Source organism: Haliotis cracherodii, unplaced genomic scaffold, assembly GCF_022045235.1.
Source record: "Haliotis cracherodii isolate W230 unplaced genomic scaffold, xgHalCrac1.p SCAF_9, whole genome shotgun sequence".
Taxonomy (NCBI): domain Eukaryota; kingdom Metazoa; phylum Mollusca; class Gastropoda; order Lepetellida; family Haliotidae; genus Haliotis; species Haliotis cracherodii.
The window spans coordinates 5610362-5682450 of NW_027266343.1; the positions used below are offsets into that span (position 1 = coordinate 5610362).

At 40.5% G+C, this 72089-nt stretch overlaps 1 protein-coding gene across 1 annotated transcript; it reads left to right on the forward strand.

Annotated features, from left to right (window-relative positions):
• Positions 1 to 13122: 13122 nt before the first annotated feature.
• LOC139452915 (homeobox protein slou-like) lies at positions 13123 to 21905 on the forward strand. The gene is made up of 2 exons (XM_071234540.1): positions 13123 to 13641; positions 20796 to 21905. Exons 1-2 carry the CDS (start codon positions 13257 to 13259, stop codon positions 21311 to 21313), a joined length of 903 nt encoding a protein of 300 aa, XP_071090641.1. The 5' UTR covers positions 13123 to 13256; the 3' UTR covers positions 21314 to 21905.
• The last annotated feature ends 50184 nt before the right edge of the window (positions 21906 to 72089 follow it).

Consider the following 72089-nt stretch of genomic DNA (forward strand, 5'->3'; position numbering starts at 1 on the left):
ACTTATAACTGTGTTCGCATGAATATGAAACAGGAGGAAAAGAAGAAATACAAATATTTCCATTTGTTTAGTCATTGTTTCGATATCTAGATGAATACAAGCTTAATTCGATACATATGATTAGAATTCGAGTAGTTACGTAGCTGTATTTTTCACGTTCGTTTTTGTCCTTCTTTACAATTTGTAAATCCCTTGTTTCGGTGCACCCCAGTGGTGTTGTGAGCTCGGAGTTCTCGGTAAGGAGCTCAGTGAGGCGTGGTGCGCGGCAATAATAGCCCCCCAAATGCCGCCTCTCTCGCCTGCCCTGCTCTAATGATTCTCCTTATATCACAATTCCCACTGAAATCGATTTCATGGCCTGTGCTGTTTCTCAGTCCCGAAATGCGTGAAAATTGGCTGAGGCCGGCTCAGCTAATAGTCATTTAGTCAAGTCAATGGATGCGAAATTCTCCGCTTTTCCGATCGCTCTTGATAATGGAACGCTCACGGTAGCCGCCACGACGAGTTGACCAGATGATTTTAAGGGGAGGGGGTTAAGAGATGGGGAAAGTTAACGGAAAGTAGCGGGGGATTAGAGAGGAGAGGGATCTCTGAGGGTCCCAAGGGGTCCAGTTAGGGATACTGTGAAAGGCAGTTTGCGGGGAGCGTTAGAGGAAATTATAGGACCGGGGGAAGCTGAGTGAAGATACAAGCTGATGAAAAAGATGGGGATGTTGGAATAATTGTTACGTGTTCGAGTAATTGTTATGGTGATATACGCGGAATAATTGAAAGAGGGGGGTTGAAAGGGTGTGGGGGAGGTGACGGGGGAGTAACGGGTCCGTTGGGGGTGTCGTGAGAAGTGGGTTGGGTGGTTGAATTAAGTTGGTGAGGGTGCGGTGTTTTGATGGGTGGAGAGCGGGTGGGGTTTTGGGAGGGGTTGATGTGTGGGGGCATAGTTGTGTCGACAGAGGGAGTTGGGGTTGGAAAGTGGGTGGGGTGCGAGGGTATGGGTTGGTCTTTGGGTATGGTTGCGAGAGGGAGTATGGATGGGTTTGGCTTTGGTGCGATGGAATGGGCGGGTGTTTGAGGATGGGTACGAGAGTATGGATGGATAGGTGTTGGTGCGAGAGTGGATGGGTGAGTGTTGAAGGATGGGTTTGCATGCAAGTGTATGGATGGGTGAGTGTGGATGGGTGTGTTTGCGTGCGAGTGTGTGGATGGGTGTGTTTGCGTGCGAGAGTGTGGATGGGTGTGCTAGCGTGCGAGTGTGTGAATGGGTGAGTGTGTTTGCGTGCGAGTGTGTGGATGGGTGTGCTAGCGTGCGAGTGTGTGGATGGGTGTGTTTGCGTGCGAGAGTGAATGGGTGAGTGTTGATGGATGGGTTTGCGTGCGAGTGTGTGGATGGGTGTGTTTGCGTGCGAGTGTTGATGGGTGGGTTTGCGTGCGAGTGTGTGGGTGGATGGGTTTGCGTGTCAGTGTGTGGATGGGTGGGTTTGCGTGCGAGTGTTGATGGGTGGGTTTGCGTGCGAGTGTGTGGATGGGTGTGTTTGCGTGCGAGTGTGTGGATGGGTAGGTGTTGGTGCGAGAGTGGATGGGTGAGTGTTGATGGATGGGTTTGCGTGCGAGTGTATGGATGGGTGAGTGTGGATGGGTAGGTGTTGGTGCGAGAGTGGATGGGTGAGTGTTGATGGATGGGTTTGCGTGCGAGTGTATGGATGGGCAAGTGTGGATGGGTAGGTGTTGGTGCGAGAGTGGATGAGTGATTGTTGATGGATGGGTTTGCGTGCGAGTGTGTGGATGGGTGAGCGTGGATGGGTTGGTTTGCGTGCGAGTGTGTGGATGGGTGGGTTTGCGTGCGAGTGTGTGGATGGGTGGGTTTGCGTGCGAGGGTGTGGATGGGTGAGTGTGGATGGGTGGGATTGCGTGCGAGTGTGTGGATGGGTGAGTGTTGATGGATGGGTTTGCGTGCGAGTGTGTGGATGGGTGAGCGTGGATGGGTAGGTGTTGGTGCGAGAGTGAATGGGTGAGTGTTGATGGATGGGTTTGCGTGCAAGTGTATGGGTGGGTGAGTGTGGATGGGTAGGTGTTGGTGCGAGAGTGGATGGGTGAGTGTTGATGGATGGGTTTGCGTGCGAGTGTATGGATGGGCAAGTGTGGATGGGTAGGTGTTGGTGCGAGAGTGGATGAGTGATTGTTGATGGATGGGTTTGCGTGCGAGTGTGTGGATGGGTGAGCGTGGATGGGTTGGTTTGCGTGCGAGTGTGTGGATGGGTGGGTTTGCGTGCGAGTGTGTGGATGGGTGGGTTTGCGTGCGAGGGTGTGGATGGGTGAGTGTGGATGGGTGGGATTGCGTGCGAGTGTGTGGATGGGTGAGTGTTGATGGATGGGTTTGCGTGCGAGTGTGTGGATGGGTGAGCGTGGATGGGTAGGTGTTGGTGCGAGAGTGAATGGGTGAGTGTTGATGGATGGGTTTGCGTGCAAGTGTGTGGATGGGTGGGTTTGCGTGCGAGTGTTTGGATGGGTGAGTGTGGATGGGTGGGTTTGCGTGCGAGTGTGTGGATGGGTGGGTTTGCGTTCGAGTGTATGGATTGGCGAGTGTGGATGGGTGGGTTTGCATGCGAGTGTATGGATGGGTGAGTGTGGATGGGTGGGTTTGCGTGCGAGTGTTTGGATGGGTGAGTGTGGATGGGTGGGTTTGCGTGCGTGTGTGGATGGGTGGGTTTGCGTGCGAGTGTATGGATGGGTGAGTGTGGATGGGTGGGTTTGCATGCGAGTGTATGGATGGGTGAGTGTGGATGGGTGGGTTTGCGTGCGAATGTGGATGGGTGGGTTTGCGTTCGAGTGTATGGATGGATGAGTGAGGATGGGAAGGTGTTGGTGCGAGAGTGGATGGGTGGGTTTGCGTACGATGTATGGATGGGTGAGCGTGGATGGGTGGGTTTGCGCACGATGTATGGATGGGTGAGTGGGTATGGATAAGTACGGATGCGTATCAGGATGAGGGAGTGTGGATGGTTCGGTATGGGTGTCTGGATATGAATACGTGGGTGGGAGGGTGGGGATATGGGTGCCAGGGTATCGGCTGGTGGGTGGGTGTGGGTGGGAGGGTGTGGATATGGGTGCCAGGGTATGGGCTGGTGGGTGGGAGGGTGTGGATATGGGTGCCAGGGTATAGGCTGGTGGGTGGGAGGGTGTGGATATGGGTGCCAGGGTATGGGCTGGTGGGTGGGAGGGTGTGGATATGGGTGCCAGGGTATAGGCTGGTGGGTGGGAGGGTGTGGATATGGGTGCCAGGGTATGGGCTGGTGGGTGGGAGGGTGTGGATATGGGTGCCAGGGTATAGGCTGGTGGGTGGGTATGCGGGTTATGGTCATAGAGCATATACGTGAGGGGTATGTGTGAGAAGCTTCTTTTTTTAAGATGGCTTAGAGGGGGTACGATTATACAGTAACATAATTCATACCAACCATATTTGTAACACTTGCTGATATTAGACGACTGTATCTTTGAATACGTCAGACATTTTACTTTTACAAATATACACATCTTCAATCATCTGGGGTATTATATTGTCATTCTATAAGGCTAAATATCTAGACCCATTCGTTACGGTAGCTCGGTTGTCATTCCGATTCGAATGACACCACGCCAAACATATCCATCCAAAACACAACACTTGAGATGCACCCGGTGCTAATTTACCAATAATTAATGACAACGAATTGGTCCAGAGTGCTTATTGAAATGGAAAGGATATAAATTCATGACATGAATATGAGAACGCTTAGTTTTAGACACAGTAAAATGATATGCTATCATGTACTCCCAGCCTTGTCTACCAAATACGCGTTGGAAACAATGCACTCAAACACATTTGTAGGGCGCACTATTTCACATGTACGACAGTAAAGCTTATTTCCCTATATTTTCAATGGTCCCTTATACGCGTCTATCAGTACATAACACCTTTGACAATCGAAAACGGGGTACAAAGTACATGTCTGTCCACAGTATAGATCAAGCTAGACCATAAATGGGTTAATTCGTTCCTTGGCGTCATTTGGACGCCAATTATTCCGAAGGTACTTCAGATTAACCTTGATGATATTCATGATACGAGAATTTAAAAGGGACTTTTTCTCAAAAACTTCAACAATAAATGATCCTCCTCTTGGACAGATTTTCGACTTGTCGAAGACCTAACGCATCATGAAAAGCTGGGCGTAATGAGGTTTTGGGGACGGGCGGAATAGGGGCTCTTTCAGCCTGCAATGTTCCGTGATCACTTCATGGCATTTGGATTAAACTGTAGATGGCAGATTTTTCATTGTACACGTCCAGTTGGCTAGGGACACCCCAGGCAAAGCCGCCAAATACAGTACTGCTACAATAAGCCACCCGCATTCGTCTTTAAAAAGCGGCACTTTTTTCAAGAAGTAATTGTTCAATTTATTATTTCCGCAATTTTAGAAATACGATGAGAGATAGGAGTATTGTTGATGATATTGGCCATCCCGCCCGCACACACACGCGTCATTAGAAAACCTATCAACTGGAATCCCAATCGACTCCCAGGAGCAATTCTAGACAAATGACATTGTGCTGATGAAAATTTTAAACTTTTGCGAGTTAAAATTTGTGCTGTGAAACCGATAATAGATTGGCATGAATAGCGCGAATCGGGACCGTAATATGTGTTCAATCGAGGCTCGTTGTGATCGGGTTAGAAAACAGGCAGATAACAGACAGTGTAATCCGGCGGAAGGTTACATTACGAGGAGTAAAGAGGCGGAAGTCCGCACACCGGCACGGTTAATACGCGTCTACTTGGAGCGACGCAGATAAATAGAAAATTAACACTTTTATGATTGACCTGAGTGGATGCATTTAAAAATGATTGACAAATAAATTTTGTTAGAATTCCTACAATTAGAAAAGGTTCGGAGAGACGGTCTCAGAGGTGTCTTCAAAAGTAACGTTTCATTTTGAAGCGCGTTTTCAACTAAATTAAAAGTTATAAAACAAAATTCGTATAGTTAATTTTTTAGATAAATCTGAGATAGAATACCCTGAGGATGGTGGATATGAACTTTTAAGGAGTAGATCAGGAACAATCATTTTCTTTCAAAGAACTGATAATAAATCTGTCACATGAATGAGCTTCATCCCAGAGTACAGTTTAATATAAAAATGCAGAAATGAGATTGGAACTTTGTTCAACTTGTAACACAACCCAAACTACCATTATTTAATATACTGAAAACGAAAGTGAAAACGAAAGAAAGCGCAAAATCAACTTTCACTCGAAGGACAAGAAAACGATTTTAGCAGTAAATATTTACTCGCATGACACAACTGATGACTGTGTAACACAATGACGTTGTGTTTAATTATCTCATGCCTAAATGCACAGAAGAACTTAATTTGATTTTTGTGGCCATTTTGTCAACTATTACAAAAATGTGTATTGTCGGATATATCAGTTCAGAAAATGAAATGATATCACGTTTCTCTTGTAAAAGATTCTTGTAATTGGGAAATATTTTGTGAAATACAACATGCCTGAATGTTTCTTAAAAAAACACAATTCCTACAACATGACGTAAGAAAACAATCGACAGTGGGGATACTTTACTTCGAAAATATTCCTGAAGACAAAATAAAGTTTCGTTTTATTTGGATAAAATGTAACAATTCTTTAAGAGAAAACATTATCCTTTAAAACAAAACAGTCTCATACAAATGTTCATTTGATGGACAAAAATATACACACCGAAAACATTTATTTGCTAAACAAAAGTCAACAAAACTACGGGTTCACTTGCTTGAGTCGACATACGTAATTCAACATCGTGTTGTGCAGTTCTACATGTGTGTTTAGGCAAGTGGTGGCCATGTGCGAAATAGAAGGGGGTGAGGGGGGTAGGGGAAGCTGGACGGAGCGTATCTGAAGAGGTTCGCGTTGGGGAGAGAAACGAGCAGGGTGAATGACTGATATACATTCCAGAAACAATTTAATTTTAATAGGGTTGAGTTTGATTAACACCAAATATCGTTAATTATGAACGTATCAGTCTATACGTTATCAGCATTATCAAATCGTTCTGTGATACTTCTTCGCGTACAATTGATGTAAACGCCCATATAACATTGCTGATGCTGAGAGGCAACATATTATAGATATTTTTGTTTGTTTTTAAGCAAATAATATCTTAGACAATGATTATTAATATTTTTGTATTAACCAAAAGCAACCCTGATTTTGGAGAGAATAGTGTAGAATCGTTTATGTCTCAGGTTCTAGCCATCTGTCTGTACATCCACCTGGTCCACCTTCCTCTTAGCGATCTAAGTGTTACGACGATCATAACTCCATTACTTTAACATAGACTCACGACAGTCCCAGAGCCAAGATCGCTTTGTGGATCTGGACCTTGTCTGTTTCACAGACTCTGAACCAAAATATATCCAATACAGCCTATGCAAGTCTATAATAGTGGGCAAGTCTAGATTACTCTGAAAATGAAGAAAGTCTCTGGGATCCTTTTTGTGATATTTTATTAAGATAATTTAACAACTGTTTTTTGTGTGTAAAATATGTTCGTTTCTGATATTAGATGTGCTTAAATCAAATTGTGATGATGTCAGTTCTAGAAAGGGTTAGCGTTTCCCGCCCCATCGGTGTGTAAGTCAGCTATTCACCTACAAAAAACAAGGGAACATAATAAATACACGGAATTGCATCAAAAATATTTTTTGTCAATGGTGCGTCAAATTTGGAAATATCCTCCACATGTCTACCTTAAAACGCCTTGAAGGTTTCACTGAGGCCTTGGATGTTGTAAACAATGCGATGCGACATTTCGATTTTTAACTCGCACAGATACAAACCATGTGCTGACGACCAACTCTATTTTGTCATTCCGTGTTTACAAAATCCACATGTTTATTTATGTTAAATACATTACAACAGCAAGATTTGCATTGCGCATCTGTTACTTTCGAAGTTTTGGGACAAAAACATGCATTTTCAGTTTCCCCGCCTCCTTAACGGTTAGAATAGTTGTGATACTTAAATAGTCCAAATTGTTCCTTTAAATGTTAATACAATTTGTTTTCAAAGACACACAGTGCACCCCAATGAACAAATGTGTGTCCCTCGGCTGCTACCATGCAAGTTATTTCCGCGGAATCGACCTACTTGGGATACCACAGTGTTAATGCAGCACGGAAACCCACTAAAATTACGTAACGTTGTCCGGACCATGTGCTCGCTATTTATTGGTAAATGTTGGGGTTATTGAAATGAAGGATGTACTGATAAATATACTATTACTACTACTACTACAGCTGCTACTACTACTACTACTACTACAGCTGCTACTACTACAGCTGCTACTACTACAGCTGCTGTTACTACTACTACTACTACTACTACTACTACAGCTGCTGCTACTACTACTACAGCTACTACTACAGCTGCTACTATTGTTGCTACTACTACTACTATTCCAGATTCTACTACTACTACTGCTACTACTACAGCTACTACTACTACTACAGCTGCTACGACTACAGCTGCTACTACTAATACTACTACAGCTGCTACTACTACTGCTACTACAGCTGCTACTACTACTGCTACTATAGTTGCTGTTGCTACTACTACTGCTGTTACTACTACTACTGTTGCTACTACTACTAATGTTGCTATTACTACTACTACTGCTGCTGCTACTACTGCTACTAATGGCTACCACTACCACTGCTACTACTGCTACTACTACCACCACCACCACTGATACTACTAGTACTGACCACTACTGCGTGTGGTGCTACCACTACCATTGCTACTACTACTCCTGTGTCTACTACTGCTACTACAACTACAGCTACTAGTACTACTAATGCCACTACTACTATAGTGCTACCACTAATACTAGTACTACTGCTTATATTGTCATAACTACTAATAATACTACTTATGCTGTTCCTGCTACTGCTACGGCTGCTACTACTACTGCTACTGCTACTGCTACTACTGCTACTATTGTTGCTGCTGCTGCTCTTACTGCTATTAGTGCTGCTGCGGCCACTACAATTACCACTACAAATACTTCCACTACAACTAATGTTACCCTTACAACTACTACTTCTGCTTCTACTCTCTTTGAAGTCCTTGCTGTCACTGATACTACTACACATACGGCGACTGTTAATACTTCCACTACATCTCCGGCTACTATTACTGCTACACGAACAACAACTGTTACCACTACCGCTGTCGCAACTGCTTAAAGTCTACTAGTATTACTGCGTCCACGTGAGTGAATATTGTTTTACACCTCTTTTAGCAATATTACAGCTGGGGGGACACCAGAGTGAGTGAGTGAGTGAGTGAGGTTTTATGCCGCTTTTAGCAATATTCCAGCGATATCACGGCGGGAAACACCAGACATTGGCTTCACACATTGTACCTATGTCGGGAATCGAACCCGTGTCTTCGGCGTGACGAGCTAACTCTTTAACCACTAGGCTACCCGACCGCCCCGGGGACACTAGAAATGACTGCGTTTTCGTGTATGGAACTAAAACGTAATACAGTAAACTACGGTTATAACGATCACGCTTATAACGAACTGACGGATATAACAAATTTATGTTTTGGTCCCGTCCATTTGCTGTATACATACTGTATATATGCTTATAACGAACTACGGTTATAACGATCACGCTTATAACGAACTGACAGATATAACAAATTTATGTTTTGGTCCCGTCCATTTGCTGTATATATACTGTATATATGCTTATAACGAACTACGGTTATAACGAACTAAAATTGTCCTTTGAGTTCGTGTTAACCGTAGTTTACAATCATTTCAGAAACTACGCCGAGCATGAAAGAATTAGGATTATTTTCACAAAACATTAAACAAATAATACCATTTCAATATCAACAACTACACAATATCGTTAACACGCCTCTGAAACGATGCAATGTAATCAACGATCAAAGGCATCGATTGACAGGAATCGAAAGCAATGTACAATAACCAACACCTGTCTGTACAAAGATATACAATTGATAAAAAAAACATCCGCCAACTTTAAAGCTACAACAATCCACACAATGATGGTTGTGTTTCACAATACATTAAACAAGAATAGAGAGAGCATTTCCATCACCAACAAATATCTGATAAACCCGTGATCGGTTTAACGTTCCCACAATTACACAGGGAAAGTGGTTTCGGAGACATAAAATATTTGCAAATCACTGCATATTATCACTGCTGTGAGGATGGATGCGACTCAAGCGGCGTCGTTTGATTGCAATAAAGATCTGGTCACTTCTCGATGATGACCGTGGGTCATCGCCTGCAGGAACCACTGATTGTGACATTGTATTAAGACACTGGCGTGTGATGGAACTGTATTGTGGGTGTGATTCACGTGCCATTACGCGGCCACTTCTGTTCGACTGGCCGTCAGAGGGCATGTAAGGGCTGCATGAAACAATCTGGCGAGAAGCCTCCTCCAACTGCCATAATATTTCTCAAAGCGTCAGACAATGATTTCAATTTCAAATAGAATTTATCAATGTCTGAGTGTTGGAAAGAGTCGGATTTGGTGATAACAATTATTTATTCTGTCGTTGTGTCATCGAAGATTAACCGTTACGTTACTACACCTTCCATTTATTTATTATTTGTTGTTGATATGCTACTGTTACTGCTTATCATCATCATCATCATCATCATCATTATTATTATTATTTTTATTATTTTTATAATTATTTTTATTATTATTATTATTTTTATTATTATTATTATTATTATTATTATTATCATTATCATTATTATCATTTGTAGTAGTAGTAGTAGTAGTAGAACCGTAGAACCAGTGTTTTGTTTATAACATGTGTCGAAATCAATATACAAAATGTATCAATATGTTATTTACGCTATGAACAGTATTGGCAGATATCAAGCGCAGTATAATTAGTTTTCAAATCAACAACACAAGCATTTTCTGTCAGTGGATAGCAATTCTTATATACCCGTTATGGTGCGGGTACTCGCATAATTATAACGTTTGTAAAATGTTTAACCAAAGAAACTATCATCAACCCACCTCTGATTACAAACATCAACATCTAAAACGTCTAAAACATAAATAAACAATTCGTTAAAGTTCTTCAATTCTTCACATTGCATGTCGTAGTTTGAACATGCATGTAGCACACCAGATAAACAGGCTTTATAAATAACACAAAGTCCACATTCTGTTTTTAAATATATAAGTATGAGATTCTAAAAACATTGACAATTGAATTAAAAAAAATATTAATCCAAAACAGAAGTAGCACTAACGTAATTTCAAATGAGTTAAACTGAAAAAAATGTCATAGTTAAAGATTCTGCTGTCCCACGGGAATACAATTTTGTATTAAAGGGATCGTTCGAGGAACAATAGATTTAGCGTCTTAATACGGGGACTTAGGGGCTTATACCGCACCGGTCGCTTCTTGTTTAGCCTGCAATCCAAGCCTTTCTCAAGGCGCTGATTCTCCCCAATTAGCATTCACTTGACAGCTTCATAGATTGCCTATAACCCTAGATTTGATCATGGGCAAGCGTTAAAATACCCCCTCCCCCCCAGTGATCCCCCCGTACCCTCCCACTGACCCGTGAGTGGAGCTGAGACCTGGCAGCGATTGTGTCGTGTCGTCAGTATGTTTCTAAACTGTTTTGTATTGAGAATCTCAGCCCGCTCATTTATTTTTCATTACCGCAACAAAGACACCTATTTTCCTGATGGCCGTCACCAATTGATTCACCGATCTGAGTCAAAAGCTCAACGCGGGAGTAGATCAACACCGTGTTTTCATTCATTTGCTGCAATGAAAGGCGAGTTATGGGTTGTAATGCGCCTTTAGATAGGTTTCGCTCGCGGGGATTACGCCGAAAGCCGTGTCGTGCGAGTACGTAAAGAGAAGGTAACTACGTCCCGACCTCAACTCGCGGGTAACACTACAAACTCGCGTTAACGTCACGTTAACATCTCGTTGATGTCTAAAGAACGGCTTTGTCAACGAAGTCTGTCGCCTTTTGTGTGCTTACTACTCAGATCAAAGCCCTGAAGATAGATACAGGTAGATAATGGCCTATGACGGGTGTAAATATTGCAACAAAAAGACGGGCTGTCGCGATATCTTTAATGAGTGTACAGTCTCGCGAGACTTGCGGAGGGGGGACTTACTGGCGTTTCTCAGCGTGCTGTTAAGTATACAGAGCATCGCAAAGATGTTTCACGAATTCTCTTTGAATTTTTCTCTTTAAACAACATTCATTCGACAGATTTGCCCTGCCTTTCAGAACAAGTGTGCCCCGAGGGTATATTAAATGAAGCTAAACACGTAAACTCTGTATGGGTTCATTTGTCCTTGAGATTCCCGAGGACAATGCTGTTTTGTACGTTGATGTTCTATATGTTGCAAACTACGTATTATTTCCTATTTTGTAACAATTTTGGGATGGGTTGTTTTTTACAAACTTGCATCCTGGTATCATTGTTGATATGGGTTTGGATCATTTTTTAAACATACGTAGACATGGTTAAGAAACACACACGGCAAAACACTGATAGTTAAAGCGTTAGTTCGTCACGTCGAAGACCCGTGTTCGATTCCCCATATGAGTGTGAAGCCCATTTCTGGTGTCCCCTGCCGTCATGTTGTTGGAATGTTGCTAAAAGCTAACTAACTCACACAATGTTCTGCCAATATTACATCGTCGTCAATTTAAACTAATACTCAACATGGGATTTTAAATTTGAGATATTAGCACTTACAAATTGTTACTCGAACATATTAACCGGTGAAGAAACTAATATCAACACAATAAACATATATTTATAATGTGAATAATGTTTCATTACCCGATTTGGGGAATTTGGTTTACTCTTAAGAACGATTCACAGTTACATGTAACCGATATATAGACTCGTTAACATGAAATGCAACACGACAGGAATGGGTTTTAAACTAATATACCATTACGCGTTAAAAGTATAATTGAGCAATAAAAGATTGAAAATAAAGCTACTAATGGATAAAATAGTGGTATTTTTAAACAAAAACAAGGTAAAAGGTTAATACTTAAGAAGTTAACATGCCAATATACAAAATAGAAGACTAAAAATAACTCATGGATAAAAGTGTATAACTTCTTAAAACCGAAATTAGTTAACAGAAACAAGATTTAAAAGCTATTACTTAAGATGTTAAAAAGGCTGATTATATCGAGTAAACTCGCTGTTCAATAGCTGTTGTACCTCCACAAATGTAGTCCCCACTTTACATTCCCACACAAACATAGCTGTGTGAAAATACATGATTCACAGTGACAACAAATTATCTGCGAAAAGGACAATTATATCAACACCCCTACCCCTTTCCCGTGAACACCGACACTTAGTACTAATACCCTTCCAACACCCCAGTCGTAAGTGATCCGATTTGCACAAATGTTTCCAATAAGCAAAGTAATTGTTTTTGTTGTTGAATACCTTCAAGAACTACCAAACATATTATGAGATTGATATTTTGATTTAACGCATTAAGCATGACCGCGGGCTATTCGCGTCTGATTGACAGATCTTTATCAAGAAGGATTAACAAGACTTTCTGGACACTAATTACAGTCCAAAATAAACTTTCCCACCGCTCGTAGTAACCTGTCACTCAAATTTTTCACACCTCCCATCCAATGGTAACTCACGGCGTCTAGTTTTATGCGTCACCCAGTTGCCTCCCTTTGATTGCCACCTAAGCCTGTACTGTTCCGCCTATTCAAGAAGGCGTTAGTCTGTCGCCATGATAATTCAATTCTGGGTATTTCAGTGTTGGTGAGACGGTGATAGAATAAACTCACTTACAATCCCATTAAAGGAAATGGGTTTTGGCAAACTTGAACCCCACAAGCCCTTTTCTCCGCCAAATGGGGGATTTATTGTCCCTCGGTCCGTGGTTTGACTCCGCCCGCTCGTCCAATCAATTTAATACGGGAACCAATTAGAGCGACCGCATTGCACCCATATTGGGCTAATTTCAATAATTCCTCCCCTAGTGAAAAGAATCGGGAATGGCTATCGGTCCAAGCACCGGACAGTCAACATTGGCCGTTTTTTGATGTTGATACTGTCGGGATTTAAACAGCTACCTAAAAGCGAGCACGACGGAGTGTTTGACAGTAACTAGACGGTTACACATGGAAGGATCCGGGCGCGTGACAAGCGCGCGAGAAGCAGACGACAATCTCAGCGGGGACGAAATAGGAGAAATATCACATAGACATTTACCTCTTCGGACGGAAAGACATTTTCTCCATCGGTCAATGGAACAGATGTCGGAATCTTTGAGCGACAGTTTTTCTACGTGTGATAGCGAGGAAGATGCGGAACTGTGTCTAAGTTTTGAGGACAGGCGAGGCAGGGTATCCCCTGATGGGGAACAGAACGATGACACGCCCAAACAGGTGACCCCCTTCTCCGTGGCTGACATCCTAGATCCCAACAAATTCCGCGGGGTCACGGGAAAGTCCAATGTTTCAACATCCAGCAGTGTCGACGGGGAAGGCAACACGCATTTGACAGGTTAGTAAACACAGAAGCCAAATAATAAACAAATGCTCTTTCTGTTTTCATTGTTTGCAGATAAATCTGCTTTGCATCTTGACAGGATCCGTGTAGAGATGAGTTTACCAAAATGTTAAATTTAAAACATAAATACTCCATTTTGAATACATTTTTAAATTAATCTTTTTTTCCCCCATTAATCTTGTTGAGTCATCATTCGTGATCATTTCGACAAATTGATGACGATTTGTAAACGGAATTGGAATTTGATTGGAAATAACACCATACCACTCACTATGTGATTAGATTTGAGTTGTGTTCGTTATTCTTTTTTGGGGATAAAATTTAAAATACTTAACTTCGCATTTGGTTGCCTCCAAATTATCACACGTATTGATCTGCGTGTTAGTATTTCCTCGTGTTAAATCAAATTAATTTTGTCATCTGACTTTCCACAAAAATGTCTTTAACGATGAACCATTCAAATAATGAAAATAATTATTTTTAGTGTTAGAAATTAGAAATATAGCGTTGAAACATTATTACACAATCTTGCTAATAAAAAAACGCCTCATGTCAAATTAAGCATATTTCACAGAAAATATTGATGTGTTTATACACATGTTTTGACAACGTTAATTTCAATATACAAATACAATTGTGTATTTGTCAGTTGTGATTACATCTTCACATGAAGGATGGACTTACAAGTTAGTTCATCCTATGCCTTCAGTTTAATATCAAGTTAATAGGAACTGTATGTAGAAATGAATATGGTTTAATGTATATAGTATATTCTTTTTATCAAACTTTCAAAATACCATGTCTATCAATGATAAGGTTCTAAATATGTTTATTTCACCTGAAGATATATTCCTGTGTACAAACTGGGTATTGGCAAAGCCACTGATAACATAGCATACTTTAGTTAATTAAATAAAAATATCGGGAATAAAATGGCATATGTGTGATGTTAGACAACATATAGTCCATGAAATCTTATATTACACGATAAATTTCTCTCTAAAATTAAACAATTAATTATCCTGATGCTGTGGCTGGGTTTTTATACATATCTAGATTGGTTTTGTTTTCATAAAATACATATATGCCTCAGCCATGGTCCAGGACAAGTATGTCGTCACGTTGACGTTTCATTAAGGGTTTTGTTGAGTAGAATTGAAAAGGAATTTAATTATCATTCATTCACTCCTTTTTGTATTCTTTTATGTTATAATATACCCCTTGTCAGTGAAAACAATATTATTATAACTATTATTATCAGTTCTTGGATAAACGGATATTTTGAATCGGAAACTTATGTTTATTAATCTCAAAAACCTTTTGTTAAATGGTAATTAATTGTTTATTTGAAACCATGGAGATTTAATGTTTACAAGTATTTATCAATTAATCATCTAATGTAAACTTGTGCACGTGTCTTCTGAAGCGATCTTTCACCTACATAAAACGTAAATTAAGAACCTATCATAGATCCCGACATTAGGAACGCTTTTCAAAAATATTTGAATTGTAACAGTAACTCTAATAATTGTAACATATAAAACATAAACATTTTGAGATTCATATTTGATAATCAAACCTATTCAACATAGTGATCCTCACTATAAAAATACTCACTGTCGACAATGGCGAGCGAAAACAATTTGAAAATGGTGATTGTGTAATTATCGCAGCTTTTTTATTACAATTATGAATCGGATAATGTTATGTGTTGTATGTAATGACGCTAGTAACTTTAAATTTCATCGTTGACATCGTGGAGACACAACCCCCAAATCTGCATAGGTCAACTGAGACGTTGAAAATGTACATGCACCTTTTAAACCAGGCCGTAAAAGCTTAATAAGTGGTTAAGTGCAGTCTGTCGTCCTCGACATTTAGGCGATTGCTTCCCAATTGATGTTATACGTTTAATAAAAGCATTACGACAACCAAATGCGCAGATTGGGTTCAGCAATGATGAAATAAGCGCATCCGCCTTTTGCACGGCCGACATCGTGAGTGTTCGTTTCATGTCATTTAAGTGTTAATTTCTCAAAGAGGCTAAAGGCCTGTGTTGCTTGTGGTCTTTGAACTTGTGATTTTCTAGATGCAGTTTAATCATCAGACTAACTTGATTTGTTTCCAACGGGAGTAGCAAATTAAATGATTGAGGGAATTGTGCGAATGTTGATAAGCAAACAATAGCGGGGGTGATATCACTTGACATTTTGCTCGCCTTTCTTGCCAATTAGATGACTGCCGACCCGTGTGCGTTGAGGTCCCTCGCTGAACGTGTTGGAAAAAAAAAATATACACGTAAAAAATAAACGAATTTTTAAAATTCAATTTATTAATATGATCATAAATATGACAAAGCATATTACCTTCATTCTCTGTGGTAGGATTTAGAAGATCATACTAATTTTACAACCAGTTTTTGAGAATTGTGTTTTTTAAGTAGGTGACGTTTTTTTATGTATGAGTTAGTTAACGTTGTTTTCCGACGCATGAACGATTGCGTAGTAAAATATAATATGTAGAATCAAGTTATGTCTTTCAGGTCGAAGTGATCGAGTGCTTGACATTGATATTCTCAACAATGTGAGATTGCATCCACTTGAGATTCTCGACTGTCTTGCACAATCCTTATGGTTGAATGGGCTCAAGACAAACGACCACGCGTGGATCAAAATGTGGAACCTTGGCAAATAACGTATTAATGCAGCATAAACAAATATGAGGAAATATGAAGATATTGTTTCATTATCTGCGGATTAATTTCATATTGATCTTAAAACCCAAAGACTCAATCATGTCTAGCTTTCAGTCAAGATAAATGCAATTTTAATGGGGATTTTTTTAAAAACTTCAACCTATCATGTTCAGTGCTGATATTCGTTCCTAGTACTGATTCGTGTAAAGTTATTTTGCATATGCAATTACCGTGTTACAAATTAGAGGGGATATTAGAGCGGTTTTAACTTATAAATTGGAAATATGGACATTTCCGTACAATGATAACGATATTGATGTTAATGATCATAATTATAAAACAGTCGATGACAATAATAACATCAAAAACAATAATAACTCTAACAAAAACAATAATAACAGTAATGATAATGACGACTACAACGACAACGGTGATGCTGATGATAGTAATGTTAATAAAAAAAATCCTCGAAAAGTGCACCCCATACTGTTTGTTTCCGCCAACAACCCCTTTATCCCACCCCGATATAGCAGTCAGCCTCGTACAGAAATATCGCCCGGAGCCTGAGCGAGAGGAGATATGTTTTATGGAAGTGTCAGACCCTGAGAGAGGCCTGGTTTACGGGCCTACCTTTGTGCGTCTTATCACGCATGATCGGAAGCTAGTGTTAATGTAATTGTAGGGCTATTACAGAAATGAGCTTTGCAAGCGGGACATCGCTAGTTGATATGTCGCTGTATATTTCCGTCCGCGATCATTCCCAGCGCCGCGACCTGAGATGCCCCCGCTTCACACAAAGACACGCATTTCGAGAGCCATTCGACTATCCCTTATCCTAATAGGAGCAAATTGTTCAGCAAAAGCTTTTAATAACATGAAAAGGAAAAAGGCTGTTTTCACAAAGAAATCAAAAGAGGAAAGCCATAATGCATAATTTTAATCTTTACTTAAGTTAATATTCGGGTTTTACGGGTAGCCGCGGGTGTATCTGGGAGATTGGGGTTTCAGTACGTTGTGTGAGTTGAATTTTGCGACACTCACCTAGCTGTTAGTAACAGGCAATAGATGATTATCCTGATAAAATCACGCATGTGATTTAAAAATCAAACGAATATAGAGCACATCAAATATCAATAATTTCTTTGATGTACATAGGGTAATCAAAGTAAATGGTTTTTGTAAAATTGTTTTTTGTAAAATCGGCATAAGTATGGCAATACCTGCTCTATTGATAGAACAAGCGTGCACACATTATGAAATAAATTACAGACGCATAATGCATTTCTCATGTTTTAAGTGGAGTTATATCTGAAATAAAAAAGGCAATTAGATTTGAAAAGTCATTTACCGGATAAAGTTGTATTTTAATCGATAGATGTAAATTTGTTAATTTGGTCCCATTTCTAATTTTGTAATAATCATAATCATAACCGTTCTTCAAATACATGTGATCACGAGGTTACAACTTTTTTGGGGGGGTTATTTCCAAGTAAACGATACTATTAAAACATCCTTAATCAACACACATCATATAACAAATCGTCATTATAATACCGTATTTCAATGAAAAAAAGTAGATCATGAAAATTTTGTAATGAAATTATGAACATTAAGAAATAGGCATCAAATCCTTTAAAAAGTCCGACAAGAAAAGAAAAGAAAGGACTTCGTTCAAAATTGTATTCCAACCATGTATAGTGCATACTCTCTGTGTGATGAACTAACGCTGTCAGTCAATGACCCGGGATGTGATGTTTCGACATCCCCCCACCCCCGTCCGAACATGATGATGTACTTCAAAGCCTCTCAACACGTGGCGTCACAGGTAGACCAACAGTCGCTGAAGCCTCGGCGCTCAAACATATGGTTAAAGGCGTATTTCATTGCTTTCTGTTGTTGAGTGAAGTGTACTTTAAAGTGATGACTTTTGAATATGGATATATTTTTTTGCTCTACATTGTTTGTTGCCTCGAGTCTATTTGGATTCTGGTTCGGCTTCAGGTTAGAAACATTAATCGATCATTACGATATTTGCTAACTTGTTTGTTTAAAACAGAGATGATGTTATGAATAGTCTTTGAAATATTTTTATGTTTCAATACTGGAGAACAAAATAAAATAGATTGACATGATTTAATGTGAGAGAGGAGTTTCGAATGGAGAAAGTGAAGGAGAAGAGTAATATCAATTCAGAATAACATAATCGTTACCGCATATATGTATTATTTAGAGATAATTTTAGATTTTGAAACAAATAAAAGCGAATGATTGAATTTGCTTAAAAATATCATCGCAATGTGGCTGCAATATTGCCGATACTGCGTTTAATATTACGTCACTCACTATAAAACGTCCATATATGTAATAAACATTAATCTAATGATAACAATGTATACCGTTCCGGTAACAAGCTCCAAATGATGGTAAATGGAACAGCTGACATGAACAATTACGTCATTGTTGAGATAAATCTCGAAAGAACAATGCGATATCAGTAAACAATAGCCCTCCCCCCCCCCCCCCCCCCCACACACACACACACACACACACACACACAACACGATATTTCATTTTCTCGAATTCAGTGACACAGTCCAAACGAAAGTATAATCACATTTCTTATTATAAGCGAGGCAAAACAGGTTAAGATATATCGTAACACTTACGAAACAAAGCATTTGATATTTGATCAATAAGCAACGTACGTGAATTTTCGTATATGTCATTGCGCGAGAACACAATTGTTATGAGCAATCTCTGGACATCTGATAGTGTTTTATAGATCGATACTCCGCCTAGTCTAGCACAGTCAGCTACAATGTGCTTGGTCTCTCAGTGACAGGGGGGATTCGATTGGTTTAACGGTTCCCGACCAAGTCGCCAACATATTTATCCCTTTGTCTGGGAATTTCATCAAAGAAATGATAACTTTGATGTCAAGGAAATCGATATGTGGAACACCAAAAAATCCACGCTGTAATAGCAGGCATGTCTGCCAATAGGTTTGCATATTTTTAACACGATCTGTTTGGCTAATCGGGCGTGCCATCCACATAATTACAATTTAATTTGATCTTACTGAAATTGACAGTATTATTTCAGTAAAATTATGTTTGGGTCAAATAAGTTCAGTATTAACAAAAACATAATCCAGCAAATAGCGCTTCTTTATACAATTCTTTAGAATTTATTGTAAGGATAAAGAATAATATAGTTTTGGCATTGATTCTAGCGTTGGGTTTAGGCATTGGGTTGTGAAAGAATAATTGTTTCTTTCCTTTACTGCGACGCTCTGTGGATATTGTATGTGTCTCAAATAGGCATGCTCGTTTTTAAAAGATGACTCATGTTTGAAAGTGTTTGTTTGTACAAATACATACCTGGTTGCTTTAGACAGAAAGTGACCCGAGTTAGCGGTGGTGGGGTGTGTGGATTTAGGGGTGGGATTTAGGAGTACAAAAAACCTTTAACATTTACACAACTGCTGCAAAGTTTCTTAATCTCTCTACAAAGTCAAAAGAAACTAATTAGAAAAGAATGAAGCGTTACTTTTTAAATTTTGTAGCCATAAATTTAATTAAAGAAAACTCTTATTTATTGATAATTACAAAATGTGTGTGCTATCCTATTTTCCGCGATTTGATTAGCTGACATGGAATCAAAATTTAATGTTATTTTTCGATTACTGCGGAAAACGCTTGCGATCCGGAACTGACCTCTCAAAAGGGATTCCCCGTGACCTTGCAACATTTTAAACGATGTCTAAAAATAGTATCAGAAACCCCATGTATCGGACTGCCAAAAAAGGCGAGGGCCCCTGTTATGATTTATCAATAAATCAATTAAACACACATTTTAATAGAGAATAATATTTTACAGTGAGAGCTTATAATACCATACAGTGCGATTTTGTTGCAGTCAAAATGATGCTATACGATTTTATACCATTTGTGACTGTTATCCTTCGATAAATGCAAAAAAGGAAAACAATACTTGAGTAGTACTGTGTGTAAATGTTAAAATACTTCAAATTCGTTCATTTCGGTGACCCAAGCAAAGGCAGGTGGAAAATGAAGAAAAACCTAATATACCGCGAGGCCAACTCCGCATCCCCTTTCTGACGGATATATGTCATACAGGTGTGGGGATACTGATACCTGTTGAACACTCCACCCTTGTACCATGTGGTGACATTAATAACTGGGATCACCTGAATAAATTTTTGAATTCAAAATGTTTATTTTATGACAAGCATCTCTCTGTTCATTCTACAGTTTTGCTCTGTTTCTTGAATATTAGTTTCTATACTAAATAATATACATGAATCCAAATATTCACCATTAAGAGTAGAATTGCGATTGAACGATTAATGCTGTCATGTATGTGTTGCAATTGTATTAAACAAATACTGTATTGTACAAAAGTGATTTCACTCCCTGTTTCATTCTTACAGATGATGAAGACATCACTGGTGACGTCAGCGACATGGATCGTGATGATTGTGAGGACAGCCCCGAAAAACGTCAACGAATGGATGAAAATGGCAACCACGGTCAAGGTAGCCTTGGAGGGTCAAAGGTCGGCAAGCCTCGAAGGGCAAGGACGGCTTTCACATACGAACAATTAGTTGCTCTTGAGAACAAGTTTAAGACGACGCGATACCTGTCTGTGTGCGAGAGACTAAACCTGGCTCTGTCATTATCGCTGACAGAGACTCAAGTGAAAATCTGGTTTCAGAATAGACGGACAAAGTGGAAAAAACAGAACCCTGGTCTAGATGTAAACAGCCCCACAGTCCCTACATCTCCAACCATTCCACTCGGCCAGGCGTATCCGCTCGCCTACGGCGCCCAAAGTATTTACCCTGGACATTTGCAATCTTTCCATTCAGCTGCCAGCCTCGTTCCTGGATTTTACCTGTCCCATAATTCCCCATTCCAAGGTGCACATCCGGCTTTGAACCATTGGTGACAAAGAAATCAGTCCCTTGGATTCAACCGATGTTAATTATGAATGATCATGTGACAGCATTTTATCTCAGCGTGGTGAAACCAAGACAATTCTTCATCTCGGGTGAAACGTCGTTTCACCAGAAATGTCTTACCTCAGATGTGGAAAATACGAGCATTTGAAGCTGTTATATTATGGTAGGACAAGTGAAATATGTCAAGTCTCGACAAGCCCGGTATCATGGTCACGTGATGCCAAGTCTCGCCAAGATGGGGTCTGTCAAAAATATTCCGTGCACATGACCAATGACACACATATGTATAAATGAATTACGTCATTAATGGGCATTGTGACGTCATAGTTGATATTATGTTTTGCTTTGTATTTAATGAAATGTCTTCCGTTGAACATAACTACGCCTATTATTAAGCATTGGGTTGATATCGCTGAAGAAATGACGGCTAAGGGGCGACATTTTCAAATTTCAGGATTGTGTAGACAAATTCGCAAATCTAAGTATTCGATGTACAACGAAACCAACGTTTGTCGTTCAGTCAAGCATTTTGTCACGTTATTGTACATGTCTAATATATAATATAATATTATTTAACAAAGGTGCTTTTTGTGTTTGTATTATTTCTGTGGTGTTCATAATGCGAAATATATTGTAGATATTAAAATACGTTCTGAACATATATCTTCTCGTATCTTTTTAAAGCATTTCCTTTGCGTGTGTTTGTGACGGGTGCCACCAGTGAGGCAGGATACGCTAACCTTTTCGCGAACACCTGGTATCGTCACTTTTTGATAGTGATTTATAAACACATGCTCATGATACAGTCGGAATCGTACAATAGGGTCTTTTAGCAGAGATTTGTTGTGGCTTGGGTAAGGGTTTTGTTGCCTTTATTTCATTTTTTTTTCAAAAATGCTTTCGGCGGCTTTGCATGTTTCAAATATGACAGTTGCATATCGTGCGAAATTAACACTGTTAAGCTCAATAATTATAATCTATATTGGCTTTCGTTTGAATTGTTTACATTTTATTTTTATTTAGTTTCTCTTGGTGTAGTAATTAGTTATTAATTACGCATGACGTGTTATCTTACGCATGGTTACATTTGGGATGAAAATATTTACTCAGTCATAAATCAAATTTTAATTCACATCCAACTGTCTGGCGAAACGACACCCTGTGGCCTTTGTAACGATTAAATCGATTTTAACTTTTGCCGTATTGATGGAAACATCCCTGAAATTATTTCTTTTGATTAACTGGTGAATTTTGTTAGTCCGGAATACACATTGAACTGACTGCTAATATCAAAATGTATCTGCTCATAGGACGACAGTTGAACATAGAGCTGATTGCGTGACTTCATCCGTAATTAATAAAATAGGTTGGATTGTCGATGGAGGTTCACAAAAACACGGACCATAACATTCAAGAAAATAAAATAAAAAAAGAAACAAAATATATTGTGGGTGGCATCGATATTACTAACTCTGCACTGCGTGTTGGCTGTGCTCGGAAGAAAGACTACATAACGTAAAGCTCAAATACAATTTAATAAATATAACACAACTCTTTCCATAATAATAAGACACTTCTGCTAAAGGCAGAATCCTTTGTATGATTCCGACTGCATCATAAACATGTATTTATCACTATCAAATAGTGTTCAACCCGGTGTTCACGTAAAGGTGCTTTTAGTTGGGAATCCTTCTAATACAATCCGAGTAAAGTAAATTATTCTCTACAAGGTGGGCTTTTGCATCTTATTCATCTGATGCTGCTGATGCAGCTGATGCAATAAATTACCAGTATACCACATCAAACTGAGACCGCGCAAAAAAATATTTTAAAAACTTTGTCCTCATTATGTGAATCATGTTTTTTCTTCCTGTATAAACTTTTCGTAAAAGTTAACAGTATAATTATGTGAGTTACGTTTCATCCCGATTACGGGAACTACTTCAGGATAATTACATGTCAAGAGGCAGTATTTGGATTGTACAACTTGTACAAATTAGGAGTGAGTGAATGAGTGAGTTGGGTTTAACGCCGCTTTTACCAGCATTCCAGTTATATCACGGCGTGTCAGCTTAATGTGGGAGGAAAGCCCGAAGTGATGCAGGTCTCAGACGTTTACCACTTCGGTGAAAACCACAAGCACAGGTATGGTGCTGACAAACCTAGAAACATAATCGGGGCGTACAAATTAGGAAAATCAACAATGTGACGATTGAACGTTCCGACATAATCAACGACCGAAAAAGCACGATCACGTGAATTATAATTATGGTATAAAATGTGTCTATCAAGAGTAAAATTATTAACACACACCTGTACATCTTATAAAATAAGATGTAGACATTCTATTCTTCATTATACCTTGGTCCAATCTCTGCACTGGCTGATGGGGATTTACATTGTACGCCGCTGTAGGTAGAATAAAGGCAGCCTATGCAAATACACTGCCGGGCAAAAGAAAGTATACACTTGAACAAATTTTTTACCAAGAAATTACAAACGTTATCAAAACAGCCCCGAAACATTGCAAACTTAAGGTCCAAAAACACAACAATGAGACCTGTATCAAATACATCACCATCAATCAACCATTTTTTGTTGGTTTCATTTTTAGCCAACATCAAACGTTGGTGTATAATTTCTTTTCCCCGGTAGGTAAGGTCTGGGAGCTAGTGGTTGATAACGTGAGCACCGAACAGCATTCATACGTCTTAGTAGAGTATGTACTGTATGGATTCTTAAAATTTCACCCTGGGAAGCTATTGTGGCCATACGACTCACACTCTTACAGTGTTTTTACACGCATGAAGGGAGCCATTCTACCCCTGAAACCCCACGTGTCTACGAGACTTCACCTCGCCTACTGCAAATGTCGGAGAATTAACTGAATTTTCGTTCAGAACGGCGCGACTGCCCACCAATCACTTTTAAACAAAAATCCATTTCATAACCATAAGAAATCTCTGAGGAAAGCAGCCCATTGTTCGATTCCGACTATATCACGAACCGGTGTTTATGAAACACTATCAAATACTGATGACACCAAGTCAGCCGTGATTCTCTTTAGGTCATATGTGATGTGTTACTAATACAACGCCCATTACCTAGGTCTTGTGAATTTCACAACAAATTCAACAAAGTGTTTCATGAAAAGCTACTCTTAAACAAATTTAAAAGCTGCTCCAGAACATCATCTTTTTTTGGTCATCGCGGCCGTCCTCTTTTTCCAGACGCCTTGTGTTTAAAATGTTCGCTCGTCACGCCGAGGACCAGGTTCGATTACCCATATGAGTGAAACGTGTGAAGCAATTTGTTTGTGTCCCCCACCGTAATATTGCTGGATTATTGTTAAAAATGGGGGAAAAGAAATCACTCTTTTATTTCCCCCATAAACCGGTTGTGAGTTTATGATCAGGAACATATTACTACATTAAGCTACTTAATGATCTACCTTGCCTAAAAGGGCTTGCAAGAAACGAGCCTATTTCAGCAAAGCCACAGCGTGCCACAAATCAATAATATCTAATCATTTATTGGTCATCAGTTGACGGGATATCAGCTTCGGCCATGAAGAAATATCCAAATAATTCAAATTTCGAAATATAATTTTTTGTCAATTTTTTTGTCAACCGTTTTCTTAAAATACGAGAGAATGATAGTTGTTTAACATATCGGTGAATAATAGTCCATTTGCATCACGGAGACGTGTAAAAAGTCACGTGGACCAGAGAAACTAGAGATTGAAAGCAGGAGCAACTATTCACACAACCAGAACACGGTGACATGCATTCAAACCAAGACACTGAGTCTGACACCGATCCAATTCAGCCGCCTCTTACGACAGGCAACATATCGAGGGATTTGAAATCACAAGTAAGGTTATGTTATATTTGTCCTAGAACGATAGTTTTGAGTAGTATGTAGACTTTGGACATTATAAAAAGATGATTGCGAACGTTAAAGGCGGATTCTAATGCAGCCAAGACACCAAGCAAGTTCAGCAGGCAGAGAATGCCCTTGGGTAATACCCTACATACTATGCTGTGCAGAAGAATGCCGCGAATACGGCATCACAACTTGGGAATCTGTGAGTGAGTGAGTGAGTGAGTTGGGTTTAACGCCGCTTTTAACAGTATTCCAGTTATATCGCGGCTTGTCAGCCTAATGTGGGAGGAAAGCCCGAAGTGATGCAGGTTTCAGACGTTTACCATTGCGGTGAAACCCACGAGCACGGGTATGGTGCTGACAAACCTAGAAACATAATCAGGGCGAACTGGGATTCGAAGCGACAATCATAGGTTTCTGGCGTGCCGAAGAGAAGGAATCTGTGATAGAGGCTTAATTACTATGATGTTTCAAAGAACGTCGTACGACTGTTGCTCAAAAGTTGTTTGATCTGTAAATCTTTCAAAAATTGTAATGGTAGACATTCTGGGGACATTTCCAACGTTTGACGTGTTAGTGACAACAAGTATGTCATTTCATTTTAACTTGTACCATTATGTTCCCGTGTCTTTTTCAGGTGATCACTTGATAATTAATAACTGATATGCACATTGGAGCACCCTTCACCCGAACGGCATCGTTCCAAGTCTTTTGGGTACAAGGTTATGTTTTATATGTCGACCTTCCAAAACCTAGTTTGAGTCATATGTTGATGAGCATTCATTTTTATCAGTTCGTACCAATCAGTTCTGGTGCCATGTCCTATATGCTTAACCATATAACATATGCCATGATCATGGTGACAATATTTCACGACCAGTTGTAATCGATATACTATTCCCCTGCGTGCCGAGGATGATTGAAAAGCTCACAAATAAATCTTTCAAAGGCGTGATAATCACACATAATCTTTATACATTATGTTTTTTTCAGTAATGTTTTACTTTCTAAAAATCGGAATGATTCTCTGGAAGTGTCCTCGTTTTAATTATAGATCTGGCTCCACGGAGGCGAAGATCCCCCCGACTTGTACCCAGTAATCAAATAAGGGTATTAAAATAATTAGTATGGCGAAATCAATTTCTTTGGTCGTAATGGAAAGCGATACAAGTAATTTTATTTCCCGGTTAGTGAATAGCCACCTCACATTATCGTGTACGGGGAGGCAACGATTGTCCGCTTATTAATGCTTACAAGTTGATGTTTGGCGAGCACAAACAGGCTGCTGATTTCTGTCACTGTCGTCAACGCAGAACCATCAAAGCCGTTTGCAGGGGCCGTTTAGGCTACACTTAGCTGTAACGTTGGACGTTAATGGTGTTAGGCTTGTCGTGTGAGCAGTATAATTGCTGAGCGATGGTAAGGGCATTGCTAGAACCGCCATTAAGCGTGAGTTGTCTTTCGCGAGCAGGTGCACAAGAAAGGCCAAGGGCTTTGTGTGCCATGCGCATGCTGCTCCGTCCCAACTGGGTCTCCCACAAGGGAATTCCCACACGAAGAAGTTAGAAGCCCTTCATAATCAGGAGAATCTGGATGCATTGTGAGTTGGTATTGTCTCATAATGGCTTTTGAAAGAGAGAGGGGCAGCATCTCTTCGAGGCCATTTTTCTTGGCGTTTCATTCTCACGGCTAACTGGCATTTGGTCCAAATGAGCGCGCCTCAATTGTATATTTATAATCCGTTAATTAGAGTTGTCAGTCTCCAAACGTTGTTAGCATGTGGCAATGGCTTGCTTTAGTCCCCCAAAGAGGGATCTCCTATTATAAATCATAACAATGACCATTGTCTTTAGAAACAACGAGCCGTCTCCTCCAAGCTCTTCATCCGGGTACTAGCACATGGTGGCACCGACGGTTTTCATAACAGGTCACGTGGTTTCTAAACCTGGAACTTGATTCCACTTAAAGATTATATGAATCATATGCCGTAGTGACGGCCGAGATTGTTAAATAATTTGCCATGAAATTATCAATCTTTCTTAGGTGTCAATTTCAAAGAAATAGAAGATTAAATATTGTGAAGTTTGCTGGAAACATGCTACTTCTATATGTAGCACAATAAAGGACAGGTTATTATAATGCAGAAAAAAACGTTCCATCATAAAACAATTTCATTAAGTGTTACCTTCGCGAACGTTTACAATGGCGAATTTTAATTTCTTAAATTAATTCAGTTTTGCATGCAAAGCTCTGCATCAGTAGCTGAGCAGTCCATCACTCATCTTTGTTGGGAAATGCTGTCTGTATTAATTTCATATAATAACACACAATGGAATTGGCGTTAAAACGTTCCACCCAACTAACCAAGCAAATAATAGCATAGCTTATGATTATGGATTTATAACAATGAATTTTAATGACTGAAGAGTTATTTATTTACTTATTATTTACACAATATTACGTTCTTCCACCATGACATGTGAATATGAGTGTGTGTGTACACAATACGAAAAAAGGATAAATATTTTTGAATCGTTAAAATATACTCAGTGTACCCGTAAAGCCTAATTTTGCGTCGATTGAATTAAATCTTCAACTAATAAAATATAAAAGCTGAGATTCTAAGTGTATTGTCGATGAACATTTGGGTGTAATTAAAAAAAACAAAAAAACGTATTCACTGCTGGTCATTACGATGACCAATTCGTCGAAAATGACCAAATGATGGTTTTTGTAGCTGTGGAAGAATTAAACATTCACATCTATGCAAAGCCGATTCGAAACCGACAATACCTTTATAACCATTTCTGGCTGAAAATTTCCATATTACCGAAGATACCAGGAATCTGCAGAACCTCACCAAGTTTCCACATTCTATCATCGACAGACTTTGTTAGGATAAGAACGTCTTCAGCAGATTCTCCCAGCGTCAGTACAGTCTCCTAAATGTTGACTTGAGACGTGCATGTGTTTGTGACGGGTGCCAGCGGTGGGACAGGGTACGTTTTTGGGGAACACCTGATATTATCTCTGGTAGTGCTTCATTAACACATGCCCGTTAACGTTACCATTTTGTCGCAAATGGAATCGAGAAACAGTTCCATGTGAATCAAGATATCAACTCACAAAGTACTTTCTACGTATGTACTTACATTTGTATAACGACCTTTTTGCGAACACCTGGCATCATCAGTATTTGATAGTGATTCAAAGACACATGATTATACATAGATTTATTATGATTATTGAAATAAATGGTTTTATCGTTTATATTTACTCTGGATAGCTACCATATGAACTAGCTCAACCCTTCGTAACCATGTCCCCATCATATTATCATTTCAAAAGTATACATTTAGTAATAACTCAGTAATATAAATGATGGCAGTGGTACACGTTAACTTTACCCGCTGAAAAACTATACCAGGCAGGTTATCAGTGAACGACTGCTGAAACTCCTTCCCTGACGTCTTCTGCATCTTCTTTAGGTGTAGCTCGTATTTCCAGTTGGAACAATGATATTTAACAACTTGGGACTACAAAAGCTACAGCTCCTCTGACACTCAAGAAGCTTCAACTTTTATGATTCGGAATTTATCAAAACTTCAATACAATTTGGTAAAAAGATTGAATCTATTTTCACAAATTTATTATGAGCATTACTAACTCTGGTCAGTAGTGCAACGATTGTCCATCTTGCCCAGTGACCATGCCAAAAGGAACATTTTCAAGGTAGAAACAGTTAATAAGAGGTATAAGCTTTTATATTAATTATTCCAGACCAGAACAGTTTTTCAGTGGAACTTATTATCTCTGAAATTGTTGTTATTCCAGCCAAAATTTGTAACTCTTCTACTTGCTCCTACCACTCCACTAGCTCTAAGAGACAGAATGATTAAATGTGTTGTCTGTATTGATTTCATATAATAACACACAACATGGTAAGCATATTCGGTTAACTATCTATCCAACTGTAGCACCAGTAAACACAATGTCTCTGGGTTACATTCACGTGAAGTAAACAGATGCTTCTACCCACAATCTGTTCTTTTGACATGTTGATCCCACCTACCCTACACCCCACGCCCACTCCGACACCCTACGTCCCACGTCCCACGCCTCACACGTAACACCGCACACTCAATATATTTTAAACCAATATCTTAAACTATATTTTAACAGACATTTATTGAATTGTAGTGTCTCAGGCCAAATCTGGCCGGACACATTTATATGTGTGTGACACTTTTAATAAAATATCTTCTTCTTCTTCTTCTTCTTCTTCTTCTTCTTCTCTATTCTACCGCAGGCAATAAGTACGCGGAAGTACTCGCAAACCAGCTGTACCTGAAATTGATAAAGAAGTAAAAATGTGCAAAGCTTACAACATGTAAGACAAATAATTTAGGTTGCAGTAACGACACCCGGTGTTTGCGAAGTGGATATACACCGCACTCCCTACCCCACAACCAGCAATACGCACTGTTTAGGCTCGTAAACCAGCACTCAGCCTCCCGGATTGTCTGCCAATTTCACTTCCCACCCATCTGCCAACCCCCTCCCCACTAGACCCTCTTGTCACTCTCCAACCCCCTCCTACACAATATGTTACCCTTTCCTTCTTCGAACCCCTTCCGACTCTCAATATTCAACCCATCTCTCTTATCCTACCCCCCTCCGAGCCTCAATATGCTGCAAAGCCTCCTTGCCCGCCTCCATCCTCCATCCTCCTCCTTGCCTCACTTGCTGCTGATGCAAGCAATTCCCGCTGGGCAATCTCCATGTCGAACGCGTGCGATAGGTCAAACGGCTAACAATTTGATCAACAGTCAATTGTTACCGAAATTAATTGGCCAATCGACTCATTAGACCGCTTAATTCAAATCGGAAATTTAGCGTTTGTCCGAGTCACCATTTGCCGTTCATGAGCGTCCGGTGTGTCAAATTGGTATCGATCTCTGACGTAATGGCGGCAACGTTAGCTCGTGGCCCGCGCTCTGCTCCAGCTGATAATCACGCGCCCGATAATGGGGAAAAACACCGTCGCACTTTGTGTCAGGAGCGGGGTGTTTGATAAGGATTTTCTCCTCCGGGGATTGTGAGCGGAAGAAGATGTTGTGTTCGATTTCCTTTGTGAGTTAACATGGTATACACTTTGCAAGATGGCTACGTCTCCACAGCAGGATAATGGCGGGTCGGCGACTTGCAAACTGAATTATGACGGGACTGAAAATATGGGGATCGGTCTAATCATTTTAATAACCGGTTCGATAGGGATGATTTCATCAGATGAATTTTGGAAGCTAATAGCATAGCATTAGCATCCTTGTTAAGATAATGCATCCTCCCATATCGGGGTGCATGTGAAGAAAGGGTTGCTGGCGTTGAGGCTTCCTTGTGCTTGATCAGTGCAACTTTGTAACTTATTTGTAAAGAATATAAAAGCGACAAAGCCCTTTCCGTTACCATAAGAAATATCTGCTAGAAGTGTTCATTGTATGATTCCGACTGCATTATAATCATGTGTTTATGAATCACTATCAGGTGTTCGTTAAAAGGTTAGCATATCTGGCACCTGTCACAAACACACGCAAATGCAAGTCAATTGTTTACCTGATAGGAAAACACGGAAAACTATGGCACAAGTCAAATAAGGAAATTGCATCAGACAACGTTTTGGTCACTTATGCGATATGTTTAGAAATGTCCTCAGCATGTCTACCATAAACCTTTTGAAACTTTACTAATGCTTTGAAACAACTTTTAAGCAAGAGTCGCATGAGACTTTGAAATCTTCGTAGAAAGCGTATGAATGAGGTGCGGTGAGGTGAAATGGGGTTTAACGTCGCGTCCAAGATTATTGCACTTATATAGCGACGTGCATGTACGTGTGTGTGTTTGTGTGGCTGCTTGTACTAGTCCGGACTGATGCCGATTCATAGTGCTAGCTCACTGAGATACCATGCTGCAGTTTCACATGAATACCCCACTCAGACACAGTATACTGACTCCGAGCCGACCAGTCCTTGTTTTAGCCCCTTAATGCCGAGCGCCAGACAGGGTAAGTACCATCTTTTAACGTCTTTTGGTATGACGCGGCCGGGGATCGAACCCCTTCCAGGCGGACGCTCTACCACTAGACCACGGAGGCGGTCCGAATGAATGAGGCCAGGTGAACGTAGTAAGTATGGTTTAACGCCGCTTTTTCAAAGCAATATTCCAGCGGGTTGACTCCAGAACGGGGCTTCATCCATTGCAACCATGTTTGGAATCGAACCTGGGCCATCGGCGTGACTAGCGAACGTTTTAACCACAAGGCCACCGCCCCATCTGAAGTGAGTAATATGTGATTGAACACTATCGCCGTGACAGATAAATGGGAAAATAAGACTCAGAGTGGCACAGCTTATAGGCGTGTTCTGCTTTGATGAAAAAACACAAAATCAGTTGAGTTCTGAGAATCGAACCCACGTTCAACAAATGCTGTCAGGAACGGGACCCTCCTCTACACGGGGATAGACAGGGTGCCCACCCGCTTCGCTAACACTGAATTTTTCGCTCTATTCTTATTTTCAAGTACTACTGGTTTGTGAGATCTTCAAAGTGCTTATTGCTGGTGGTAGGATAGAGAGTAGGTTGTGGGGTGTGGGGCGTACAGCGCGGGGCGTAGGGCGTGGGGCGTGGGGCGAAGGGCGCAAAATATGTGAGATCAACACGGTAAATAGATTGTTCAGTGGGTGCACCTGGTTCGTTTACATGATAAACGAATATGAATGTCAAAGTGACATTGTGTCAATACCCGTTACATTCAGGAAGATACAATCATTTCAGTAGTGTACTGACTGGCCCTACTCCACGTATGTACTTATATCGTCTCTAATGAGCTCGCGACATCCCGGGACATGAGGCTGATGTTATCAGTAGGCCTATTGCATCTGTCCCTTCTTCCAGTTCTAGAGGGGCGGTCGGGTAGCCTAGAGGTTAAAACGTTCGCTCGTCACGCCGAAGACCCGGGTTCGATTCCCGACATGGGTACAAAGTGTGAAGCCCATTTCTGGTGTCCCCCGTTGGATATTGCTGGAATATTGCTAAAAGCGGCGCAAAACCATACTCACTCACTCCAGTTCATAGATCATAACAATTATATAGCGATTATAAACAATTCAACCCCAAAACACCAACACCCAGATATTCGCTGTTATTGAAGTAAAAATAGGTTTTGAGGGAATTTATGTGAAATCACTTTGTGAAATTATATCACTTGATATTATATGCACGTCGTGGCTTATATGAGTGAGCGACTGAGTGAGTATATGAGTGATTATCATTGTACATGTCTTGGATAAATAGAATCCCACCCGAATGTCTTTTGATATCAAATATTAGTATATCAACACGAGTTGAATAAAGTGGAAAATCTCCGAGGCTTATGTATATATCAATGTATATATCCCATGGATTGACCTCATGTGTATGCCACATATTGTATTAATGCGATGGATTGAGTATATATATATATTTCATGCATTATATATATATATATAAATAATGCGTTTTATATGTTTGTTTAACTTCGCACTCAGCAATATTCCATCATATGACAGTGGTCTGTAAATAATCGAGTATGGACCAGACATTCCAGTGATTGACATCATGAGCATCGATCCGGATGGGATACGATGACATGCATCAACCAAGTCAGCGAACCTGACCACCCGATCCCGTTAGTCACTTCTTACGGCAAGTATGGGTTGCTGAAGACCTGTTCTACCCCGGATGTTCACGGGTTTCTATGTATAGATTGAGTACATGTGTATGCTGTGGATTGTGCATGTGTATATGCTATTGGTTATACATTCGAGAGACAGCAGACCATAGTACCAATACCGATCCTGCAACATTGAGTCAATACAGTTCGAGATAACACTGTGCATGATCTGTATTTTGCTGCTGTGATCCTAAATAATATCACCACACACTCACATTTTGCCTTATCATTAATTGTTGTAAATATGGAATATATGAAATAAATATGAATTTACATCAGAACTACATTTATTATGAAATGTGTGTACGATACGCGTCACGTGTTAATAACTGTACAAGTCAAGGAAGTGATTTTGTAGAATACACTTACTTATACCTGTGAAGATCTTCCACCAATGCTTGTCGTCATAGGCGACCACAAGTCAACGGCGGTCAGTCTCGCTGACTTAATGTGTGTCATCGTATCACAAATACGTAGATCAATGCTCATTATGTCAATCACTGGATTTAGTTCCAGACTCGATTATTTACAGGCTGCTGTCATATAACTGGAATGTTGCCGAGTGCGGCGTTAAACCACAAACAGACACACATGTCCATATTTTTTTAAAGTATGTACCAAGAGATGCTTGTTCCATCAATGGTCACCCGCTCGTACCATACCAGCCAAAGAATTATTACAGTCATAACTGAAAACTTTAAGGAAGTACGGATAGATATTACTTTGTGAGTTGCAATATCTGGACTTACATGGAACTATTTGTCTCGATTCCATCAGCGACAAAATGGTAACGTAACATTACCGTTATCTGCCACCAATAGCCTCTGTCTTTGAATAACATCTGCAGCATGATTTATGGCTTTTTTGACGTTTTGACAAAAGAAATGAGATTCAAACAAAAAATATAGTGTTTAATAGCAGATAATAAACGAAATTGATTTTGTCGGCTAATGCCTCCTATTCCCATCTCAGCGTTAATCCACGGGTTCTCGGTTCCGATGGCCATGTTTGCTTGGCGCTATAAAACTCCCTCGTCATTATTTAAGAAGGCGAGTTTGTGGCAGGTCATTAACGGTATTTTCCGTCCGTTCCATGAGGAGTCCTACTTTTAGTACATCATAAATCTGACACGGGAAAATAAAAACGAATATGGAGATGATGTGCTGATTAGCGTGTAATGAAGACGATTTCGGTTTATCTCAATTCCTTGAGAGTCTCGATCGACATCCATCCAGGACGAGCTTAAACTAGAGTCTTTAGCGTCGCTCGGAGAATAAACATAATGCGAATCATAAATTCCGTAATTTGGTTGTCAAGAGAGTGATTCGAACAATTTAAAGTTTTTATTTCTGAAACGTAAACTGGTAAATGGCTTTTTGATCGATCCACTTCAACTAAGTGTCTTGCTAAACACTATCATATTCCGGGTTTTATAGCCAAGTCCACTTAAGGCCTGTTTACCTTCTTTCTTGAAGTCAGTTTATCTCTACTGAAAAACGCGATTCAAATATATAGTTGTAATTTAGAGGTTAACATTGTACAATGTTTGATAGCGTAGCATACAAAATGAATGTATCATTTTGAAATCACTCTGACAAGGCGTTTTATGTATGAACTGAGAATGAAAGTTTGTATTTTGATGACCCTGAATCAATACATGTTCAAAGGATGAAGCATAGTGAGGATCACTCTTGCATGTCATATATAGCATTTAACTTAGTGCTGTTATGTTATTCATGCTGTTTATGATGGTATAGTTTTGTTTCGTCGCTATATGGCTGTTATATTGCCAATGCAACGTTAAATATCAATTCTGCTACGCATGTGGAAAATTGACGAATCCAGTTGGTCAGTCAGAGGTTTCAAATCATGATAATACCCTCCAATTAAAACGGCCGCATCACCGATATGTGTATGAAAGTGCTGCTTTGTGAATCATTTTGAATCAATTTGGGCTGATGGATTTTGAAACCAACTGTCACCCACCCTTCCATCTTTCAAGAATGGTCTGAAAACACATCTGTTTCACAAAATGAACTGTGTTCTTTATACACAGATGGACACGAACAAGGCAACAATGAAAATATAAGTTCTACTGTCTGTACAAATTCAACACATTTCAGGCCTGGGTGTTCCCTTATGCATTTCCATCAGTATATCATGTCCGTTTTATATTCACTATGTGTGTCCACTTGTGAATTATTATTATTATTATTATTATTATTATTATTATTATTATTATTATTATTATTATCATCATCATCATCATCAGATTCAGATTCAGATTCAGATTCAGATTAATTCTTTTAAATGCAGCAAATAGAATTTGGGTGATCCTGGCATAGTCAGTCTGGTTAGGCTTATCAGCAGCAAGGGGCCCCTGTCCCTTCTACACGCAGCGCAGACAGCGAATGGAAGCGTTGCTTAGTCGAACCCACCCATATCTTTTCGGAGAACGTGAAGACTATCCAATACTGCAGCCTTCTGCTTTACCCAGATTATCAGAATTCTTGTATTCCTGGCTGAATACCAGGAGTATTATTATTATTTACAGATTAAAATAAAAAAATGCAGCAAAGCGGGTTTGGGTGATACTGGCACAGTCAGGCTGATTAGGTTCATCATCAGCTCAGGGCCCTTGCCCCCTCTACACGCAGCCCAGACAGCGAACGGGACTTCTCCCAGGAAGTGCTGCCTCGTCAAACCCACCCAGAACGTTTCGGAGAATGTGAAGACTCCCTAACACTGCAGCCTTCTGCATTACCCAGACTGTCAGAAGGGCTGTAGTCCTGGTAGAAAACCCGGGTACTCTCCCGATGTCAGTCAATAGATTGGGAAGTACCAAACCAAAGGCACTGAGAACAATAGGGAGTCGGACAACTTGGTACTTGGAATGCAAGCCTGACATTTTGAAGCGAAGTCCGCATATTTACCATATTTTTCCTGAATCTTGTCAATCAGATTAGTGTCAAAAGGGACAGAAAGTTCAATAATATAAGTGATTTCGTTGGATTTATGAAAAGGGACAAGTGCAGGTTTGTTGGCCTGGATAGGTCGGAGACTGTATACGAGCTTATTCCAAAGAATTTTCATTTTATCATTTTCCATGACGCCCTCTACATATTCTGGGTCGTACCATGGTTGGATCTCTGAGTCAAAATCACAAGCATGGCGAAGATAAAAGGATCGAGCCACTCCTTCATATCGCTAAAGATAGTGTGGTTGTGCCATAGCTGGGCATCAACTGACAATGTGTTGGGCAGTCTCATTTAATTCACTGCATAATCTACATTTCATATTAACATTTTGATGCAAAATTACACATTGACGGTTTCGAGTGGGAAGTGACTGAGCTGCAAACAGAAAGCCTTCTGATTCACTTTTCAGGCCAGTCGACTCTGCAGGGTTGCTTACCTTCTCAACGCACTACACATCCACTCGATGCAGTGGTCGTTGAGATGGCTCTCCTTGAAAATCTGAGTCTGAGCTGATTTGATATGGCACTTCGCTTTGGTGATATTTATTTCTGTAACGTCCAGCAGTAGAGAACCATCAACATTGACATTACGATTATGTCCTACATCCTTGGCTGGTTTAGGAAACCTGTGAAAGGTCTTGGTTTCATCATGAATCTTGACATGCTTCACAAGAGGATCATCAAACAAATAAATATTCTTCTTCTTCTTCTTTTTGTGACACCTTTTTACCTTTGCCTCACAATTACAGTTACGTCATAAAAATATACAATGCAAGGCTAAGATAATTTTCACAAGAGTTGCCCATTTAATGTTGGCTTACGAGCAGGCTGTGCTACACACTTCCAATGACTGTTCTGCATATGCAATGATTTAAAAAACAATCCTTGAGCAAATACAGCGCCAGACTTTGTTTCAACTCAGATCGACAACCCACACAAACCCATGCTGCTTCACTCAATATCTTCGCTGACACAGACGTATTCGCGTTATAATTTGTCACAGTATTATGGTGCGCCGTCAAATCTACAGGTAACCACGCTCGACATCGAAAACATAGTATGGTTATCTCGCAACTCTAATTTTATGCTGTACCTTGATTTTTCCACAAGTGGGAAACGTAGTCACACATGGATATATTGACGTCTTTAATGGGCAGTCACTCACATTTTTCTCTTCCAGACATGAATATTTTATGAAGTAAGGAAAATATTAACATTTACTAGCAGCGATTAATAATTTGTAAAATAATAATAATAATAATAATAATAATAATAATAATAATAAAAATGATGATGATGATGATGATGATGATGATGATGACGATGATGATAATAATAATAACGGCGACAAAAGCATGTCAATAATCATTCGAAATGTTTGCTAACAGCAACGTCATCAACCTCAAGCATATATGACGGCTTCACCGACGTCAAATATATCTTGGCCGTAGTTGCTTATGTGTAGAATTGGTACCCTATGCTTGTCAAGTCGATTAAGGCGGACTGAGTGATGAGGCATGGAGGCTAAGTTGATGACGTGACATCATATCTACATGGGACGTTGCTCAGAATATCAACCATTGGTTTGTCTTGCCCTGATCTGATTTACAGATTGTCGTGATATAGCTGGAAGACAGCGGCGTAAAAACGTCATCGTTAAACCTCATCTGAGAAGACAAGCTGCATTAGGAGGTGCATGATTTAATGCTTCTTGGCACCAAACATGTAACGTAGTAAACATGTGTAAGTAAGCTGGAAGTATTTCGGATACATTTTTAGCATTTAGGTCTGCCAGATTTTTACGTCAATCTACTAATTCCGTATTAGGAATATTCAGAAGAGTAACTCATTTTAATACTATTTCTGACAAATACTTCGTTCGTTTACAAAGTACACAGTGAATGGTATCACATAATGTTATCGTATTCACATCCTATGAACACTCCATGATAACATAAAGATGGAATCCTTCGCTGATCAACATTTTATCAGCATATTATCATTATCGCTTCACAAAATAAAAGGTCGCCATTTTGTGAAGTCAATACTTGACATTGTAAATCTGTATACTGTATGGTGGATGAGTTTTATGAATCGGCATACTTTGGGAACAGTAATATGCTAGTGTATGGGAAACTATACTTAAAGGAGCTTTTCTCGACATACATGTACGTAATGCGCGTTAACATAATGTCTGTACAATTAATTGTTTAAAATGATAAAAATTGATTACTTTAAACTATGTCATATTACTGATTGTCATTTCAAATGGTTGAAGCAATAAAGGAATTTATCAACAAGTAATATAGCGTTTGGTGTTTTGGTGTATATGTACGTAGTTTATAAAAAGCATCTAAAACCTTCATAATCATAAGACATTTCTGCATATGCATAGTCGACTTTACGATTCCGACCTTATCCTAAAGATTTGTTGAATCCCTTCTTTGAATCCCTATCATACCAGCTGTTCGTGAAAAGATGAGCGTATCCTGTCCCATCCTTGGCACCCGTCACAAATACATGCACAGACAAGTGAACTGTTCATCTGAAAAACACGGTAACATATGGCAAAATTAGGGGTTGCATCAGAAACCTCGTGTCTATCATAAACGTTTTGAAGGCTTTACTAAGGCTTTGATCGTTGTACCCCTGATCAAACAACCTTTTGAGCAAGACTCCTATGAATAGTAACTCAGTTTGGTCAGTGATGTTATTTTTCGACAAATGCATACATTGGAATATAACCATGAATTTAAGGTTATAAATGAACAGCAAAGTACTTTTTTCATTTTTCAAGTCATTCTCATGCTTCTGTTAAATGTTCCATGAATGGCCACAAATTTAAATAATAGAATTACGAATTTACGTTTCTACTCTACTTTTCTAGCAAATAATGCTTGTAATTCGATTCGTTTCCTAAATCACGTCATCCAGATATATATATCGTACTCCTTATAAAGATTCTAAAAAACAACCAACTGGAAATAATGTACATGTTTTCTGTTAACTCACTAAAATGATCTACAATGAGATCGATCACCAACGATTGAAAATTCATGACTAAATTTTAAAACGTTTTTAATCTCCTGTTCTTCAACACAACGACGAATATTTTCATTGAGAAAAATTGTTTGCACTGAAATTTCAATTTAAGAAAAATTTTGCTTAAGCACTGTGTTCCCCTTAAGTATCTATCTCTAGGTTTTGTGGCTATCATTTCAGTGTTAGATATTGCCTGATCTTAATTACTAGTTATCTCAATAATTTAGTGTAGCGTTTTACAACTATATTAATAACCAAGAGGTTATTGAAAATGAAGTGGCCAATCATCGTGGAAGTAATTTCAACTAATGTCATCAGTTTACATTAAGTCGATGCTTCTGTAATCTTGCATTTTTACGTAGTTGAACTGACACGACGAAGTAGTAGCTCACAATATTATTGGAAACAAATTGCCTTTTTTCCCTGGCAAATAGCCGTGAATTCTCTTGACAGATCATGACGAATTCGTTTCATTTTCTCCGCGAAACTGTTCAACCGCTTTTGACGAATGGGTTCGAATTTTCTCTGCGAATGGAATTATTTTGATAAAAGCGATTTATATCATCAACAATTTTCCATATTAAACCTTTGGGATTGCTGTCTTTGCCTCGATCCAATTTTCGAATTCGACCCCTAATTTTTGGAAGGAACACGAGATAAACTTTATTGTGTCCCCATGTGACTTCCTGGTATAGAAGCAATGACCTGGGCCACCAATTTGCCGATAACGCCGCGAATCAGCCAGGGTACTTGGCGCAAAGCGTCGCCATTACACGCCCATTACAGTCAAAAGCGGGCCCAAATCGTTTTGAATTTGCTCCCCTCTGCTCTTAGATGGTATCAAATAATTAAGCTTTTGTTTGGGTTTATAGGCTTAGAAGAGCGTCCTGGTATCACAAAATAATCTGCCACCATCTTCACCGCCCGCACAGTCCTGAATAGGATACGTTCACAGTTTAAAAGGTTTCCCGGCGTATAAATGTGCAATTTCGGTGTAAGAAATGGAAAGATGAACCGTGGTCATTTCCATTAAACTCTTGCCAACGAATTATAGGATATCATACAGTTTGGAGAAAAGGTGAAAAGTCTTACTATTAATTCCAAGTCCAGAAACGTAATAATTTCACTCTCTCCACTTTACACTTGCCCTTTCGGAGCTGACCATATCACTTCCGATCATAAACTAGCTGATAAATGGAACATAGCAAGGGTTTTCGTTGACGGTGAGTTGCAGCCTTCGGTAGATACCTTATAAAGATAACTCACATATCTTGTCATCATCTTACGAGGCTTTTTTATTCGGGAGAAACATCTTTTTTTCTAAAGTTCGTTCTGAAGTTTCTGTTATCGATCAGATTTGTTTGAGAGTGTTTAATATAGATCTGGAATCCGTCCTTAAATCTATGTTATATTTAACACTTTAGGCTCTTCTCCTATGATCATCAACGTGTGTTCTAAGATGAATTTTCATGTAGCGTTACACAACCGTGTAGATTTTAATTTAGATTTGATATTTTAGGTATAAATTTTCATAATAATTCTTATATTTTTCTGTATGAAAATAATTGCATTATATAGTAAAAGGGCATGAGCTAATTCGTGAACCTTACCATGTCAAATGTCTTCTTGCCATTTTAGTTTCAGGGATCAATGAAAGAGAAAACCACATAAATAGAAGCCACAAAACGCTTCCAAGTTTCATAAGAAATGTCTGCTAAACGTTGATTGTACGATTCCGATTATATCAAAGTCAAAGTCAAAAGAAGTTTATTGTACTAAAGGATTCCGGCCCATATACAAGAGAAAGTTACTTATGTAAATACAGTCATACATGTTACACATTGGGATATACCAGTGTTTGATTAGTCCATTTCTTTTGGATGATGCATATTTAATATACAGAGAAAGATTTAAAATATGAGATTCGTTCTTTGCCGTCAGAATAACTAGAAAAGCGTTTATCGATGACATTGCTATTAAATAATCATTGAATAATTTTTTTTCGAAAATTCTTGTAAACACCAAATAAATTTCATTTTCATATAAATTACATAATGGCAAATTCTTTCGATTTTTCAAGGGAGCGGTTTGTTCCTTCATTTACAAATAGGTCCTAGTCGATATTAAATTAAATGTTTTCTTAAGTTTCCTGGAGTGAGGACTGATAAATATATTTCTGGTTGAAATAACTAATAGAAATTAATAAAGTTTGTTATATCATGATCATGTGTTTCTGAATCACTATCATATGGTGATGACACCAGGTATTCGGAAGCACATTAATTATAAAATATCCTGAAACACCCTTTCTTTGACATGCCTTTGCATGTATCTTGGCGGTTGTTTGTAACGGGTGCTACCGATGGAGCAGGATACGCTCACCTTTTCGCGAACACCTGGTATCGTCACTGGTTTAAAGTGATTCATAAACACACGCGCATGATATAGTCGGAATCGTACAATCGAAGGATTTTGTTCCTTTAATTTAATGACAGCCTTGTTTGATTTAATGAATTATTTATTAATCCACTTTTCTTCATGTAATATATATTGATGTATATGCATCTGTGATAAAAATCTGTTTTCGGAAAAGAATTAGTTTGGGTTCAAATGGATAAACTATAAGCAGATTAAATGCTCAGTCCCGAAAACAAATATATCCAATACTACCCATGCAATTCTATAATTTTTGGCAAGTCAGTACGGGGGGTACGGGTGGCCCAGTCGTCTAAGGCGCCGCGATTCGCTGTGCAGAGTTGCGTCCCGTGGGCACGCCAGAAACCTATGATTGTGGGTTCGAATCCCAGTTTGCCCAGATTATGTTTCTAGGTTTGTCAGCACCATACCCGTGCTCGTGGGTTTCACCGAAGTGGTAAACGTCTGAGACCTGCATCACTTCTGACTTTCCTCCCACATTAAGCTGACACACTGCGATATAACTGGAATACTGTTAAAAGCGGCGTTAAACCCAACTCACTCACTCTAATCATTACTTATAAACTTAAAATATTTTGTGCATAAAATAATGATTTCATAAACTGATGTGTGTTGCTATTATGAATAATATCTGATGTTTCAATAAGCAGAAAAGAAACAAGAGAGGATAAAATCCACATTATTAACGTGTATCATTATAAATCGATGTATGTGAAATATAATAGTGTAGAAAATGGTTTAACAAAATACATTAATGGGTCAAATTCGGGAAATTTGAGAAAACACAATATTACATTCATCTATTTCATGAGACAAATGTTTTCTGTCCAAGACATATAATTTATGTTCTACCTGATTTTCTATCTCTCAAGTCATACAGACATACAGAAAACTTACGTCAGGGTTGTATGTATCTGTGCCTTTCAATTGAATTAACATAGGTCTTTCGGATTCTCTTAACCAGCAGTATTCCAGTTATATCACGGTGTGTCAGCTTAATATGGTAGATGCAGGTCTCGGACGTTTACCACTTTGGTGAAACCCCCTCGCACGGGTATGGTGCTGACACACCTAGAAACATAATCGGGGCAAACCGGGATTCGAACCCACAATCATAGGTTCCTGGCGTGCCCAAGGGACGCAACTCTGCACAGCGAAGGTCTGTCGGATTCTCTTCACCTGTGATAAACACTATCATCATTCGCCCGTGCAGCGATCTTCCATTAAATAAACATACAACTATGTAATACCAAAGCGCGTGCTTATGTACTATGGGAGCAAGTTTTACAAACACGTTTTGAATACATCCCTGGGCTTATTCAACGACATTGCGTGTAGAGAAAATAGATCACTGAGAGGAGCTAATGCACACTCGATGACCCCAGCAACCCTGTTGCTAGGCTGACGTCACATGACATTGTTTCGCCGGTGGATCGTGCAACGAATCCCACAAATTAAGGCACAGGGTATTGTAACGGTATTGTAAAGTTTGTTGTTTGCTCCACAAGGCGACAGTGGCACATCGACAGTCGTAAATCTATGTCATTAGTATGGGAGTTACGATAACCTTAGCGCTACGATAGCCTTGTGGAACCGACTCCTGAATTCGAAAGGTGGGTCATTGTATGGTCTTAAAAACTACGTGTCGACCTTTGACGTTTTTTAACTGTTAAAACTCTGTTAAAACTCAATAGGATTATGCTGTGGATCGCGTCGATGCCTGCCTATTCACACACGACAGTGAAATTAAAAAAAGAATATAATGGCAAATAATAAATACAATACTAAACCCACTCCCGTGTAAAACCAATTTATAAAACTCGTGAATAGTTCTTGTATTTGACTCGCTTTCGCTCCTCAGACACCAGGACTATTCACTCGTTTCATCAACTTGGCATTACACGGAAGTTCGTTTAGTATTCTGTGTCTGTACGAAAATGGGTCACTTATCACAACGGACGAGCTTGTTTATAGGGCAATTTTAGAAATATTTAACACAAATCACATACATAACCTGATTACAGGAGAGTATACATGGCTGTGTCCCATAATGCTCACACCATCTCCCATAAACATGGAAACTAATACTACTATACGTCTCGCAAATGAAGAGGGGGGTATATGTGATGTATGTAATTCCAAACCGAACATAAAATGAGGAGACACTCGGAAACATAATGATAGATAGGCATGGTGCTTTAATTTAATATTTTTTTCAATCAATCAATCAATCAATCAATCAATCGATCAATCAATCAATCGTTCGATCGATCAATCAATCGTTCATTCGTTCATTCGATGAAGTGTTTGTTTTCCCAGTAAATATTTGATCAAATCTGTTGTTGACATGCTGAAAATGTAAAAAAGTTTAAAGTTATCTTTATGTTAGTTATCGGTAATGTTCATGAATAAAAATCATTTAATTGTTTCTTATACTGGCGAGTATGTTGAACTTACAACATTGTCATTAACATACATTTGCGCATTGCCAAAATAGGTGAAAATGACGATTTGTCGAAATCCTGTCAGCAAAACCGTCACTCATGATGAATAATTCACCATATGTCGTGACATGTACTGCTCCAAAGACTTCGATGACCCCTGATTCGTTCATAGTACTATACATGCCATGGCAGATTAACTATATTAATAAGAAAGAAGCGGATGATCCTTAACTCTTATTAATAATATACCTTTTTGTTTAGAAAATCTGCTTTGGCAATAGATCTTCAATGAAAAACCGCTAAAACACCTCTACAGTTCGCCATTTTGACCTTTCCTGACACTGCTGTAAGTCCAAAACATGGAAGTGTTGAAATGAATATTCAAATGGACATAATTGGTGACTTCTATCACGGCTGGTTGTGAGAGATGAATACATTCGATCGGGTGGTCAGTGACTTGGCTGATTGCTGTATTCCTACCCCATCGATGTGAATTGTTTGTCTGACTCGATTATCTACAGGTTGCCTTGTTAAAGCTAGTACAGTGGCGTAAAACTTCTAACAAACTTGTGCAGAGTTGCGTCCCTTGGGCACGCCAGAAACCTATGATTGTGGGTTCGAATCCCGGTTCAACCAAATTATACTTCTAGGTTTGTCAGCACCATACCCGTGCTCGTGGGTTTCACCGAAGTGAGACCTGCATCACTTCGGGCTTTCCTGCCACATTAAGCTGACACGCCGCGATATAACTGGAATACTGTTAAAAGCGGCGTTAAACCCAACTCACTCATTCACTCTGAGAAACTGACAAAACGGGATAATAATTTCTGTAGAGTTTGCTCATGCGTTACATTATTCAATTCTTTTGTGCCACTGTGTTTTTCAACATGTCTCTGGCTTTGTATAAATAGTTATTGAAGTCCTTCCCCAGGATTTGTTAAATATTCAAAAAGCGTTAAACACCATGCTTGGGTTGCCAGTTGTCAAAGGCGCCGCAATTCGTTGTGCAGAGTTGCGTATCTTGGGCACGCCAGAAACCTATGATTGTGGGTTCGAATCCCGGTTCGCCCAAATTATACTCCTACGTTTGTCAGCACCATACCCGTGCTCGTGGGTTTCACCGAAGTGGTAAACGTCTGAGACCTGCATCACTTCGGGCTAACGAGAGGCGTATTGACCAAAATGTTATTTTAATATCAGGCCTACCCAAAAAAACCTAACGTGTGTTCAGAAACATAGAAATCTGTATGGTATGTGTCTATTTCGCACACTAAAATATCGACTAGAAGAAATATGAGTAGATGATTTTGCACACTAAAACTATTCGCTGGGTGGTATGCGAGTCAACAGAAGCCTTTGAAAGAATATCATCGTTTTAGAATAGGGAATAGTTTTAGTTAGTTTGTCATACATACCCTGAAACAAATACAGTAAACTACGGTTATAACGAACTCAAAGGGACCACTAATTTTAGTTCGTTATAACCGTAGTTCGTTATAAGCATATATACGGCTTATATACAACAAATGACCGGGACTTAAAAATAAGCGTTCGCTCGTCACGCCGAAGACCCGGGTTCGATTCCCGACATGGGTACAATGTGTGAAGCCCATTTCTGGTGTACCCCGCCGTGATATTGCTGGAATATTGCTAAAAGCGGCGTAAAACCATACTCACTCACTCACTACGCTGTTTGGTAAGTCTAGCAGCAGTATCTGAAAATGAAGGAAGTCTTTGGGCTCCTTTTATAAAATTTTATTACTATAATTTAACAATGTTTGCTGTCAAATATGTTCATTTCAGCGACTAGATGTTAGCCTGAGTTTTAGTGTGCAAAACCTACGGATATTTCCGCTAGTTGATATTTTACTGTTTCTACGTTTTTGAACACATATAAGCCTTGTTTCTTTGGCAGGCCTCTATGTTAGAAACACGTCATGTAAATGTTCTCATTGGTTATTTACGGTAGCCTCCTATCCGTCAGAACGCTCTATTGTGTAGCATCCTGATTAAAAAGACACAAGTCGGAAACCTATCTTATCCGATAGGTATCTCCACTCATCACTTGGACCCCCAACATCGACCAGCGTTATCACATATCCCCCACAGATGTCAGATTAGGCTTGGTTTCATCTCTCCCACAACGCTGTTACCTGAGAAGGTCACGTGACCTATGCACACACGGCTTAATTACAGGTGTCAACACGTCTATAGATTAGCATGAGATAGGACAGCGGATTGCAGTACGACACTATGGGAATTAGAATCGGACACGGGAGAAAGATGAGACTCGATCATGTCTTCTTGATGTTTGCAGCTAGCCATTTTGTTGATGTGGCATGATTAAAGGGTTTGTGGAATATTTATATTGTTATCTGTACTGGCATCGTCGTATCGAGAGTAAAATCATTTTAAATTAGATCGTGATAGTAGTGAATCAGTTATGTATTTTCAGTCAGCAATGCTAAAGCAACATCACTGGACATAGGCGACTAACGGCTTTGGGTGGCCAGGGTCGCTGACTTGGTTGATGCATATCATCGTATCCCAATTGAGTATATCGGTATTCATGATGTCAATCACTGGCTGGTCTGGTCCAGACTCGATAATTTAAAGACCGCTATCATACAGATAACCTATTGATGAGTGAGGCGTTAAACAACAAACAAACAAACACTGGACATTGGTTTCAGAAACTTTAATTTGTGAAACCCATATCTGGCGTCCCCCGCTGTGATATTGCTGGAATATTGCTAAAAGCTGCGTTAAACCATACTCTACCACTCATTCGCCCTGACGACCCGTGAAGATTCCGGGGTAGAATAGGTCTTCAGCAACCCATGCTTGCCGTAAAAGGCGACTATGCTTGTAGTAAAAGGCGACTAACGGGATCGGGTGGTCAGGCTCGCTGACTTGGTTGATGCATGTCATCGGTCCCAATTGCGTGGATCGATGCTCATGTCGTCAATCACTGGATGGTCTGGTCCAGACTTGATTATTTACAGACCGCCTTCGGGGACTGGAACCCGGGTATATTCCGTTATAAGCGAACAATGCAACCACAATGCCAACCCACGTCCTTGCTGAGACGTATTATCGACCCTCTTGAAAAATATAATTGATAAGAATATGGCTAGTATCAGTGTTGATGTGTATAGGCGTTTATTTATTTGAAAATGGACTGGTATAGATATTGACTTCTGTAGATAAGAGCGGCGTTTCCTATCCATGGCAGGGTTCGGTGATCAAGTAATCGAATCCCAAATTCGTATCGATTATGATCCTTGGTCTGCCAGGGTGATACCCGTGGAACATTTCGCTTACTCATTTGTGTAGTTAACGCTACCCACAATACATTCAATCACTGGATTGTCTGGTCCACACTCGATTATTTACAGACCGCCGTCATATAGCTGGAATATTGCTGAGTGTGACGTTAAACAACAATCAAACAAACAAACAAACACAATACATTCAAACATTATATTGTTGTTTTTAAATTTAATTTCAACCACCGACTCTAGGCTTTGAAAGAAGTCCGCAATCCAAGTACAAATAAAAATCTATAAAATTAATATTCAAAAATATATAATGTATTTTTGAGGTGTTCAGCTGGTCTAACTTGTCTCAGATAGCAATATATAAACTGCACCCGGGCAAAGAAAATATACTCCAATGTTTGATGGTGGCTAAAAATAAAACAAAGAAAAGTTGATTCCATGGTGATGTATTTTGTGTTTAGTCAAATCTAATTCAAGTGTATGCTTTCGTTTGCCCGGCAGTTAACATGGGCTATAAGTACATAAACTATATCACAAGAAGAAAGGCGGCTTTTGGTCATATCGGAAGTTTTTTAATTGTTGTCACATACTTAAACTTAAATATGCATATATGAAAATATTCAATTCATATTAAAAGAGCTATATTTGTATAACTTCTTGCATTAAACTCTGTTCTAAACTATTTTAAGGTAAGATAGGAATGCATAGTTAAGTAAATATGATTCGACACGGCTTTTGAATATATAAATTGTAGTTATAAACTGACGGGTAAAATAAAAATATATACGTGGATTTGACCAAATGATTACAAACGTTATGAAAACGTAACTTGGCCGAACCCAGTCGCTTTACCACTGCAGATGTCAGTCCCAAAACACAACTATGACACCCGTTCCAAAAACATCAACATTAAATAACCACGTGTTGCCTGTTTCATTTTAGCCTCCAACCTTTTTTAGCCCAGCAGTTTATAACTGTATGGACTTGATGTGGGCGGAAGGCCTCAACGGAAACAGTTCGTGAACGTTTACATCTTTGGTGAAACCAGCGAGCATGGGTATGGTGCTGATGATTCGAACTCACGATCATAGGTTCCTGGTGCGCCTAAGGGACGCAACTCTGCACAGCGAATTGCGATGCCACCCGTGCCCATTTGTGGTTTTCAAAACGAAAGTAAACTCATTTTCAGTCGTTGACGTAACGTATTCCCATGTTAATATGCTGTTATAATTTGTGAATGAATAATCCATGTTTATGAATATGTATTTCAATTTACCCGGTAACTTTGGCGACAGAATTCACCACTGTCAAATCCATTGAAATATACCGTTGCCATAAGGTTTGCAGGGTTTCATCTCATTTGCATCCCATTGTCATATGCGATGTAAACATGTCATCCCAATAAGGCTTCCATGTTGATGAAGAAGGTGTCGATGACGGATAATGGGTGTACGGTTACAGGAAGAAGTCTTATAACGGACGACAGGCAGGGCGCGGACGAGGTGAAAACAAACAAAATGGACAATAAATTTCACGGGAATGAACTACGGTTCCCAGACACATTAAAAAAACAACAAATTAATTTAGGGGCAGGGGTAACTCTACGCGATGCGGGATAATCCTTTTTCCGACCGCGACAAAACCACACCGACATATAGATAAACAGAAACCCCATATGCCTGAAAGTGATATATTGAATAATCATTTAGCTAACGTAATAATGCAAAATGTCTTCACAAAAACGACTGCGGAGAGCGTACTTGCATTCATAAAACGTATTACAAGCACTAACGTCAATATCCAACCCATCTCCGTTTTTCTCTCTGTACTTGTCAGCTATAAGATATATTGGGTTTCCGTCCGAAATACCTACTATGATTTATTCTTGATAAACTTTGACCATCGCGGCAAATAGCGTCCATCTAATGTCGAAATGTGATCAAAGTGGCATAGATGGGAAAACGACTAACACTCATTTATCCCTCGAATCGTTTTCAAGAATAACGGGCCTAATTGATTCATCCCATTTTGTCCGTCACGAACCTTCTTCAGCCATGTATGTTTATAAGGGTGTCAAAATAACCCTCTGTTGTCGCGAGCTTGGCCTGGACTACTGATCGGGGATAATCGGGTATGTCGGGTGTCGATCACGGCGCCATATGTGTTGACGGGCTATCATAGACATAAACAAGGGTATTGCTGTCTGCTTTTTAATCTTCACGCCTTAATTATCCCCAGTCCTCTGATGCTAGAGCGTCTTCCCCACCCGGCGTCGCTCAGTCTCACTCGCCATGTTAACACGGGTGTCGTTTGACCCCTTGAACAACGTATGTTTGTAACAAGGCTTCTGATTGGTTGGTAAGCGCCAGGCGGCAGTGTAGCTGAAGAGGTGTTGTTTGTATTCTGTATCACTCCGCGAGCCCGCCCTTGCGAAGAGCCTTTCACCGCTGAACCTGTTTAGTGGCCTTACCCTCGTCTATTGTTCCACTCACGTGCTCAAGGTGTACTAATATTTGGGGAGGATGCGGAGACAAGTCATTAATTGGCGGGGAGGGAAGGTTAAATATATCATAAGAGACGTTTGGGGAGCTAAGCAAAACACTGCGATTGGCCACAACCCGGTTGGGTGACGCACAGGGAGCTATTCACGACATGCCATAAACTGTCAAGATTCATTGTTACACTACGCTATTACGACGGTTTTTGGTATAAGTAGTTATGCCGCTGTGATTGTCACGTTACTCGTGACCTTTAACCTGTGTCATTATGCGCATGCTTGATTGAGTTTGTAATGGATTACCTTCAATTTACAAAGATTGTTGTTGTAACCTCAGAACCAAAATGGTTTAACTGGTGGCATTTTGACTGCTGAACTCTGCTGAACGTTGTTAACAACACATTCAATGTTAAATATCTTCTCGGAGTTAATTAGGCATGTTCCGTCACATAGTTGTGTAGTCCCTATGAAGACCCGGGTTAGAATTGGTCTTCAGCAACCCATGCTTGTCATAAGAGGCGACTAACGGGATCGGGTGGTCAGGCTCCCTGACTTGGTTGATGCATGTCATCAAATCCCAATTGCGTAGGTGTGCTCGCGATATCAATCACTGGATTGTCTAGTCGATTATGTACAGACAGCCGTCATTTAGCTGGAATATTGTAAACCAATAAACAGACAAAAAAGTAGGTGCGTTGATAGGTAAACGTATGAATTAGAGCTGTATAGATCCGGGTTAGAATAGGTCTTCAGCAACCCATGCTTGCCGTTAAAGGCAACTATGCTTTTCATAAGAGGCGACTAACGGGATCGGGTGGTCAGGCTCCCTGACTTGGTTGATGCATGTCATCAAATCCCAATTGCGTAGGTGTACTCACGATATCAATCACTGGATTGTCTAGTTTAGACTCGATTATTTACAGACAGCCGTCTCACAGCTGGAATATTGCAGAGTTCGGCGGTAAACAACAAACAAGAAAACAAGTGAGTATACGTAAGGTAGTTGTGCAATATTATATCACTTACATAGCGATGTGCATGCACGTGTGTTTGCTTGACTGCATGTATGCCCTTAATGCCTAAGGGTAACACCAAAACACCACATTCGGTATCATTCGGTATGACGCGGTCAGAGGATCGAACCACCGACTGACGCTCTATCCACTACACCAGGAGGGCAGCCCTATCAGTATAGAAATACATGGTATATATGTTTACCCGACCTCCCCAAAAAACAACGAAATGGTGATTTCAAATTGAATACGTGAAGGAATAAATTATTTAAAAAATGTGACAGATAGTTTTAAAGTATATGCACAATCTCATTACTTTTATTAATAGAAAAAAAACCACGTCAGTAGCAATGGCTCATTATTTTAAAAAAAACCCCAACATTTCGCTCAAATCATGGCTTGGGCGCGGGTTGTCGAGTCGCCCCAGGGGTTGAACTTCGTTGGGCAGAGTTACTTCCCTTAGTCATGCCAGGATCTGCCAAGTGAATTAATTATGTTGTTTGGTTTGTCAGCACAATACTCGTGCTCGGTGGTTTCACCAAAATGGCAAACGACCTCGACCTTCGTCACATCGGGTTTGTTTACTGTCATATTTTGATGTGATAGGCGAATCAATGCCCCATGCGACGTTAAACCAAATCTCACAAACTCACTCCGTCATTGACGGATTTACTATATACTAAACATGACGATCTCAATTTTGGATTTTAATATTAAACTGCATCTGAATGTGTTAAAATGTTCGTCATCAGTGAGTGAATGTGGTTCAACATCGTTATTAAACAATAATTCAGTTCTATAATAGCAGGCAAGAATAAAATGGTCGGAAACCACACATGTACAGTGTCACGTCGACGACGTCAACAGCTTTGCTTAAAGCCCACACGCGCGGGTATATGAGACTTACAAAACAATGGCCGTAATCGAATAGACGACAAACGGATCCTGGTAGACATAAGGGACGTAACTCAACAAAGGTAGTTTTAGTTTGTTAGGCCATTGGAACACCCTGGTAAATGGGGACGGAGGACTTGTCACACCTCACTAAACACAGAACGTCTTTCTGTTGTCCTCACACAAAATTCACGCTTTACCTTGATGATGTTTTATTACTTTTATATGACTTAATGCATGCCCTGAGGAAATAATATAAAACATAAAAAGCATTGCCACGAGATAATATCAATAGTCATAAAAGAGTATATAGGTTCGTAACTCTCATTAAAATCAGATCTTTGTTCTCGCTACCGCTAAACAAAGATCTGAGGATACCCCATTAGGGGTCACGTCAGAACGACCTTACATACGACCAATCAGAGCGTCGCTTACCAGATCATGAAAGTGTCAGTCGGAATGTGATTTCTAATCATGCAACCTCGAAAACTTTAACACGGGGTATTCCGTACGATAGTTACGGGCTTAACGACTGAATCCATACAATCTTGACCTATTAGCCATTCCAGAATTTTCTTTTGTTCAGGTTTCAAATTTTAAATCGAGAATTAGTCAAAATATGTTTCGAAGCGTCGTCGCCAATTTGAAATTAGTGCCGTAAAGCACGAGCAAGCTGCCTTTTGATTGGCTAATGTCGACTTCTTGTCAGTAGTTCCATTGGTCGGTCAAAGTTCGCGCAAGGTCGGTCTGACGTGATCCATAATGGGGTGTTCTCAGATTGTTTTTTAGCGGTAGCGAGAACTAAGATCTGATTTTAATTAGATTGTTGGTACATCAGAGGATATGGGCAAACACACATGGACAGGATCCGGCTTTGATCCACATTTCACTATTGTGAAGACAATTTGATCTTGGCAGATATTTACCTAAACTTTGTAGATAATGGTTGGGGTAATGCAATAAAAAACAAAACCATTTTTTAAATTTCTTAACAAAATGATATACTTCTTCATCTTCTATTAAACGTTGCTGTGACCTATTGCTCAAAATAAATCAAAATAATATCAAATTATCATAATCTGCAAACATCATTTCTACAAAAATATAATACTTTTACCTCCCCTTTTTTTTCACAACGCAACCCAACTTAACCTTTAACGCGGGATATGTACGCGATATGTACAGATGAAGAACATTGAACCAGAAGGGATGGTCTTTGGCGCTTTGTTACTATAACAACGGTTCCTGGCAACAACTTTTTTCAAGTACTTTCTACAAGGGCACCGGCAAACATGGGATGTATTGCTCTTAGATTAACCTTTCTATACAGCTCATCAAAGCAGCCTCCAATTCTACGCAAATCTGAGGAATATTACAGGACGTGCGGCAAAAACGTTAAATATAACTCATTAGCCCCATCTCTATAAGCAACCATTCTCTAGTTAACAAAACTCTTCAAACATAAAATCCTGAAAGCGTCAATACTGCTTACAGGAGGTGTAGAAATTATCAATAATATTTCATTGGGAATTACTAATTGGCCACTTTCCCCAAACTCTTCATTGTAGCAATTTCGGCGCTATTCACCAACCTTAGACACCAAACACTTGGCTTGCCTCTTAATTTCTCAAGAACCTTATGATCGACGGACTAACTAGAGTCAATTAAGAGCATGGTATCTCTCGTGATGTGGTGTTCCCATGACGGGGGGAGAGGAATGGACGGCTGAGCTCGGTCAAACCTCTCTCCACCCTCTCGAAACAGAGGACAAGGACCAACACGGGATGGGTGAATTTCAACTCATTGTCATCCCAAAGACATTGGAGTTAGAAGGATCAATTTAGTCCGCGTTGAAAGATCATTCAATTCCAGTTGTAATTGAATTCACATTTGGAAACCTATTTAAATCCAATCAGAGGAAGGACGGCAGTTCTATGCAAGCGAGGAACTTCGATTGACGGCGATTGAGAGATAATTCTACTCCTCTTCATCCCTTACTCTCGTCTACCTGTACATCACAAGACCTCTTCTCGCGAGAAGTTAGTCATTTTACACAGAAAATATTTATTCAATTGATTCGGGAGCCTCTCCGACATTTTAGTTGGTTTTTAATTATGTCTGAATAAAATGTTTGATGTTCACTTGAGCCAGGAACAGAAGTCCTATTCTTCCCAATGCCCCGGCTCTTCCTCTTCAGGCAGTTTAACATCGTTACAGGGTGGTGTGTTTTCCCCCCCTCTCTCCCTCTACAATGTCCACACCCGCGGGGGACGGGCAGCACAGAATTAACGCTCTTCTTGTCCCCCTTAGAAAACACGTCGGGACCAAATTGGTGATGAGGGCATGTGAACTGTATCCATACGCCTTTCCATCTTGAAAGGATGATGGCCCGAGGAACGATTAAGACTTTCCTTTACTCGCTTTTATCAACCTCGTATACGTTTCCTTGCGTCTCAATGCGCCTGTTAAAATTTAAATAGCTACTAGATTGCTAGAAAATGTCTATTTCTCTTGCAAACAGCAAAAGTAAATCATTTCGAGGGTACCGGGTGAATAGATCAAGGGAATCGGATTTATGAGTATTTTTTGAAACAAACATAATTATGGTTTGAAATTGAGTTTTGAACTTGTTGCAATCATTGAAAGACGTTGAAATAATTAAAGAACCCAGAGAAGCTACAGGGCTTGAACAACGTGTTAGTGATTGATGATTTCATTGCTTCTTTGAATAGAAATATCAGGGAATATGTTCATAAGGTAATTGTCATGTAACTACCAACACAATGATCTGAATAAAATCAAGGGTGACAATAGTGCAACCTACCGAAGAGTTTTTCTTTGTTCGTTGAATTTTAAGACGCTTCTTCACGTCATGACAAGAAGTCACGTGCCACTTCTAGATATCGGGATCAGGGTCATGCATTGGTCAGTGAGGGTCAACGGGACAAATTACTCCCGTCATATGTGACACAAGAACAACCAAGCCGACTTTAAGGAAGCCCGATACACTGCATTCAGAAAGTTTAACTGTTTCTGAGAAGTATTTCAGTTTGGTGATTTTATCTTACTTTCCAAACCATGAACGCGTACAATTATATAATTAATATCATTATTATTTAACTTTTTAAAATATTTAACCAATCATTGATAAAACATAGAAAAAACAACATCCTACATGTTAACATGCAATTGTTTGGGCAATGCATAAAGACGTGAGCATTTACTTATTTCTCTCAATTTCTAACGTTACACTGATGACGACATTGTCATATGACGTCACAATACAGTGATGTCATAGTTGAAAGAATTTTGAGACGCTTCTGTCATTCACTTAAGTCGCAAAACACTTAAAATGGGAATCCATTTACGTTTTGATTGGTATTTCTTTTAAGGTTATATTTATTTATATTATTTTTAGACAACTATTATCCCTTCGTCGCTTCATAAAAGGAGTCGATCATACCAGCAGTCGCCGGAAGGTCAACCAAATATCAACTACGATCGGTTTTCATCCGCATATTTACTTTAATATACTAAAGCATACATTGCTTGACTGTGTGGAATTTACAATTGCAAGGAATTCACATGATCAAAGCGCAAATCTAAAAGATCGCTTTTCCCGTGGAAGAGGTCGTCTAATCGTAAGCTCCTTGAAAGAAATTGGTCTGTATCTTAATTTCTTTAATGCGTATGTGAATAACAAATTGCTTGTTTTCTAAATTTGGTGTTGCTTTTATCAACAAAGATTATTGAAGGCTCTGCCATGGATCTTAAAGTGATGTAAAATGATTGTCCCTTTGCGTGACACGTAATCCTATCATAATCGATGTAACTATCATCAACCAGTCTTTTTAAGCCAACTCATTGCTGAGTATTTTTTAATATTGGCTAGTATTGAGCACAACCACCAGTAGCTAAAGTGATGACGTAGATCCTGCTGGGGTATCATGCAGGGAGTTGAGGTACGGTAAGTCTCCATGATCCCCAGCGAGGTGGCTTGGCTTTGGTAACTGGTGGCCTATAGCCCGTGTTTTAAACTGACTATAATAATATTGTAATGCTCACATTTGTTTGAAAAAGTTGTTTTTAAATATAACTTTGTGTTCATGACTCACTTGAGAAAATATCAACTTGTTCTCGTCGCTATATGGCTGAAATAATGCCGATGCAACGTTAAATTATAACTCGGTTTAATATACGAAACCATATTTGACACTTTGACACTTAAATTCGATTCAATGCGAAACAATAAAATGATCCAGTGCAGATACAATTTAATATTTTTCCCTTGAGAAAATGAAGCGACCCCAGCTACGTTTAGTCCAACAGGCTGTTATGTTCTGACGCGTAGACATAATGTACAGTCAAAACGTCAACGCCAGAGGATAATCAATTTTGATTACCTGCCGAAACAGATTTCATAGGGCGTAAAAGGAAAATAGTGATGAAAATAATATGAATGGAACACTGAAAATCAGACCCGTGACGATGCGGGGTAGCATAGGGGTAGAATAGGTCTTCAGCAACCCATGCATGCCGTAAAAGGTGACTATGCTTGTCGTAAGAGGCGACTAACGGGATCGGGTTGTCAGGCTCGCTGAATTGGTTGATGCATGTCATCGATCCAAATTGCGTGGATCGATGTTCAAGATGTCAATGACTGGATTGTCTGGTCCACATTCGATTATTTACCGACTGCTGTCATACAGCTGGAATATTGCTGAGTGAGCGTTAAACAACAAACATGATGCGGTGATGCGTTGATGCGGTGATACGGTGATGCGGTGATGCAGTGATGCGGTGATGCGGTGATGCAGTATGCGGTGCTGCGGTGCTACGGTGATGCGGTGATGCGGTGATGGACAACGAGATGTCAATGACTGGATTGTCTGGTCCACATTCGATTATTTACCGACTGCTGTCATACAGCTGGAATATTGCTGAGTGAGCGTTAAACAACAAACATCAACAACAACTTCGGTGATGCATTGATGCGGTGATTCGGTGATGCGGTGATGCGGTGATGCAGTGATACGTTGATGCGGTGATGCGGTGATGTGGTGTTGCGGTGATGAGGTGATACGGTGTTGCGGTGATGCGGTGATGCAGTGTTGCGGTGATTCGTTGATGCAGTGATGCGGTGATACGGTGTTGCGGTGATGCAGTGATGCGGTGTTGCAGTGATGCGGTGTTGCGGTGATGCAGTGTTGCGGTGTTGCGGTGATGCGGTGATGCAGTGATGCGGTGATGCGGTGATGCGGTGTTGCGGTGATGCGTTGATGCACTGTTGCGGTGATGCAGTGATGCAGTGGTGCGGTGATACGGTGATGCGGTGTTGCAGTGATGCGGTGATGCGGTGACGCAGTGATGCGGTGCTACGGTGATGCGGTGATGCAGTGTTGCGGTGATGGGGTGATACGGTGTTGCGGTGATGCGGTGATGCAGTGTTGCGGTGATTCGTTGATGCAGCGATGCGGTGATACGGTGTTGCGGTGATGCAGTGATGCGGTGTTGCAGTGATGCAGTGTTGCGGTGAAGCGGTGATGCAGTGATGCTGTGATGCAGTGTTGCGGTGATGCAGTGATGCAGTGATGCGGTGATGCAGTGATGCAGTGTTGCGGTGATGCCGTGTTGCGGTGTTGCGGTGATGCGGTGATGCCGTGATGCGGTAATGCGGTGATGAGGTGTTGCGGTGATGCGTTGATGCACTGTTGCGGTGATGCAGTGATGCAGTGATGCGGTGATGCAGTGATGCGGTGATGCGGTGATGCTGTGATGCAGTGATGCGGTGCTACGGTGATGCGGTGATGCGGTGATGCACTGTTGCAGTGATGAGGTGATACGGTGTTGCGGTGATGCAGTGTTGCGGTGATTCGTTGATGCAGTGATGCGGTGATACGGTGTTGCGGTGATGCAGTGATGCGGTGTTGCAGTGATGCAGTGTTGCGGTGAAGCGGTGATGCAGTGATGCGGTGATGCAGTGTTGCGGTGTTGCAGTGTTGCGGTGATGCAGTGTTGCGGTGATGCAGTGTTGCGGTGTTGCGGTGATGCGGTGATACGGTGTTGCGGTGATGCGGTGATGCAGTGTTGCGGTGATGCAGTGATGCGGTGTTGCAGTGATGCAGTGTTGCGGTGATGCAGTGTTGCGGTGATGCAGTGATGCAGTGATGCCGTGATGCGGTGATGCGGTGATGCGGTGTTGCGGTGATGCGTTGATGCACTGTTGCGGTGATGCGGTGTTGCGGTGATGCTGTGATGCGGTGATGCGGTGATGCAGTGTTGCGGTGATGCAGTGATGCAGTGATGCGGTGATGCAGTGATGCAGTGTTGCAGTGATGCAGTGATGCGGTGATGCAGTGATGCAGTGATGCGGTGTTGCGGTGATGCGGTGATGCAGTGTTGCGGTGATGCGGTGTTGCGGTGTTGCGGTGATGCAGTGATGCGGTGTTGCGTTGATGCGTTGATGCAGTGTTGCGGTGATGCGGTGATGCAGTGTTGCGGTGATTCGTTGATGCAGTGATGCGGTGATACGGTGATGCAGTGATGCGGTGTTGCAGTGATGCAGTGTTGCGGTGATGCAGTGATGCAGTGATGCGGTGATGCGGTGATGCGGTGTTGCAGTGATGCAGTGTTGCAGTGTTGCAGTGATGCAGTGTTGCGGTGATGCAGTGATGCAGTGATGCGGTGATGCAGTGATGCGGTGTTGCAGTGATGCAGTGTTGCGGTGAAGCGGTGATGTGGTGATGCGGTGTTGCAGTGATGCAGTGTTGCGGTGATGCAGTGATGCAGTGATGCGGTGTTGCGGTGATGCAGTGTTGCGGTGATGCAGTGATGCAGTGATGCGGTGTTGCAGTGATGCAGTGTTGCGTTGATGCAGTGATGTGGTGATGCAGTGATGCAGTGATGCGGTGATGCGGTGATGCAGTGTTGCGGTGATGCAGTGATGCAGTGATGCGGTGATGCGGTGATGCGGTGTTGCAGTGATGCAGTGATGCGGTGATGCAGTGATGCGGTGTTGCGGTGTTGCGGTGATGCAGTGATGCGGTGTTGCGGTGATGCGTTGATGCACTGTTGCGGTGATGCGGTGATGCAGTGATGCGGTGATGCGGTGATGCTGTGATGCGGTGATGCAGTGATGCGGTGCTACGGTGATGCGGTGATGCGGTGATGGACAACGATGGTCAGAATCTAGCTTTCTAAGATGACATGGTAGCATATTCGTTGTCCCCTTCGTGATACGGCTGATGTATTGTTACATGCGGTGTAAAAATACTTACACTGACTTGTAAACTTAAAGTCTCACCCGAGTGTCGTTTGATATCAATTGCATCAATACTAGTCGAAAACAGTTTAAAACCCAGAGGCTTGCCGACACCAGGCGATAAAATGTTAAAGCTCCGAGACTTGCCGAGTAGTTTTAAACTTTTATCGAGGAGTGTTGATATATTTGACCCTTTGGTGCGATTCCATTTATCATCCAAAATTTGTTCAGTAGTGTCTTGACTGTAAGTATAGCGAACCAGCTTGAATGCCAGAGGGATTGATGGCGTTATTTGATTGGGACGTCACGGTAACAGCTAACGTCACAATGGTCTGCAAAAAGGTGTGATGTAATTTCATTGTTGCTACATGTCCGCTCCCACTCGGGAAATACAGGCATTTAGACACTCGTGTCGTAAACATAGTATGACATGAACACTCATATAATGTTCTATTTATTACCGAGGAACATGTCTACATACAGAGACGAATTTTAGTTTTAACCTAAAGAGATGCAAGTCGCAACAGCAGCCCAACCGCAATTTGTAGAATGACGTCAACAACCTACAGCTATGACGTCGTTTCTAGTGTGACATCATTCCGACCTCACAATAAGATTCGAATGACGTCAACAATACACTGTTTTTCCGTGACGTGATATGACCCTAGGGTACATGTGATTTTTATGAACACCGATATGTTTGCCCTTGTAGGTAATAAATGATATCACACGCCAATCAACTATTGCTACCGAACTCATCTGGATAAGTGCAGAGCAAAAACATATCTCACGTGATATTGGTGGCACGTGTGGTCCAGCCGTCTCAGTCACCGCAGTTAGTTGTTCAGAGTTGGAAACGCCAGAAACCTATTATTGAGTATTCGAATCCCATTTCGCGCCGATGGGGTTTCTAGGTTTGTCAGCTCCATACAGTTCTCGTGGTTAACGTATAAGACCTGCATTACGTCGGGCTTCCCTCCCACATCAAACTGACATGCCATACTTTCATAGCGGCGTTAGACCAAGCTCACTCGCTCACTCATGTCATATCAAGATGGTCGTCACTATATAACCTGTATACTATATATACGATTAAAATACATTACAGTGCAAAGTTTGATACGATATTGAGAAATGAGATATTTTGTTTCATCTTGATGTTACTTGTTAGTTCAATGATCATACATTTGTGCTGCTTGAAATATTTAGCGGTGGTTAAACTTGACGGAAGACATTTTCTGAAACGATCGATATTTGCTGCTTTTGGGTTTTTTACCAAACATTTTGTTGCGCGAATTGAAACCAAATAGTTCACGACCAAAGAATATATGCATCCCAGCTTTCATTCCCCTGATGAAGGAGTAAGCGTCCGAAACGTTGTGTTCCCCATGATAAAGAAGTTGATATACTCTCTGCGCCCTAGCATTCATTAACCTGATGAAGGAGTAAGCATGCACTCTGAAACGTTGTGTTCCTCACAATAAAGAAGTTGATATACTCTCTGCGCCCTAGCATTCATTAACCTGATGAAGGAGTAAGCATGTACTCTGAAACGTTGTGTTCCCAATATAAAGAAGCCATATACTCTCTGCATCCTAGCATTCATTAACCTGATGAAGGAGTAAGCATGCACTCTGAAACGTTGTGTTCCTCACAATAAAGAAGCTGATATACTCTCTGCATCCTAGCATTCATTAACCTGATGAAGGAGTAAGCATGCACTCTGAAACGTTGTGTTCCTCACAATAAAGAAGCCGATATACTCTCTGCGCCCTAGCATTCATTAACCTGATGAAGGAGTAAGCATGCACTCTGAAACGTTGTGTTCCTCACAATAAAGAAGTTGATATACTCTCTGCGCCCTAGCATTCATTAACCTGATGAAGGAGTAAGCATGCACTCTGAAACGTTGTGTTCCTCACAATAAAGAAGCTGATATACTCTCTGCATCCTAGCATTCATTAACCTGATGAAGGAGTAAGCATGCACTCTGAAACGTTGTGTTCCTCACAATAAAGACGCTGATATACTCTCTGCATCCTAGCATTCATTAACCTGATGAAGGAGTAAGCATGCACTCTGAAACGTTGTGTTCCTCACAATAAAGAAGCCGATATACTCTCTGCGCCCTAGCATTCATTAACCTGATGAAGGAGTAAGCGTCCGAAACGTTGTGTTCCTCACAATAAAGAAGTTGATATACTCTCTGCGCCCTAGCATTCATTAACCTGATGAAGGAGTAAGCATGCACTCTGAAACGTTGTGTTCCTCACAATAAAGAAGTTGATATACTCTCTGCATCCTAGCATTAAGCCACCCGATGAAAAATTGAGCATGTTCTCCGAGAAGTTGTGCTCCTCATAATTAAAACGTTGACATTAATAAATTCTCTCTCATGTGTATCGCTTCTAATGAAACCCAAAGAATAGTTTCTTTTCGTTCAGATTGATCTTAAGTTTTAGTCCAATGATATATTTATTGTGTGTGAAAATTATTGATACTTTTATAATATATAATTGTTTTCTTTCAAAATACTGGAAAATGTAGTGTATTTATTTCAACAAGACAGATTTCTTCATTTCAAGTTCAGGCGTTGCTCTGCAGAATTGACGTGAGCGTGAACATACATTCGTTGTTGTTTTCAGAAATATTTGAGACATATGACGGCAAAGGGGGCATTTTGATATAAAAAAACTTCACACATTCTATCCGCGTGAGAGCGCCTAACGATAGCTACCACAGGCTAACACAAATCTATGAGCTAAATGCTGAATAAAAAAATGTGGAAAAATACTTATATGTTGACAAATGTGTAAGAAACTTTCATTTCTTCATCAGAACTTTTACATACAATGAGTGGTCTTTGTCTTTGTGAAAAAATACTTACTAATTTCAGCTTGAAGACATTTGGGCAATGAATGTCAAAACATCACCAAGACGGTGATTTCAAATCGGGTGAAATACATTGTATGTGTTCATATTTGTATAAGATTCAAGATTCAAGATGTTTATTGTATTGAAGGCCACATTGCCCATATTACATGTAAAATAAAGAAATGTAACATATATCGGGGGCCCTGACGAAGTTTCTTATTCAACATGCGACGAGGCGTTACATAATACTCTCTCTAACAGATTCCATAATTTGATAAAGCACACCCATTTCTCGTTTCCATTGCAGCTCGTACTCATATTCCTTTCAGCCCGTACTCTTCTCCTTTTCACCCCGTATTCATCCTCCTTTCAGCCCGTATTCAACCTCGTTTCAGCCCCAAATCATTCCCTTTTCAGTCCGTACTAATTCTCCTTTCAACACGTACTCAATCCCTTTTCAGTCCGTACACATTCCCTTTTAAACCCTTACTTATTCCCTTTTCAGCTCGTACCCATTCCCTCTTCAGCCCGTACTCATTCCCTCTTCAGTCCGTACTCATGCCCTTTTCAGACCGTACTCATTCCCTCTTCAGTCCGTACTCATGCCCTTTTCAACCCGTACTCATTCCCTCTTCAGTCCGTACTCATGCCCTTTTCAGCCCGTACTCATTCCTTTTTCAGTCCGTACTCATTCCCTTTTCAGTCCGTACTAATTCTCTTTTCAACCCGTACTCATTCCCTCTTCAGTCCGTACTCATTCCTTTTTCAGTCCGTATTCATCCCCTTTTCAGTCCATACTCATTCCCTTTTCAGCCCGTAAATCATTCCCTTTTCTGCCCGTACTCATCCACCTCTTTAACCCGTACTCATTCCCTTCTCAACCCGCACTCGTTCCCTTTCCAATCCATACTCGTTCCCTTCCCAATCCGTACTCATCAGCTCTTCAGGCGGTATTCACTTTTCACCTCGTACTCGTTCCCTTTTCAGCCCGTACTCATTCCCTTTTCACCTCGTACTCATTCACTTTTCACCTCGTACTCATTCCCTTTTCACCTCGTACTCGTTCCTTTTTCAGCCCGTACTCATTCCCTTTTCACCTCGTACTCGTTCCCTTTTCAGCCCGTACTCATTCCCTTTTCACCTCGTACTCGTTCCCTTTTCAACCCGTACTCATTCCCTTTTCACCTCGTACTCGTTCCCTTTTCAACCCGTACTCATTCCCTTTTCACCTCGTACTCGTTCCCTTTTCAACCCGTACTCATTCCCTTTTCACCTCGTACTCATTCACTTTTCACTCCGTACTCATTCCCTTTTCACCTCGTACTCGTTCCTTTTTCAGCCCGTACTCATTCCCTTTTCACCTCGTACTCGTTCCCTTTTCAGCCCGTACTCATTCCCTTTTCACCTCGTACTCGTTCCCTTTTCAACCCGTACTCATTCCCTTTTCACCTCGTACTCGTTCCCTTTTCAACCCGTACTCATTCCCTTTTCACCTCGTACTCGTTCCCTTTTCAACCCGTACTCATTCAATTTTCAGTCCATACCCACCTTCTCATCAACCCACAATCATTCCCGTTTCAGCTCTTAAATTACTGGTGACTGACTTGAGGCTTACTTTATGGAGTTATTTTTATTTAACCTCATACATATCTTTATTTCGGGGGCTAATATTAGCAAGCCTAGACACACGATATCACTTAATCGGATGACAAAACGCGAAACATCTCGACAAACACAAGAGGACAGGAAACACATTTGTTTCTTGATAATGTCTGATAGTGTTAATACAAACTCGTTTATCTTCTGCACGACTGTCTTTGTTGATCAGGGCCTTTAAAGACTATTCTTTTAGTTTCGGTTATCGTGGACATTGGATCAAGACGCCAAGATGAATGGCGGGACAGCCCGCGTCTTGTTGTAACTCATCTCATCATTAAGACTCTTTATAAACTCCTACATCTGCACCAGCAGTCCTACCAACTTCAACAATGCGTTAATTAAAGCCGTTATTCCAAAACACCATCCGCTGTTTACTTCATAACAGGCTATTAAATAAACACAAGGATCACAAAAAGTACATTTTCTGAATATTTAAATAATTGTGCTGAGACCAAGTGATCCTTAACCTTGAAACAACGCCAACAACTGCCTTTTATATGCACCAACATTGTCGATGTTACTGAACAAATGTTGTTTAATTAGCTACAATAAAAGAAGGATCAATTTCTTTCGGGTTTGTTTCCGGGCTAAAGGTCAGGTCAGGAGTTTTCGCGCCCTTTCTTTGTAGGCGTAATCAGCTGAACACAGACACCAGAACACAATGCCAGTGTGAGGAGACTGCAATTGTACGTCTCAGAACGCATAAAGCGAATAGAGAAATTAATGTTCGTAAGCGGAAAGAAAACGATTAGGCATTTACGTCCGATAACTCTTACGGGCCAATTAATTGTCTGCAGATTTTCTCTATGGAAGCGAGATTTCCTTTATTGCATTGTCAATAACTGTTGGGTTGATCCGGTCTTCGATCCGCGATAAGGCCAAACTGCCCGGCTTTTAACAGGGAAGCATGTCTTGACTCCTAAATTTCGACTCTGCGTTAAGGAGAAGTTGCTCCCAAATATTGGCTATTCATTGAGCTTGAGAGAGCTGGCACAGGTTTGGTAAGATGAAGGGTTAGCGGAGACAACCCCTCATCAGAGACGATTGAGATAATATTTACACAGCAATGATCCCGTTTCCAACTCTGACAAGGCGCACAATTCTGCACGAAGCTAATCGAAAATCAATCGAACGCGCGCCCCGCGCGATCTCGTCGAACTTTCTCTGTTTGCAGCAAAGGGGTTTCATCCCGATCGCGGTTGTCTCCCCTCGGACTTTTTTGTTAGAACTGTTCAGCTGCTGGAGCGAACGTGTGTTCATCAGGTTAATACACATTTGTTTTATCATACTCATCTACAACTTAACGATATTATGAATGAGCAGCTCTGGGACATAATCCCATGTGGTTATGCACTTGGGGAGAAGGTTTTAATGTGATTATTATGAAGTGAAGCAAATACGCTCTCTCTTTTTACCCAACAAAGTAATCAACTCAGAAATTAGACAAACGCTCGTGTTTTATCTTTCATAATTTCACATTCATTGTGTTCATGATTTTTGAGGTATGAGTTTCAGAAGATGGGATAATATTTTACGGATATTTGTTGAGTAAAACATGCTTTATTGTCTTCTTGAGTATTGTCCCAATACAAAAAGTTGAGCCAGGCATGAATATAATTTTCTGACAAAAGCAATTTCACGCTTTGTGTGGGCTTGTCTTTGCCGATGTCGTGAGCGTGTATTTTTTTGTGGTGTGCGTGACTAGTAGGAATAGTGACAGAAACTATTTAAGAACTTTCATGCAATAAACCTATATTAAGTGTTTTGTGTAAGCTGCGAAAATAATCAATGTTTAGTCTCAAAAGCGTTTGTGTGTGTGTGCGTGCGTGCGTGCGTGTCGGTTGGCAGTCGTCTGAAGCGTGGCTATTCGCTGTGCAGAGTTGTGTCCCTTAGTTACGGCAGCGACATGATCGTGGGTTCGAATCCCTAATTCGTCCTGAATATGTTTCTGGTTTGGCAACACCATAGATTGCGTCTGTGCCCGTTGGGTTTGTCAGAGTGGTAAATGTTTCAAACCTGCATTGCTTTGGGCGCTGACATGTCCTGAAATACAAGGAGAGGTTAAACCACGCTCACTCACACACATTACGCGCAAAGACGTCAATATGTTATTTCCTGAAAGTTGCGAGGTGGGCGGGGGGCAGCGTGTTCGCCGGTCACTTATGATGTCTGGCTTCGAATTCCTACAATTTCTAACGTTCTTCCCCTTAAGAGAGAGAATTTATGGATGTCAACTTCTTTATTATGGTGAGTGAGTTAGTTAGGTTTTAACGCCGCTTTTAACGGTATTCCAGTTATATTGCGGCGGGTCAGCTTCATGTGGGAGGAAAGCCCGAAGTGATGCAGGTCTCAGACGTTTACCACTTCGGTGAAACCCATGAGCAGGGTATGGTGCTGACAGACCTAGAAACGTAATTGGGGCGAAGCGGGGTTCGAACCAGAAATCATAGGTTTCTGGCGTGCCCAAAGTACCCTTTGTTTTAGTCCCTTAAAGCCGAGTGCAAGGCAGAGTAACACCAAGTACCATTTTAAACGTATTTTGGTATGACGCGATCGGGACTCGAACCACCGACCGTTCCGCTCTCCGGGAAGACGCACTACCTCTAGACCACAGAGGTGATCATCATTGTGTTCTTCGGGGCGGCCTAGTGGTTGAAGCGTTCGCTCGTCACGCCGGGTTCGATTCCCGACATGGGTACAACGTGTGAAGCCCATTTCTGGTGTCCCCCGACGTGATATTGCTGGAATATTGCTAAAAGCGGCGTAGAAGCGTTCTCACTCACTCACTGAATGTTTTTTGGGCATGTTTCTACAATTGGCAGTTAACCTTCTTTTTGTCTCTTTCGGTTTTGGGCTTATCATCCCAAAATGATGATATAGAGAAATATGGAAAAGAAAAGAGAATTGTTTATTCGACCTCCAGCAGAAAATCCAACCACGAGCAGGTCCATGAAGACGCGGATGCCTTTGACAACATGGGTTTGAAATGTTTCATCTTCATTTCCAAAAAAGTCTCTGTCAGAGACTTGGTTGTGCTCTAAGATTAAACAAAACGCTTCACGAAAACCTATACAATCAGGCTATTAACATATTTCAGCTTACTGCAACATTTGTTGGATGCAAGCATTGAAGAGAATTCTCATTTCAATCACAAGTTGCTCACATTCTCAATACTGCCTTTTTGTATCTTGTTTAACGCCGCTATCAGCAATATTCCAGCTGTAAGACGGTGGTCTGTAAATAAACGAGTCTGGACAAGACAATCCAGTGACTGATATCATGAGCATCGAATCACGTAATTGGGATACGATGACGTGCAATCAACCAAGTATCCTGACCATCCAATCCACGTTGTCGCCTTGCTGCTGAGGACCTATATTCCTACCCAGAATGCCCAATGGTTTGTATATAAAGCAGATATTGTCTGTCCAGAAGGGTCGGAGATTTGATGATACTTCAATGGCTTCAAAATGAGACAATACAATCATCAAGTGCAGATGGAGCACGTCTATGGCTTAACCTAACCGGACTAATCCTAGCGAAAATGAGGTGTCACTTTCATCGTATAGTTTAAAAGAACATACCATTAAAAATCTCTTTTATAATGTTCTTTTAAACAGGTGATCACCCGAACCGCTGAAGTGTCACATCGGTCTATATGTTTATACCTAAAAAAAACCGCAAAACAATACTCTATCCTTGTTAATAAATATGGCAACAATAATTACCTTCCAGGCCGTTTTAATCATTAATACAAAAACTTGTAGACAGTGACATCAGTGACATTGTGAGCGTGGTAAATTAAATGCAACAGAGCCGTCGAAAGTAGCTCCTGTGGGCGTGACCTACTTGTTTCAAAGCGATCTTAAACCCACTCACTCACTCACTCAGTCACTCACTCACATAACCATGCGTTCGAGCCTGTCATAGTCAATTGAGTCCTAGGGCGTTTTGTATTTGAGTTTGGAGTCGTTTTGACAAAGCCTCGCCATAAACCTGGTCCATCCGTCAACACCCAGTCGCCTACAGAATGTCTCCATTAGCTTCTAATCCTTGCTCGGCCTCCCCGTCAAATAACAAAGTCGGTCTTCAACCTTCGCTGACCGCTTACCCTCGCCCCATTTGGTAATAACTCATGGGGAAGAATTAGAAAATTAAAGAAAATACCACCCGAGTAAGCTCACATTCATTTCTCGTACAAATCGATAATCGTTTACAGAAACTTCACATTTTTAATAGTTGCAACATTAATTTGTTTTGACTGCTCATTTAGGCAGTAATGGAATGATTAAACACAAACATTGCTTCACCAACACGAGCTCCAGAATAAAAACACTCACAACCCAAATCGCGTTACCTTTTAGCAATTCACAAACACATTTGTCACTGCCTTTATGTCAGAGAATATTAAGATAATTTGACACTTCCTACCTGTGGGCAAGTGTTTGCTGTACCACGCGACAGACACAACATGTTTACAAAACAAAACCGGTTAAATCAGTCCTAAACAAATGAATATAAATAATCTACTTTCTCGGTCATTTGAAACCTTTAAAGTTCAGAGAATTCCCTAAATGTTTATTCCTTATGTTGGTCATGGGAAATTTTAGGTTTAAATACATGTTACACTTGTTTAAAAGACATCATTGTGTTTTAAAGAATAAAATAGGTCAATCATTTTTTTTAACGCCGAACCTTTAAAGCATGATGAAATTCCGCTTGAATAAAAAGTATATGTATTCTATATCTTTGATACAAAGCTTTAATACGTATCATATTAAAGCAAAATATTTTTAAATTGACATACCCAATATTATTTTACAGTATTGGAGATTTGTTCCGACCCCAAAGTCTTTCATATGGACCCGTGTTTCCGGCTATATGTTTTGCAACTGCAGAAATAACACCCTCCCCTGCCCCTAAAGTCTCTCCCACACTCTCCAGAGGGTCTCGACATTGTATCATATTAATGTAACAAGACCCTCTTTTCATCTGGACAAAATTTGCTGTTCTATTTTACCTGACAAATACGCAGATTCGGGGCAAGACTCGCCCTAGCAGACTCCTTGTGTACACAAGAACCATACATTCAGACCAAGCGCCATGTTTTGGACACGTGTTCGGCACTGCGGCTGAAGCCGATAATTTGTCCAACATTTTGCGCTTTTATTCTGATAGCTTTCACGTTTTAAAACATCTTGGAATAAAAAGCAGGTTCTTAGTTTTCAAAGATATCATTCCCATACAAAAAGTCGGAAGTTATGGAGTAAACTGTGGCCGATAAGAATGCGCCATGTTGGATTCAGCTGTCGTCAATCGAGCTTGGGTTGTTGCAGTAATTGATGCGTTATTGACTGGAACTGGACAGAGAATTGTAACAATACCCTTGAAACTAAAGGGATGCTTTCCCAAGATTTGAAAACACTTGCAAAAATAAGTTTTGTCTGTTAGTGGCTAGCGTAGCTGTGCTTGATACCCCGTCGGGAAGTCGAGTCGGTCCGGGGCTCTCCGCCTGTTTGTTTATTCCACGTGCTTAAGTCTCGTGATACGGAAATCACGCGCGAAATGGCAACTAATCCGAAACCTGTACCAGTTTGATGTTTCGTTTTGAGCAAGAAATTGGCGTTTTATTTGGGCACGATTACTTCCGTTCAAAACCGGAGAATGGAGCTACTTTTAAGCCTTTTTTGCCCTCGTTCTCTTGACGTTATGGAAGGCCAAAGGGGCCACTTTTGAAACCCTGCTGAAAAAATAAAGACATTATCAAATATAAGTGTGCGTAAGCACGTGGCATAACATGATATCATAGTGGCCATTGGACATGATACCAATTCAAGAGGTTTGTTTCGGAACACAAGAGGTTTTGGAAATCTGGGACAGAAGGCCTGAACCATATGGTTTTTGTTTGTTTGTTTGTTGTTTAACGCCGCACTCAGCAATATTCCAGCTATATGACGTTGGGCTGTAAATAATCGAGTCCGGACCAGACAATCCAGTGATTGAGATCATGAGCATCGATCCACGTAATTGGGATACGATGACATGCATCAACCAAGTCAGCGATCCTGACCACCCGATCCCTTTAGTCGCCACTTACGACAAGTAGTGGTTGCTTCTTCATATGGTTCAGCGAAAAAGGCGTATGAACGTATGTGACTTTTTGTTTTGCTGCTTCTCTGTTCTGGCATGTAAAGAAATATTATTAAAACAGAAGTGACATAGTTTGAAGTATCTCTCACGCCCTTTACGGCAAGCATGGGGTGCTGATGACCTATTCTACCCCGGATCTTCACGGGTTCAGAACCATATGTCGAATACTAGACACCTGTTACCCATGGACTAAATACTATACCGTGTACAATTAAACCTTGTAAACTCGAAGTCGTAGAGACTTTCGTGTCATCCGTAGATCGAGACATGCGTAGTACAGCTAATAGACCACAGTTTCAGTTCGGAGGCTGGGGTGACCATTCACAATCACATCGATATAATGGAATTCCAGTTAATGAGATTTTAGTGTAGAATACTAACACAATGAAAACGCATCATCAACAAACACACTTTTATTGCATATCTCACATGGGAAGATCATGGTTAGAATTGGACTTCATCAACCCATGCTTTGGGAAACTAACTAAAAAAACATGCAAAGAAACTAACGGTATCGGGTGGTCATACTCGCTGACTTGGTTGATGCAAGTTATCGTATCCCAACTACATAGATGTATGTTTATGATGTCAATCACTGGTCTGTCTGGTCCAGATTCGACTTTTTACAGACTGAGACATGGAGCTTATAAATATTGCTGGGGCGGCTTAAAACAACTGACATTCAAACAAACGAAAAAACTATTGTATGTTGCATATGTGTCAAGTTTGCCAAACATTTTGACATTCTACTCTGCCGTTCACATAATATATGTGTATATCACATTCTAATAATATTTATGTCGTGGACATTAAAAAAGACATTCAAAAACATAAACTAACGAAAAAACATAATTACATTGTTTATTTAACCCGTGTGGGATAGTAGCGGTTTGTATACACTGGTTATTTGTCACTTAAAGGGGACGTTTGGTAGCCTAGTGCTTGAAACATCGGCTTGACACACCAAAGACCCGGGTTTCCATTCCCTGCATTGGTACAATTGGTAATTCTATATATGTGTCCGTGATGTGGACCAACAATTGATAGATGTGGAGAGTTAACATGAATCAAACAACTCACATCTACATTGGAAATGCTGATGGTAAAAACACAATTATTTATATACCCACATTTCAATTTTACTTTATCTTGTGATAAAGAATCGTGTAATATCAAGGTGATACGCTCGATGATTTACCGTAATTGGTGCTACTCGGTCAAGTTCACCACAGCTAACGAGAAACTGCTGACTGCGGTGAAAACCAACATCCATTCACTGTTTCACTCCAGCATAAATTGTGGTTTCATTTTCTTCACTTCCGGACTTCCACCCATATCTGGTATAACTTACAAACCTGCCTTTAACCAATTCACTTACTGATATCTAAATATTCAACCATAACTCTCACCGACTGTACAGACCACCAATTTCTTTCTGTTGTAATGTCGGTACCTCTGGAGTGTACATATCGTCGTATTCTTTACATCGGATGTTTCGAAGAGCAGTCGAGTTGATCTTTTTTATGGCGTTATTTGTGCTCATGATGGTGAGTGAGTGAGTGAATTTGGTTTAACGCAGCTTTGAACAGTATTCCTGTTATGTGACGGCGTGTCATCTTAATATTGAAGGAAAGCCCGAAGTGATGCAGGTCTTAAACGTTCACCATTTTGGTGAAACCCACGAGCGCGGGTTATTGCTCACAAATCTAGAACATTCTCGGGGTGAGTCGAATCTACAAGCATAGGTTACTGACGTGCCAAGGGACGCAACTTTGCGCAGCGAATTGCGGCGCCTGGGACGACTGGGCACCCGTCACCACCCCACCCCCTTCGAGGTAAAGAGGTTTGTGTTCTGGGTCAAGAGTCAGTCGATGGTGATTCCAGAACTTGATAGATGTTCAAGAAAACAGAATGTCACACACGCAGTCCCAATTACTTTGCCAACGCTTTCTTTAACAAATGCCTCTTGAATGAATCAGACTTGGAGGATAACAAGCTTGGAAATATTTCCCCAGTGGACGAAGGAAAACAAACTACGTGGTGTGAAACACATGGACAGAGCCTGCACCAGCAGTGGTTGAATTACGTGAAAACTTTGCAATTGCGTGGAAACTTGCATCCCAAGTACCAAGTTGTTCGACTCCCCATTGTGCCTCGGTGCCTGAGGTTTGGTATCTCCCATTTGTGTTGATTGACATTGGGAGAGTACCCGGGTATGCTAACAGGGACACATCCCTTCTGACAATCTGGGTAATGCAGAAGGCTGCAGTGATGGGGAGTCTTCACATTCTCCGAAAAGTTCTGGGTGGGTTTGACTAGGTAGCACTTCATGGGAGAAGTCTCATTCGCTGTCTGGGCTGCGTGGAGAGGGGGCAAGGGCCCAGAGCTGATGATGAGCCTAACCTGCTAGGGTCAACAAAACCCTCTTTGGTGCATTTTATCATTTTAATAATAATAATAATAATAACAACAACAACAACAACAACAACAACAACAATAATAATAATGCGATTGACAAGATTCAGGAAAAACATGGCAAATATGCGGACCTCGCTTTCGAAATGTCATGCTTACATCCCAAG

Coding starts and splice junctions, on each gene's coding strand:
- LOC139452915 (XM_071234540.1), top strand. CDS start 13,257: ATGGAAGGATCCGGGCGCGTGACAAGCGCGCGAGAAGCAGACGACAAT. Junction 13,642..20,795: donor AGGCAACACGCATTTGACAG/GTTAGTAAACAC, acceptor TCATTCTTACAG/ATGATGAAGACATCACTGGT.